Source organism: Salvia splendens, chromosome 6 (genome assembly GCF_004379255.2).
Source record: "Salvia splendens isolate huo1 chromosome 6, SspV2, whole genome shotgun sequence".
NCBI classification, from domain to species: Eukaryota; Viridiplantae; Streptophyta; class Magnoliopsida; order Lamiales; family Lamiaceae; genus Salvia; species Salvia splendens.
This window is the reverse complement of record NC_056037.1, coordinates 19,665,173-19,737,261: the sequence shown is the minus strand read 5'-3', so window position 1 is coordinate 19,737,261 and position 72,089 is coordinate 19,665,173. Positions and strand designations below refer to the sequence as shown.

Below are 72,089 nucleotides of genomic sequence, written 5' to 3'. Positions count from 1 at the left end.
CGTAACTAGTTTGGAATAAGCCTGAACGGAAAAGTGCGATTAACAAGAGACAGAAGGAGTATATAACCTTAGTCGTGGGCGCAAGACCTGCCATGAGCGCAGCAGCAGCATTGCCTGCGTTGTTCTCCTCGATGAAACTAATGGTGGAGTTGATGATCAACAACGACATGATTCCGACAAAATCTTTCCAATCTGGTGATTTGACCTGAAAACAAAACAAGTGACTGAGTTCACAAATCACATGAGAGTTGGACACTTGAGTCGTAGAATGAGATTACATCTCCGTTGGCCAAAACGAGGGCGATGATAGCCGCAATCTCCATAACCCATGAGAGGGGATTCCACATAAACCCCAAGAATAACAAAAGCTTGTTTAGCCCAAAAGCCTCGAGCCTGGCTTCGGCCTCTCTTGATGTTAATCCCTTCTTCGAACTATGTAGATGATCAAACACATCCTCTAAAGGTATGTTTCCCTGAACTCACCACAACAAAAATGAAGAAATAACAATGTACATAAACACTCTCATCATATATTACAAACTAGAAGTTGAGGGAAAAAAGTGACAAAAATAACAGATTTAATGTAAATAGTTAGCCAAAAAGACACACATAGCATGCTCGTGATCTAATCTTGGCACTAACAAAAAGAGACACATAGCATTATGAAATCCAAATTCAATTGAAAATTATAATGTATCTATTTGGAAATGTATGAATATTAGCAAATACTAGTAAAAGTAATCTCCTATACAATAGTCAAACCAATACCAGGTAAACATTATCCGGCTTGATATCTTGCAATTTGGTCATCTTTGGACCTCACAACACTGTATATTCAATCAAATCTCCTCTAAAGAAAATGACAATGGAATTGGGAGTAGAGAGAGAACCAGAATCGCAGTGTTTTTGAATCTTGGAATATGTAAGTAACAGAAATCCTTGCAAGGTGGAGAGGTGTTTGTACAACTCCATAACTAACTATTCTCATGCGCTTATACTTGGTGAATTAAAATACCTTCTTACAAATGGAGACTCACTTTTTATAATCTAATTTATTAATATCATGTCTCATTTTATTTTTACTATTTTGATAAATAAAGCACAAATTCCACTAATTGATTTAACTCAAATTTTATTTTAAAATTAATACTCCATATAAAAATGAGTCTCATGTTCTATTGACATTTTTCCCTATATTTCTTAAAATTCATGTTAATATGAGATAAGACATCTAATGACATATGGAGAATACATGACTACATAAGCAAAACATTAAATATTTGATTAAGCTCATAAATAACTCAATAATAATGGAACATAAAATTAGAAAATCACAATATAGTATGACTTTAGTACTTTTTTTGTTCGGAGAGTGCTCAGTAAATCTATTTTACTGATCACTTTTCCTATTTAACGAGTACTCTGGTGCTTACTAATTAACATTTTTTATAATTATAGAACAGAGTTATTTATCACTGTATCTCGACATATAAAAGAATCATTTTTTCGAATAATGCTTCACACAATTTCCTTGTTTCCCGAAACACAAAGGAACCAAAACAAACATGATTAGTGGCTTCCATATCCACCATCCATTAATGTATGACAAGCGTTTACATAAAATATTTCACTGTTTAGACATATTGAGGCCTTGGGTAAAATTTTAAATGAGTCTCCTCACGAAGATTCACACAAACCTCAACTCTCCTTTCCTTTTTCGTCCAAGTAAAACTAACTTAACTTGGTTGGCTCGGTCATGAACATCGATTCCTAAAATTGGATAATAGCTCCAAAGTATTATGTGCATCGAGTAGCATAAGTATTTCCTTAATCGGGGCACATGATTTAAGAAAATTATGTTACGTGATTTAAGGAGGAAATAAAATAAAGTACAGAAATAAAGAAAGAATAAAGTAAGAGAGGAAGGAGATGATTGTTTTTTTCCAAAAAAAAATGACTCAATATAATACAAGAAATACTCCCTCCGTCCCTTAAAAATCAGAACTTTTGAAGCGACACGAGTTTTAATGCAAAATTAGTAAAATAAAAGAGAAATAGAAAGAAAAGTATGTTAGTGGAAAATGGGTCCACCTCAATAGAGAGAGAATTTCTCAATATGTGAGTTTTACAGTGTAGTGAATTTTAAAAGATAGTGGAGAAATCCTCATTGTATTCCCAAAGAAGTGTGGTTTTGTGGTAACGGGCATAACGATTTTTTGTAATTAAAAACAAGGCACTTCGAAAAATATATCCAATTATTACATGCATTAAATTATATTTCCAATAACATTATATTTGTTAACCCATGCACTTATATAATTAAATCTCCCACTTTGGCATTGACTGTGGTTACATTTCCAAATCAGGCAAATACTGATTGACAAAGTCATTTCGTATAACATGGTATTGTTGTGGTCCAAATTCAATTCCCTAATTATAGAAATAGTAAATTTCAAATATAGTAAATCCATCAGTATAAAAGCTCTCGGCTCAGATTTTGACAATCACACACTCACTGAATAAAGGCAGCTACCAATTATACTCCAATTTATTGTACATAACTGCTTAGTTCAATTTCCATTTCAATGAACAAGTGTGTTGATAGCATATTATTGAGGCCAATTTGACTATTTGGACGTGGCATACGCAGAAAAGATGGCAGGTTTGGAGGAGATCAAGAATGAGAATGTTGATCTGGTAATGTTTTTATTGATTTTCTTATTTACCTAAATTTTGCTGTTGTGTTGAATTTATTTTGAATCTTGATATACAAAAAATCGTTGTTACATGTGCACGTAGAAATTTTGTAGTTTGGTTGGAGAACTCAGAATTAAGCTCAGAATTAAGCCCAAAAGACTAGTCTGTTAGGATAGAGAGCCGATTTAGTGTATATATTCTCACAACCGGTGTGAGACATTGAGTCTGTATTATCTTATGATATGTATTGAATTGAAGTCAGATTTGATAAAAGTGTTTGTCGATTTTCGGGAATTCAGGAACACTTACCTTTGGAGGAAGTGTTTGCTAAGCTGCAATGTTCGAGGGAGGGATTAGCATCCACGGAGGCGGAGAGGAGGCTCGAGCTGTTCGGGCCAAACAAGCTAGAAGAGAAGACAGAGAACAAGCTTTTGATATTCTTGGGGTTTATGTGGAATCCCCTTTCATGGGTTATGGAGATTGCTGCTATCATGGCCATTGTTTTGGCCAATGGAGATGTAATAATATAACCCTTATCCTCAAACTAGCATTAGATTGTGAAGAGAATGTGACTCCATCTTGTTTTGTTTTCAGGGCAAGCCACCGGATTGGCAAGACTTCGTTGGAATCACGTCGTTGTTGATCATCAACTCCACCATTAGTTTCATCGAGGAGAACAACGCAGGCAACGCTGCTGCAGCTCTCATGGCTGGTCTTGCCCCCAAGACTAAGGTTCATTATACTCCCTCTGTCTCATGTTACTCGCACTTTTCTGTTCAGTCTCGTCCCAGAATAATTACATTTGTTTATATTTTGTTGAAGGTATTGAGAGATGGGAAATGGAGTGAGCAGGAAGCTGCTATTCTTATCCCTGGAGACATAATCAGCATCAAGTTGGGAGACATTGTCCCGGCTGATGCACGTCTCCTTGAAGGCGATCCCTTAAAGATTGATCAGTCTGCACTCACCGGTGAGTCATTGCCCGTCACTAAGAACCCCGGGAGTGGAGTGTTTTCAGGTTCCACCTGCAAGCAAGGTGAAATTGAGGCTGTTGTCATTGCGACTGGAATCAACACTTTCTTTGGTAAGGCAGCACATCTCGTTGACAGCACTCAGAACGTCGGCCACTTTCAGAAGGTTGTGCATTTTTATCAGTCTTTGTAGTTCTAGGTTCGGTCTATCTGTCGTGTCTGATCTTTTTTATGAGTGCTTTGTTTAGGTGCTTACCGCCATCGGCAACTTCTGCATCTGCTCCATCGCCGTTGGGATTGCCATTGAGATTGTAGTGATGTACCCGATTCAGCACAGGAAGTACAGGAGTGGAATTGACAATTTGCTGGTCCTTCTCATTGGAGGCATCCCGATCGCCATGCCAACGGTGTTGTCTGTTACCATGGCCATCGGTTCCCACAGATTGTCGCAGCAGGGTGCTATCACTAAGAGGATGACAGCCATTGAGGAAATGGCCGGGATGGATGTTCTCTGCAGTGACAAAACCGGGACTCTCACGCTAAACAAGCTCACTGTCGACAAAAATCTGATTGAGGTATTTTCAAAAGACGCGGACAAGGATCATGTCATCCTTCAAGGAGCTAGAGCATCGAGGGTGGAGAATCAGGACGCCATTGATGCTTGCATTGTCGGAATGTTGGCTGATCCTAAAGAGGTATACGTATGGTTGTATCGATTATATTTTTGGTTGAAGCGAACTACTACCATAATTTGTTTGAAATTTTACTACAGGCAAGAGCCGGGATTACTGAGGTGCATTTTCTTCCGTTCAATCCTGTGGAGAAGCGGACTGCTATTACTTATATCGACAGCAAAGGAGATTGGCACCGCGTGAGCAAAGGTGCTCCCGAGCAGGTAATTGATCCTGGTAAATAGTAGGGGAAGATTTATATCTCTTTGTGATACGCGCTGGAGAGTCTACAAGCGGGGAAGCAGGGAGGTAGTTTGGCCCAACCAAACGGCTGAGTAAAAGAAGGAGTCAAAGCTGGAAAATCTCGGCAGTAGTTAGATGATATTTCCTGATTTATTTCCTGATTTATTGTTGCATCTTTTTAGCATTATCAGTTATTTGTAAGCCTTTAAATATTGAGGAACCGAGAGAGGAAAAAGGCATCTTGGGAAATCAGTATTTTGGGCGTTTAGACGCAGGCCTCCTTGGTGAGGATTGTTCTCTCAATTCATTTCAATTCCAGTTAGTTTATCAATAAAGCCGGGTTCTTATTTCCTTTACACGCTGATTCTATCTGTGTCAACAATTAGTGTGTCCCGTAAAGTGACAGACTTGAGTACTCCCTGTGCTCGCATACTCCGGTGGCCTTAACTCTAACAAATTGGTGCGGTGACGATGGTGGTTGGTACTCGAAACACGGACTCCAGGTTGGACGGATTAGAGAGGGCGACCGGTGAATTGGAGAAAGGTGTGGATTCACTGCGGGAGTCAGTGGGCGTGCTGGACGCCCGGTCCCAAAAAACGGACGACCGGATCGCGGAGGTGGCTTCTCAACTCGAGATGCTCGTCGCTGAGTTGCGGAAATCCAGTGGCAAAACGGGATCAAATGCTGAGGAATCTTCGGACAACGTGGATTCTAATTCCACGGACAAGACCGCTGCGACACTTACTATGCCTCCCTTTGACGGTTCCGAGGCCGTCGGATGGCTGGCCAGGGCCGAGCAATACTTCTTGGTTTCGAATACCCCAGCTGCCAATCGAGTAAAGGTGGCGATGGTCGCGTTGGCAGGCCGAGCCCTACCTTGGTATCAGCTCTTGATCAAACGAACCCCTACTCTCTCTTGGGATCATTTTGTGCAAGAACTAATGAAACGCTTCGGAAACAACGGTGCTCTGGATGAATATGAAGCGTTCGCGGCTGTCCGCCATACCGGAACCCTTGCGGACTATGTAGCGGTTTTTGAATCGCGCCTCGCCTTGGTACCAGATTTGGCCTACCACCAATATCTGGGTTTCTTCTTGGCTGGCCTTCGTCCTGAAGTTCGGTTGCAAATGAGGGCAGCCAAAATCACGAACTATTCAGATGCGGTCCAGTTTGCTCTAGACAGTGATCAGACCCCCGGGTCTCAACCGCCGGCCTCCAGTCCCTCACTAAGCTCCAACCAGGCTGGCAGTTCGGTCTCTGCCCCTGGCCGGCCGGTCTCCAAAGGGTACTCCCAATCTTTTTCTTCTCAATCGGTCGGGGTACCTAACCGGAACCCATCGCGCCGGTTTCGGAACATGACGACGGAGGAATACCAGAAGCATCTCGCAGCAGGCACGTGCTTTCGTTGTGGCCTGAAGTTCGGCCCTACGCATCGTTGCCCCCCTAAGACACTCAACGTGTTGGTGTTTGACGAGGAGGAGGCCGACCCATCCGAAGGTTTGGAAGAGGAAGATGTTCCAGGAGAGTTGCAGCTATCAGAAATGTCCTCACACGGTTTGGATTCATCTCAAACCATGAAGCTTTGTGGATGTATTGGGCATCATAAGGTGCTGATTATGGTGGATAGTGGTGCTAGCCACTGCTTCATTTCGGACCACCTCGCAACCTCGCTGGCTTTGCGGGTGACTCCGACAATTCCTTACTCTGTCACACTAGGAGATGGGTCTAAGGTTCGGGCGACCGGAATATGCTGCGATGTCGCTCTAACCTTGGAATCTGAGGTGTTTACAGTTTCTTGCTACGTGTTTCCCCTGCGAAACATCGATGTCATCCTCGGTGTATCATGGTTGGCTTCTCTGGGGGATGTCACAGCAAACTGGAGTGATCTATCTATGAAGTTCTCGGTGCAAGGTCGATTGGTGTTGCTTCGGGGCGACCCCTCCCTGACTCGGCGGGCGTGCTCGGCCCGCGACATCCAGGCCCTCGACGTGGGCGATTCGTGCTGGGTTCTGCGCTCGATGATCAGTACCGTTTCATCCGACCAGTTTGGGCTCAGTGGAGCCTTATCAGCGAAAGAACAAGAGCAGCTGAGTAGGTTGACGGAACGGTTTCCGGCAGTCGTCAACACTCCCGTGTCACTCCCTCCGGCTCGGAAATCTGATCATCGCATCACCCTACAACCGGGGTCGTCGCCCGTGTCAGTCAGACCCTACAGATACAACCACCTGCAAAAAGATGAAATGGAGAAATTGGTGGCTGAAATGCTAGCATCCGGCGTTATCCAGCCTAGCACAAGCCCGTACTCAAGCCCGGTTCTCCTCGTGCGGAAGAAAGATGGATCGTGGAGGTTCTGTGTGGATTATCGCGAATTAAATAAGCGGACCGTGCCAGATAAGTACCCGATTCCGATTATCCAGGAATTACTCGATGAGTTACACGGCGCGCGGTGGTTTAGTAAGATCGATCTTCGGGCCGGTTATCATCAGATCCGCGTCGCAGCCTCGGATGTCCCAAAAACTGCATTTCGCACGCACTCGGGACACTATGAGTTTTTGGTAATGCCATTCGGCCTCACCAATGCTCCCGCCACGTTCCAAGGCCTCATGAATGACATCTTCCGCCCTTTTTTGCGGCGACACGTCCTGGTCTTCTTCGACGATATATTAATATACAGTAGCTCATGGGAAGCACATCTTCGACATCTGGAACAGGTTTTCCAGCTTCTCCAAACCCATTCGTTGGTGGTTAACCCGAAGAAGTGCGTGTTAGGCCGAACGGAGGTGGAGTACCTCGGCCATATTGTATCCTTCGCAGGGGTTAGAATGGATCCCTCCAAAGTCTCCGCTGTTATGCGCTGGCCGACCCCCTCCACCCTCAAGGGGATTCGCGGATTCCTGGGCCTCACCGGGTATTACCGCCGATTTATAAAAGATTATGGGAAAATTGCAGCCCCTCTCACTGCCTTGTTGAAGAAGGCAGAACCGACCCCACTTCGACGCACTTGGAGTTGGCCAGCCGAGGCGGACAAAGCCTTTCACGACTTGAAACACGCTCTCACGACAGCCCCCCTTCTCCGCACCCCAGATTTCTCTAAGGAATTTGTCGTCGAGTGCGATGCTTCCGGTCGTGGCCTCGGCGCGGTCCTAATGCAAGACCGCCAACCCGTCGCATACTTCAGCAAGATGTTGTCATCTCGTTGGCTCGCTAAATCAGCCTACGAAAAGGAACTTATGGCATTGGTACTCGCCATCCAGCATTGGCGCCCCTATCTCTTGGGCCGACGTTTTGTCGTCTACACAGATCAACGAAGCCTGCGGCAATTATTGGCGCACCCCTTGTCTACTCCGGCACAACAAAACTGGGCAGCCAAATTATTGGGGTATGACTTCTCAATTGTGTATAAGGAAGGACGGCTCAACCGGGCTGCTGATGCTCTCTCACGCCGGGACTCCGAGCAGCTGGAGTTGGCGGTTCTCTCTCGACCGGTTTGGGCAGACTGGTCTGCTGCGCAGTCTTCATTGGCAGCAGACGAACCGCTCCAGAGGATCAAATCGGAGCTGGAGGCCGGGCGACCGGCTGCACCACATTATGAGCTGGTTCACGGCATCCTTTTCTACAAGGGCCGTTTCGTTGTTCCTTCCAACTCTTCTTGGATCCCTAAACTGCTGGCAGAATTTCACATCACCCCAAGTGGGGGTCACGCAGGAGCCTACCGGACATATAGGCGCATTGCTTCAAACGTCTACTGGCCCGGCATGGTCAAGCATGTGACAAATTTCGTTGCGGCTTGCGCAACCTGTCAACGAAGCAAAACCGAGACCAAGGCCCCAGCGGGTCTCTTGACGCCATTACCCATTCCAGAGCGCATATGGGAGGATGTGAGTATGGATTTCTTATCAGGCCTGCCGAAGGCTGGGGGCGTGGACTGTGTGTTCGTGGTGGTCGACCGTTTATCTAAGTATGGCCACTTCATGGCCCTTCGCCACCCATTCTCCGCCAAGCAGGTAGCCGAGGTGTTTACTAAGGAGGTGGTCCGTCTACATGGGATTCCCCGGTCCATCGTCTCTGACCGTGATCCCATTTTTCTCAGCTCGTTTTGGCGCGAACTGTTTCGGGCAACAGGCACTCAACTCAAAATGAGCTCGGCTTACCACCCGGAGACGGATGGCCAAACGGAGGTGCTGAATCGCTCCCTTCAAACTTACTTGCGGTGCTTCTCTTCTGACCAGCCCAAACAATGGAATAAGTGGTTGGCATGGGCTGAATATTGTTACAACACCAGCACCCATTCCGCCTCCGGCATGTCCCCTTTCGAGGTAGTGTATGGTCGCCCTCCTCCCACAATCCATGACTTCCTACCTGGAGAAGTCCGCTCCCAAGCGGTCCTGGACAGCCTTCGCTCCAGGGACGAAATGTTGGTCCTACTAAAGGCTCATTTGGAACGGGCCCAGCAGCGGATGGTCGCCTCCGCCAACAAGCACCGAAGGGAGGTAGAGTTCGCCGTGGGCGACATGGTGTTTCTTAAGTTCCGCCCTCACAGGCAGACCACTCTTTTTTCGGCGCAGAATAGGAAGCTGGCCCCTCGATTTTTCGGGCCTTTTCGGGTGGGAGCGCGGATTGGCAGTACGGCCTATCGCTTGGAGCTACCAGCAGACTCTCGAATCCACCCGGTTTTCCACGTCTCCTTACTTAAACGAGCGATAGGTTCAGAGGTGCCCGTCCACAATTTACCTGCTTCACTGTGGGCCACAGATCCCCCGGTGCTTCCCGAGCAGGTACTGGATCGGCGTTCGGTGACTCGGGATGGGGAGTCGCATGACCAGGTCCTGATTCAGTGGCTCGGTCAGGAGGTTGACGATGCCACTTGGGTCGATGTGGCGGATATGCAAGGTCAATTTCCTCATTTCCGCCTTGAGGACAAGGCTTCTTCGACGGCGGGGGCAATTGATACGCGCTGGAGAGTCTACAAGCGGGGAAGCAGGGAGGTAGTTTGGCCCAACCAAACGGCTGAGTAAAAGAAGGAGTCAAAGCTGGAAAATCTCGGCAGTAGTTAGATGATATTTCCTGATTTATTTCCTGATTTATTGTTGCATCTTTTTAGCATTATCAGTTATTTGTAAGCCTTTAAATATTGAGGAACCGAGAGAGGAAAAAGGCATCTTGGGAAATCAGTATTTTGGGCGTTTAGACGCAGGCCTCCTTGGTGAGGATTGTTCTCTCAATTCATTTCAATTCCAGTTAGTTTATCAATAAAGCCGGGTTCTTATTTCCTTTACACGCTGATTCTATCTGTGTCAACAATTAGTGTGTCCCGTAAAGTGACAGACTTGAGTACTCCCTGTGCTCGCATACTCCGGTGGCCTTAACTCTAACACTTTGCGTAATCATTTGGCCTAACTGTTAGTTTTTTTCCTAGATCATTGAACTTTGTAACCTCAAGGATGATGTAAAGAAAAAATCCCTCTCCATCATCGACAAGTTTGCTGATCGTGGGCTTCGTTCGTTGGCAGTTGCTGAACAGGTAAATCGGTAATGTTTTAAATGGACATGTATAAAAATCGGAACTAATGCTTATGATTGATTTTTTAGACTGTACCTGAGAAGACGAAGGAGGGTGCTGGTAGTCCGTGGGTGTTTACCGGTCTCTTGCCACTTTTTGATCCTCCAAGGCACGACAGTGGGGAGACAATCAAGCGCGCTCTTCATCTTGGTGTCAATGTTAAGATGATTACCGGTGATCAGTTGGCTATTGCGATAGAGACTGGCCGGAGGCTTGGGATGGGAACGAACATGTATCCTTCTTCGTCACTTCTCGGGCATCACAAGGATGGAGCGATTGCCAACCTTCCTGTGGAGGAGTTGATTGAGAGGGCTGATGGCTTTGCCGGAGTCTTTCCTGGTTTGCCTTAACAAACTTTTAGTGCATTCGCTGTCCATGCCATCGAATACTAACCCGTTAATTGAATTATGGCACAGAGCATAAATACGAGATTGTGAAGAAGTTGCAAGAGAGGAAGCATATATGTGGGATGACGGGAGACGGAGTGAACGATGCCCCGGCTCTGAAGAAGGCAGACATCGGGATTGCAGTGGCGGATGCTACTGATGCTGCGAGAGGTGCATCAGACATCGTGTTGACCGAGCCCGGATTGAGTGTCATCGTGAGCGCTGTGCTAACGAGCAGGGCCATCTTCCAGAGGATGAAGAACTACACAATCTACGCAGTTTCCATTACCATCCGTGTCGTGCTTGGTTTCATGCTACTCGCACTCATCTGGAAGTTCGACTTCTCGCCCTTCATGGTTCTGATCATTGCAATCCTCAACGACGGAACCATCATGACCATCTCCAAGGACAAGGTGAAGCCATCCCCCATGCCCGACTCGTGGAAGCTCAGGGAGATTTTCGCAACCGGGATTGTGTTTGGCACTTACCTTGCTGTGATGACTGTTGTTTTCTTCTGGGCTGTTCAAGAATCTACTTTTTTCACAGTAAGCCCCCCTTAATTATCATATTGCCTTTTACAATGTCCTTGTTACAGACAAAACGAGAGAACTCATCCCAAGAGACTAACCTGAACATTGAGTCCGTAACGGTACTAATAAGTATTTATGATTGTTACAGGATAAATTTGGTGTGAGGCCAATCAAGGACAACTACCACGAGCTTAACTCGGCTATATACCTTCAAGTGAGCATTGTGAGCCAAGCTCTCATCTTCGTGACCCGGTCAAGAAGCTGGTCTTACATAGAACGCCCCGGTCTGCTTCTCGTGTTTGCTTTCCTTGTAGCCCAAATGGTAAGTCACTTCCTTGAGAAGCCTTTATTGTGGTTCAACAGCATAGACATTGAACATTGTGTGTGTTATAATGCAAAACACAGATTGCAACTCTAATTGCTGTGTATGCAAACTGGGAGTTTGCAAGAATCAAGGGGATTGGGTGGGGCTGGGCAGGGGTGATCTGGCTATACAGCCTCATTTTCTACATTCCCCTCGACATATTCAAATTCTTCGTTAAATACGCGCTCAGCGGGAAAGCATGGAAGAACATGATTGACAACAGGGTATATTTCCATCTCTTTCCACATCAAATCAAACACACACATATAGTGACATAACAAACTTGGAATTGGTGTGCAGACGGCCTTCTCGTCGAAGAAGGACTACGGGAAGGGAGAGAGGGAAGCGCAATGGGCATCGGCTCAACGCACACTCCACGGCCTCAAAGCTCCGGATAGCTCTGAGGTGTTCAATGACACCAGCAACTATAGAGAACTCTCTGAGATAGCGGAACAGGCCAAGAAACGCGCAGAAGTTGCAAGGTAATGAAGGATCATATATAGCGGTCCCATGTTACTTGAGTCATTTCATTTTTGCACTCGTTTTGGGAAAATGATAATAAATAGGTAAAGTGGAACAGAGGGAGTAGTGAGCACAATTAAATAGTATTTGTTTGGATTGAAATAACAGACTGAGGGAGCTGAACACGCTGAAGGGGCATGTTGAGTCAGTGGTGAAGCTCAAGGGGCTCGACATCGACACGATACAGCAGAACTACACCGTGTGAGAAGAAGAGAAGATAGCGAGAGAATGGAATGCACATGCTGAAATAAAGGGAGAGGAACAGTAGAGTTGATTCATTGTTTTTGGAGCTGCAATCTATTTTCCAGTTTATGTTAGTTTTGCAAAGTCGAATAATAAGCCATGTATTATTTCTTCTTCATCGATAGACTTGTTTATGACACATCTGTACGACTAACAAACTCAACCAACAATCTAACTAACTTCTCAATACGGTGATCGTTTTCCCAACTGCACATGCACACGCACACTACCCGACTAAATATTTCACCCACCAAAAAACTAAGGCCTCAACTTTTTGAATCAACCTGACCTTCAACACCTGCCCATTGATCTACATATTTCTACTACTTATTTATACACACTTCTATATAATATCTAGATCAAAAATCAAGTTTAATTATTTTTATTCCAACATTCACATCCGATGGCTCCATGATCCGCGCAGACTGATCACGAGTAATTTGTGGGTAATTTCTACTTTGAGGGAGTCCGGCGAATTGTGCAAGGTATCAATTTTGGTTCGTAACATTTGAAACTATCTTCTAAGCTCCATTAACTACATTTTGAACTATTTTTTCACTGTTTCAAACTTTTTGGAACGAAAATACCCTCAAGCGGGAGTAACACCCAAAGACAGAAACGAAACAAAAAACGGCGGAAGAGATTTTCCAGAATAGCCCATTTATAGAATTTCGCCAGTATTGTTTATAGTCGAAAAAAATTTGTGGTTTCACAAATGAGAATTAGACCTCATAAAGTTTTAAAAATCATGATCATTGGATGTTACTGGTTGACGTCATGGTTTATTTGATCTCCATGGCCAGATGTCATCAACATTTGTTAAGCTTTTACAGGTGAAATATGAGAAACAGAATCAAGCCTCAGACGGCTGAGTGTTATCACTCGGATCTAGAAATTGATATGAGAAGAGACAAAAATGATATATTATGAGCAGCTATATACTGGTTGAATGAAACAGTCCAAACTCCTCAACCAATCTTCCTCATTCCAATTATTTACACTATAAGCCTATCTTGTTATATTGTAAAACAAGTTTGGATTAAAATTCATAGTTTAGATCAAAATACAGCTGATTATTGTAAAAAGAAGTTTTTATTGAAATTATTCTTTCTATTTGGGTGACATGCAAAATGTTGGGTTACAAAATATATAGAAGTTACCTTGTTTAACTTTTTTTGCTGAGGAAATTAAATATGAGAGTAGATAGATATCAGTAAGAGGTCCCCAAATCGTAGCAACATTCATTGAGCTAATAAGATAGATAAGTCCACATTCATAAAACTGAAAGGGCAGTCGGAACTGAAAGTTGTTGTTTTTTTTCATAATGTAGCTGTTAACTTTTTCATGTGTTGTGATTTCAATTTGTTCCATTGAGATCACCTCCCCAACATAATTATATTCCATAATCTTGTACTTGAATCCAAAGCGTTTGCGGTCGCTGGACCTACGGGCATCTCTCACCGTCGGTTCTTCTATGTCTCCTGTTCATCACAGCATCTCATAGATCTTATCTTATATTATTAGTACTACTATCACTGGTGAAGAATGAAGTAGCATTAAGTTGTGTACAATACTAAGTGATAGGTTTATGTGGTTAGGCCAAAATATATGAAATAAAATGTGCTTGTTGTCCTATTTTTGATATAAGCTGGTGGTGCCCTACCTACCCACCAACCCCACACCATCATAGTAGTATTCAATTACTCAAAAATGGTGTTGAATGGGAAATATTGTGTAGCATGCTTTTAAGCCAAAACTTCATCAATACTTCTCATAATGAAGAATTAGTGTAGCATCTATGAGTCTCTTATGTGCCTACATTTGTTCACATGATTGGCCGATTGAATATTACTCCTATTATTATGCAAAATAATGTAGGATTCGTAGACTATGTTTTGTAACTTAGTGAAACTGTTCATCTTTATAAGATATAAGTGTATCAGGGTAGATTTAAAATACTTAATTTTTCCTTCGTCATCTCAAGAAACATTAAAGCAACATAAAACTTAGTTTTCAAAGAGAACACTTTGTTGTTGCCAATTTTATTTTTTACAGCCATTTTTCCATAGAGAAGGTTCATTGTTTCTGTATAATGGATGACCGTTTCAGAAAAATAATACGCTCTCTGATCCCTATTAAATGTCTCATATTTTCTTATTTGGATGATCCCGAATAAATGTCTCATTTTATTTTTTATCATTTTATTAGAAAATTAATGTATAAAAGTTGGACCTACATTTTACTAATATTTTTTTATCAAATTTTACTAATAAAGTCAAATAATTTTTTAAAATCCGCGTCAGGTCAAATATGATACATTAATGAAGTCCCGAGTGAGTAATAGCCCATAAAAGTTGGGAACAAGAATAACTATTTATCGAATAAGTAGGAAAATATATAATTTTAGTAGTGGAGATCTGATGTATATAGGTATGCATGGGTGTGTTATATTGGTAACTATTTAAATTGTTAACTTATCAACGCAATGTATTAAAATAGCAACACAGAATGTCAACAAAGTATATGTGAACAAAATTATGTGTTAACATTTTAATGCTATCATATTGACATTTTTAATACACTGTGATGATCACACCCCTAGACATGTATTTACATGTATACAACATAATACTATAATTCTATTGAATCAAAATAAATATGCATTTATTTAACTGAGCAATAAAGAAAGATCAAAGATCCCACCTATTCTCAAATTACTGAAGGCAATTGTAAAAGAAATGGAAAAGAAAAGTCTAAATATGAAAGAAACACCTGTTTATGGATTGGTCTATTTTAGGTGTGCAATGATGGTACTTGAGAGAGGAGAGTGGTAGTGAGACAGAGATGGAGATAATGCATGATTAATGACTAGATTTCAGTTAAGTTATTGGATAATGACGTGATTAGTATCAAGTTTAACATGAATCATGAATGTAAGTTGGTCCCACCATTAAACATGAAATCCTGTTTTTGAAGATCTCTTAGGTAAGAAATCAATGCAATCAAAGATTTCATACATTTTTAATGAGAAAGGTGAATAGGATGATGTGATTTCAGAGCTTAAAGGGACCACTTTTAAAGCTGTGGCCTCTATATTTATGTTACAATATATTTTAATATCCCCATTACTATTTTTTTCCTAATACAAGTTACTCATAATTTATCTGTCCCAATTGAGATAGACCCAATTGAGTTAGAGTCAAAATTTTTAAGTTTGAAAATTATGATATTAGGTTGAAAAGTAAAGAAAGGCGAATAAAGTAGAAAATATGAAGAAAGTAACTAGGTGAAGGAATAAAGTAAGACTGACTGCATATTTTAATTTTAATCAAAAAAGAAAATGACGCAACTTATTTATAACATCCCAGAAAAGAATACTACTCAACTTAGTTAGAAGGGAAGGAGTACTATTTTTGTTTCTTCCATTCCATGTATTAGTATGTGTTTTCTTTTTTATCTTAATCTGATTATGTCACAAATTATCGTTTATGAAACAATTTTATGTTATTTCAAATTAAATTAACCGAATATGCTCCTGTTCATCTGCTCTAAAATGGAGTACTATTACAAAACAACAATCTTTGTCGGCATACTTCTGTAATAAAAATCAAAACATAGGACTAAATCTGACAAATTTCCCAAAAATGAAGCTTAATTTAAAAGTTGGAGATCGTACATGAATTCACACCAACCTGTTGATGAAGACAGATTAATAGATAGTCAATATCTCCCAACTGCAGGTGGGGCCTCTGATGAAGCCAAATCACAGTCGTCCATTATTAACTATGTGATCCAAGTCACTTCACATAAACAGATTAATTTAATTTGTATATGTGTGGGTCCATGACTTTATGCCTAATTGTTCACAATATGGAAACATAAATTAAAAGAAGCTGTATACACAGATTAAATATAGACAACAAATTTTATCATAAGATTCTTGAGATCTCTTTGAGAACAATAGCACAATATTTTATGCTTTTATAAGTATGATACATGAAGAATTAGTTAGTATACTATTTGGTCATATAAGAAAAACAAGATGGAAAATAATGTACTTGTATAAAAAAGAGTCAACCGCCACATCACCCCTTTTAGCCCTTGGCTTCGATTTTTATTTAATTTTAAAAAATATAAAATACAAACAATTCTTATTGCAAAATTACAAACAAAAATTATCCTCGCAGTGAACTGATTATATAGTGTGGTCCATATAATATGCTTCGAGCCGCTTCTCATTATTGAAATTAAATTCCAAATGTACACCGGAAATTGCAGAAAAGGAAAAAAAAACTAAAAAGAAACAAAAATCAGTGTGATCCATATAATATGCTTCGAGCCACTTCTCATTATTGAAATTAAATTCCAAATGTACACCGGAAATTGCAGAAAAGGAAAAAAACTAAAAAGAAACAAAAATCATTGTGATCCATATAATATGCTTCGAGCCACTTCTCATTATTGAAATTAAATTCCAAATGTACACCGGAAATTGCAGAAAAGGAAAAAAAAACTAAAAAGAAACAAAAATCAGTGTGATCCATATAATATGCTTCGAGCCACTTCTCATTATTGAAATAAAATTCCAAATGTACACCGGAAATTGCAGAAAGGAAAAAAACTAAAAAGAAACAAAAATCAGTGTGATCCATATAATATGCTTCGAGCCACTTCTCATTATTGAAATTAAATTCCAAATGTACACCGGAAATTGCAGAAAAGGAAAAAAACTGAAAAGAAACAAAAATCAGTGTGATCCATATAATATGCTTCGAGCCACTTCTCATTATTGAAATTAAATTCCAAATGTACACCGGAAATTGCAGAAAAGGAAAAAAAAACTAAAAAGAAACAAAAATCAGTGTGATCCATATAATATGCTTCGAGCCACTTCTCATTATTGAAATAAAATTCCAAATGTACACCGGAAATTGCAGAAAAGGAAAAAAACTAAAAAGAAACAAAAATCAGTGTGATCCATATAATATGCTTTGAGCCGCTTCTCATTATTGAAATCAAATTCCAAATGTACACCGGAAATTGCAGACTATGAAAAGAAAAGAAAAACTAAAAAGCAACAAAAATCTAATCTAATATACATATTTACCCTAAAGAAATTCAGCAAAAAGAATCCAAAATCTAAAAAAAAAAAATTTAAGCAAGAAAATCAAACCGAAATTCAAAAAGAAAAATCATAATTTGAGAGACAAGTCCAACTTTTTCAAGTCATGATCTTGATTCCCACCACCATCCCATCTAAAGCCCTCCGAGAACCTCCTCCCGCTGCCGTCGAACCTAGAGGACGGTCCCACCTCGGCCGCGAGGCGCCCTATGGCCGGGTGCTGCTGGAGCGGCTTCCTCCCCCAGCCCGGCCGTGCATTAAAAGCCGGCTTATGGATCATGGAGTGGGCTTGAATCCCTAAAGACCTATTGAAGTTGGAGCCGTAGAGAGGGAGCGACGCCATGCTCGGGTATCCGAGTGCCTCGTGGTGCGTGTAGGCTGCCCCGGCCCTCTTTGCCATGGTGCGCTCGCGCTTGTGGGCGTTTTGGTGGCCCCCGAGCGCTTGGGAGCTGTAGAACTTCCGGTTGCAGTAGTTGCACGAGAAGACGCGTGGCTCGGATGACTCGACCGCGCCCCCGGGGAGGTTGAGGTCCAAGGGGAGGAGATCGGACGACTCCATTTTTTGGTTTTTTGGTTAGTTTGGGACTAGGGCTTTGGCCATGGATATTTAATGATATTTGATTGGGGATTAAATGCTGTGTGTGCTACTATGTGAGTGAGGGGAATTTAGAGTTACAAAGGCCTAATTATAGGAATTAGGGGTTTTTTTTTGGTGCATGTGTGGCAAAGATGTTTATAGAAAGTTATAGAATAAACGATCTACACTTAATTCTTTTGAAAACATACATACCCCAATTGAATGTGTTACTCTACTTTTCATCATGTCATGTGATTTTTTAACCCCATGTTGGTCTAATGGGTCCTCACCTATCTTATGAATATATATCCATCTGTTCGGTGTATTTTGAGCTAAGACTATTACTGTAAGTCATAAATTCCACAGTAGCTTTGCGACCTATCACCTATGTACTAATTATATGTATATCTTGTATGGGTCCTATTCCCTTAAAAATGATTATTAAGAATTGGAACCATATCACTTGATTCAATAATATTAGTATGTATCATAAAAACATAACAGTTTCTAGCTCAATATCATTTTCTTAATTCATGAAAATCTGTAGGATTTTGTGATATTGAAAGTTAAAATTAATATATTTTGTGATTTCAACTACTCCCTCCGTCCCATGAAAATATGGGCAATGGGTATGTCACAATAATTAAAACAAAATCGGTAAGAGAGACTAGGAGAATGGTATGGTAAAGTAAGAGAGATGAGCAGAGTGTTAGTTAAAGTAGTGTTAGTTGATAGTGAGACTTAAATTGATATAACTTTTCAAAAATGGACAAAAATGAAAAGTGCACATTTTTTATGGAATGAAGAATGAAGGGAGTAAATTTATATCAGCGAATTGGTATGGTTCCCAATTCTCATTTAATCACAACTTTATCTTGCATATCATTATTTCTCATTTTATGTTACAACTCACATTATTTTATCAACTATATATATACACATACATAACAATCATATAAAGATGAAACGAAGTGCAACATTATTATTTTTGGAGTGGCGTAATCAATTTAAACTAGAATACAATAGACAGCTAACATAAACAGTAATTAAAATCTAAGATAAGGGTCAAATAGCAAGCCTTTTGGCTACATAAAAAGGAAACCAATCAAGGATATACACTTAATTATATAAAGATTTTGGGATTTTGATTGGAAAAATAAGATGGAGGACCAAATTTTACTCCAAAGTGAGCTTTATTTCATAATCATGTGGATACTCACTCCATTAGTCACTATAGTGGAAGGTGCGATATCACATTTAAATATTATCATAACTTTATTCTCTAGGAATAATCAATTGCTAACTCACTCTCTAATTGCTAACTACAACTAATTTAAGACCATAGGATTTTAGAAATCTAATAGTCTAAAATTTGCCGCGTGTAATTTTCGTTTTTATTAATTAAATTGAAAAAGATAAAAAAAAACCACCAAATTAGGTTATGGATGAAAATGTCAATATAGTGTTTTGAAAATATTAACACAATGCTTTGAGAATGTCAACACATTGCTTATGTCAACACATTGATTTAAGAATGACATTCTACATGTATTATATTGACATATTTTATATACAATATTGACATTTGTTGCTATACGAAAAAATTAAAAATTTTTGTTTTTTTTAAATTTTGACATCGGAACATATGCAAGTGAGATCTCGTTAGAATCTTTACGAAATTATCTTTAATTTGATATATGTTGTGCGAAAAAATAATTTAAATCGAGAAAGTTATATTATGTGTTTTAAAGTTATGTGATATTTTTCAAAAGTTAGTTACAACTAATTTGTAAATTGAACTTAATACTTTTATTAACGTTTTTTGTTGATCGTATTGACATTTCGAGGCTGATGATTTAAGCCCTTGATTTGAATATCTAAGAGCTATAATTTAATTATAATTAGCAATTAAGTGTTGAGTTAGCAATATAACACTCTCCTTATTCTCTATATATAATTGTACAAAATAACATACATATGATCTTGCACTATTCATGAATAGTTAGCAAAAGGTAGGCAATTATTCTTATATTAAGACAACCTAAATAATAATAATATAGATAAACACGAACACGAGCACATGATATGTATGTCCAATGCAATTTTCATTATAGGAATTAATGGCATCTGATCGATGTTTAAAGTATGCATCTTTTGATTTTTGTTTAATAATAGGAGTATTATAATAGGTTTCTTTCTAAAATTATATTTTGCATAAGAGAGAAAATGAAAGACTACACCGTGTGCGTATATGCATGCATAATACTTCTATGTTTGCCTCTTTCGATTTTAAAGAGAACTGATATATTTTGTGTTGTTATGTTTCATATTATAAACCGAACACCCCACAGTGTACAAAAACATGTTGATTCTTTTAACTAATATTGATGTAAAAGAGAATCAATGTGTTTGCTTTATAAACTGATATATCGAATTATATTGTTAATGTAAAAATACGATAACACTCTTACTAAAATGTTAAAGAGAACTTATATGTTAGGTATTATAAACTGATATACTCAGCTGCATTAAATAATGTTAGTTTAATTTTTCAATATAAAAATGTTATGTATATAAACTGATATACTCAACTCTATTAAATAATGGTCGTTTAATTTTTCAATATAAAAATGTATTGACATTTTGACAATAATATTATTTTTGAATAAAATTAAAGACAAATTTAAAATGTTCCATTGACACGTGAAATAAATGAGAGATACCTTGGACCTTGATATTCAAGGAATAAGATTGGTTCTTAATTTTCATTTTAGATGTGGTGGTTTCATTCGATCACAATCCTATTTGTATAAAATTCAACTTAAATCTTCCAAATCATATTTTGAACTTGTTTGATTACACTGAGAGCCATCTAATTTAAGACTGATATAAACACTTTTTAGTAGAACTTTTAAATTTAAGACCATTTTTTTATTATTGGCAACTTTTTCTTTCTATATTTCAATCACTTTTTCATTTTATATCTCTCCTACTTACTGATTTCACATTGAAACCTATGTTTGCATCCAAAAATACAGATGGATTAATGATTTATAGCATAAATAAAAAAAATGCATAATTTGGCGCATGTCGGTTTCGATCCCCATTGCTGGTCGACTTATTCTCTTTCTAAGTATGTATTATTTCAACCACCATTGATTGGACTACTGCGTTGTCATATGACGCATCGACAATGCCACCACATTGCGGGCTGATAGAAAAAAAAAGTAGCTTAAATTGGAGTACGAAAGATCGTCGCCAACAGTAGCGTCGTCGCCGCTGAAGGAATCTATATGAACAACGAGAAATTTTGATAGAGTAAATTTAAAATGAGAAATTGGAGTTCAGGAGTTAGGGCATCCGCAATGGGATACCTTCTGCCAAGCCACAACTCTCCGCCACCACATAATTCCCATTTTTTTGCACTAGGCCATAACTCTCGGTGTCCCACGATGGACACTCTCGTGTTAACATTAACTATCCATTAAATACATAATTAATTATTATATCAAAATTACATACTCCCTCCGTACCGGACTACTTGCACTTATTTCCTTTATGGGTGTCCCAAGTTATTTGCACTCTTTCCATTTTTAGTAAAAATTATCACCTACAGCCGCAATTGTTGACTTTGCTATACACTCATTCCTTAATCTCCGTGCCGAAAAGGAAATGTGTGAGTAGTCCGGGACGGAGGGAGTACAAAAATGCCCAAACACTTACGCGCGACTTGACGTGACTACTAAGCACGCTAATGCGACTGCCCTTACGTGTCATCAATTTTCGATCGGTTCCTTATTTTTCAGTCTCATTCCTATATTTCAACATTTCTTTACGAAGGGAAAATGAAAATTGTGCAAGAAGATGACAAAAGATTATATAGATTTTTATAATACACTAGGAGAAAAAATTGCATCATTTTTCCATTTTCTATAAGTTACATTTATATGCATTTATGCGTAAGCACTTTTTCTAAAACAGTACGCGCATGCATTATGATACTTTTATTACATCGTTAAATAGAGTTGAACTTGTTGATTTGAAATTGTTAGCCAACATTCCACCCAATGATACAACAAAAGGGGAGGCAAACATTGAATTTCCAATTAGTCTAAATATCCAATCATATGGTACACTGAAATTGAAAAGATAAAATAAAATAAAATAAAATAAAAATAAAAATTAATGTGTAGTCTTTCGTTTTAATCACCACGCAAAAATAGTAGTGAGGGTTACTGTACTTCTTGTAGCACCATAGAAGATATATTGATTGTCCGTCTAGTCCTAGATTACAACCAATTCAGTTTTTATCTCTTTATCTCTTCTCTTACCTACCCACGTGATGGAAGTCCGATGTGTCATTCCGGCCCACACGTGACAGGGCGTGTTAAAATTCTTAATTATTTGTCTCACATCGACTTGGTAACGATCCTAGATCACCTATAAAAGTATGGATAACTCTCCCCCTTATAAGGCCTTTTAAGGCCTTTTAAGGGTGAGTGACTCATTTCTAATAAGTCTTTCCGTCGTTAAATTTGATGGTTTTTTTAGTGAGTACACATTCATATATTTTTTATTTTATTTTTTTGAATATATTATTTATGTCAAATTCAAACATATCAATATCCTATTCATTGGTTGATTAGAAATGATTTGGCATAATTACTTGTAAATGTCGTCAATGTGGAAAACGACGCTGCAGTTACGCCTTCGTTGCTTTTAGAAATCAAATTAGAATCATACGAGATTTGTTTGTCTGTGTTCTCATTCGGCAATGAAGTGAAAGGTGTGGGCATCACTATTTTTTGAAATAATTAATGACCCCCAAACAGGACCTTACTAGCATCCTTTCCTAATTCAAATAGAAAATCAAACTCAATTAATAAAAAGGCAGAAAAAGAAAAGAGAGACACAATTTTAACAAATCTTTCCTTTCTGCTTTTTCCAATGTTTTCTTGCTAGACTTTTTAGAACTAACACATGCATTTATTCATCTCAACCTTCGAGTGCCACATAATGATGATAATGTTACTGTATATATATCTTTAGTTAGTCAAAGATAAAACGAGACAAAAATTAATGTAGCACTGAATTTAGTTGTGAAATAGCAACAGGGCTAAGTGCATCCATATCCGTGCTCTTGCCAATGAGCACGGATGTGGGCCCGGACCCACTTTTTCTGTCTGCTCTTAGGCAAGAGTACAACATCCACATTCGTACTCTTCCGCAAGGACGAGCACAAGGGTCCCATCATTCCATTATTCAATTTAAATAAAAACATTTCTACAAAATTAAAATACATTAAAAATACCCAGAATAATATTACAAAATACATTAAAAATTACATAATTAAAATCATAAAAAATAAAAATTACATAATTATAAACTCCTAATCAATAAAAAATACACAATTCAACTCCTAAAATAAAAAAAACCACTACTCGTGGCCGAATTTCGCTCAAATGTGTTTGATTAGGTCTTCTTGTAGCTCAACGTGGGTTCGGGTATCGCGCGCATTGTGTGCCTTGTTTCGATCCTCTCACCCACCGTCGTATGCACACCTCGGCGTGGGGGAGACCTCGAGCTTGAGCTTCCGGCTTCATCCTCGTCGTAAAAGCTATCCGCCCTCGGTCCTTCGTCGGCTATAATCATGTTGTGTAAGATAATACACGTGTACATGATGTCGGTGATATTTTTCACGTACCACAGCCAAGACGGGACCTTCACAATGTTGAATCGGGCTTGAAGGACCCCAAAGGCTCTTTCGACGTCTTTCCGCGCGGACTCTTGACGCTGCGGGTTGCTGAGTGTCTTCACAAAAGTCGACCACCTTGGGTAGATGTCATCGGCGAGATAGTAACCCATGTGGTATACATTTCCGTTGACGGTGAAGTCGATCGCCGGTGCTACACCATTCAACACATTATTGAAGAGGGGTGAAGAATAGAGCACGTTCAAGTCGTTGTTGGATCCGGCAACACCGAAATATGCATGTCAAATCCATAAGCGGTAGTCGGCGACCGCTTCAAGGATAAGTGTTGGGCCGCCGCCTTTGTGGTCGCTTAAGTGTTGCCCCCTCCAAGTAGTAGGGCAATTCTTCCACCTCCAATGCATGCAGTCAATGCTGCCAGGCATACCGGAAAAGCCATGGACTGATTTGTGAAGACGAAGCAATCGTTGGCAATCATCGGTGGTGGGTGCTCGAAGGAATTCATCACCGAAAGCTGAACGAGCGCGCTCGCAAAAATTTTTAAGACAAAGGATTCCAGTGGACTCACCGACATGCAAATACTCGTCGAAGAGGTCGGCCGTTTGGCCAGTAGCGAGTTGTCGGATGGCACACGTACACTTCTGCAACGCCGAGAGACTTTGCCGACTGACTGCATCTGGACCTGTTTGGAAGTATTCAACACGTGCGGACAATGTGTTGACAATACGCATAAACAAGCGCTTTGACATGAGAAAACGGCGCGCCTAAAGTAATCTTCCGAAAATCGCGGCTGGTCGGAAAAATAGTCGGCAACGAGCCTTTCGTGGGCTCCCCTCCCGGTCACGATGAATGTAGCGGCGAGTTGATCTAGTTGGTTGAGGAGGAGGGGCGGGGGTATTCGCTGTGACATATGCTTCATAAGCGGCACGTTGTTGTTCGTAGTATTCTTGTTCTTCGCGCTCCGCTTCCGCAATGAGATGGGTGAAATCCATTTGAGGTTTTGAGTGAGAGATGAGGTGTAGATAAGTTGTATGAAAAATATGAATGAGAGATGATTTGATGTGAAAAATGGATGATGAATGTGTATATTTATAGATGATTTTGGGGAAAAAAATAAAAAAAATACAGAAAAACGGGCAAAAAAACGGCCATTTTTTGGGATTGTGAAAATATTTTTTTTGGTATTATTTTCGATTTTTTAAAAAAAATAATTTTCTAACGAATATTCCGTTGGCCAATCAGAACGCACCACGTCGCCTGCTCGCTGGCACGGCGCTGCTAGACGGCGCGAACGCAGCGGCGGACAACGTCTCCGTGCTGCTGGCACGGACGGACGGACGCGTCCCTGCTCGCCGATGTGGATGCTCTAAATTCATTGGTTTCATTAATCAAATTGATAAAAGTCTTTTAAATGTGACAAATAAATTTTCGCCATATCCATTGCTTTCATAAATCCACTATTATTAAGTATTGGATAGGGGTGACAAATTGTGCGTGTCGGGGCACGAACACGACCCGTTACCCTCAGACACGAACACGACACGAACCCATTAACGACACGAACCATTTCGGGTCAACACAACACGATAACAACACGTACATGAGGTGGCACGATAACGACTCGATAACAACACGACCTGATAACGATTAAACCTATTAAAACACCCAATTGCTAATTACAAAATCTGATCTAAACATAAAAACATCAATAATTTCTTAGTAGCAAAATCCAACAAAAATTCAACAAAATTCAACAAAAATGAAAATAATAAGAATTAATAATATCACAATATTATTTCTTAACGGATAACACGAACACGACACGAAATTTTTGTGTCCATAACGGGTGGACCCGATAAGGACACGAACCCAATAAGCTTTAACCCAAACCCATTAATTTCGTGCCGGTTCGTGTCGTGTTATCGTGTCGTGTCAAAAATTGTCAACCCTAGTATTGGACGAATCCAATTGGTGTGGTCGAGTGGCATGAGATTCGTCCATTTTTAACCAAATGGTCAGATGATCGATCCATGTTCCACCTATTAAGGTGCCTACAAATCAGTTCGGAGAATAGTCAATCGACCCGTGCACTTAGTAATTATAAAAAATTAAACCGTATTGGATCTATCATTTTAATTGCGAATTGGTGCTGGGTATGGTACGTTTGAGATGTTAAAAGGGTTGGACTATTTAGTCTGTGTGAATGATGAAACTAACTGGTTCGGCCACGAATCACGAATCAGTCGAACCGATTTTAACATCTTTATTTTTTAAAAGATTATGCTTTATGAGATTTGATCCTTTAACTATAGATAAAATATTTGATCCTTTAACTATAAATAAAATGTAAAACACGTTAACTAATATACCACAAACACATTTATAACAAATTATGAACTTAGAAATATATATTTACATAAAGGGGAAAGATGAGTGTTATATTGCTAACTCAATATTTAATTGTTAAATATAATTAAATAATAGCTCTTAGATATTCAAATCAAGAGCCTAGATCATCAGCCTCGAAATGTCAATACGATCAACAAAAAATGTCAATAAAAGTATTAAGTTCAATTTACAACAAATTAGTTGTAACTAACTTTTGAAAAATATCACATAACTTTAAAACACATACTATAACTTTCTCGATTTAAATTATTTTTTCGCACAACATATATCAAATTAAAGATAATTTCATAAGGATTGTAACGAGATCTCACTTGCATATATTCCGATGTCAAAATTTGAAAAACAAATCGAAAATTTTCAATTTTTTCGTACAACAACAAATGTCAACATAGTATATAAAATATGTCAATATAATACATGTAGAATGTCATTCTTACAACAATGTATTGATATTTTCAAAACAATATATTGACATTTTCATCTAAAACCCTAATTTGATAGTTTTTTTATCAATTTCGATTTAATTAATAAAAACAAAAATTACACGTGGCAAATTTTAGACCACTAGATTTCTAAAATCCTATGGTCTTAAATTAGTTGTAGTTAGCAACTAGAGAGTGAGTTAGCAGTTGATCACTCCCCTACATACACATTTATAACAAATTATGAAATATACTTACGTACTCTACTTGTCTCATAACATACATTTTCCTTTTCTGTCTGTCCCATAATATATGAAAAGTTATCCCAACTAGTTTTCTATGTACATTAATTTATTTACAACTTATATCACTATGACTCATAATTAAATACTTATAATAATTTGGGTTCCATTATCCATTAATACTACTTTCACTTCCATTGTCATCTTCTCTTTTAATTTATTAATTATGCATTAATTATCATGGCATCCTAAATGTATCTATATTTATTGGAATGAGTGAATATATTTTATTGTTATCTACACTAGCTGTACTTTCGTGATTCATTACGTATTTTTATAATATAATTAGTTAATTTTATTATTTTTATACCATCAACAGAATTTTAAATAAATTTGCCATACACTTAGATTTGATTATATTTTAACAAAATAAATATCTACACTAGTAATTCATATTTAATTATGAGCATATACTTGATAAAATAATTAAATAATTTAAATAACTTATTTATAATATATGATCAATTAAACTAAATTTAGTTATATACACCGTCTTCTAAAATTTTTAATTTACAGAAACAAAACTTATTACACTAGCTAATACCCCTGTGTAGTTGAGTCATTTCATTTTCTGTACTCATTTTTTAAAAAATGATACTTCATCCAAACCAACTAAATTGAGTCAAAACTTTTGAACACGGTATTAAGAAATTGTGTTGAAATGTAGGAGATAGTAATAAAGTATGAAAAACAAAGAGAGATTAAAGAAGGTGACATAATAAAGTAATAGTGATTAGATTATTTGTTTTTTTTCCAAGAAAAGGAAATAACTCAACTTAGTTGGGACATTCCAAAAGCGAATACTACTCAACTTAGTTGGGACGAAGGTAGTTGGAGTAAAGAAAGAGTAAAATAAAAGAGAATAATGTATATAAGACTCTTATTGAAACCACTTTAACCATTTATTATTATTTTTTCAAACGAGTGCAGAAAATGAAACGACTCAACTACCATGGAACGGAGGGAGTACTTTGTGTTTCATTATATAATCTTATAAAATTATTATATAATTTTAATATTTTATTTATAAATATAAATTAAATTATACCTATCAGTATCCATATTCAGTTATATATTTAGTATCCACCAAATTGTAACCTGTAAAATACTAAACTATTGTAGTTAATAATTCATATTTTATAAATAATAATTTTTATTTTATTAAAATTTATTAAAATTTATTATATTTTATGAAAATAATTATATTAGCTAATAATTCGTGTATGATTATATATTCATATGAAATGTCAAAAAAACGTTTAATAATGTATATATAATACAAATGAATTATTTTACCATTTTATCATGCACAAAATTTACTAGTAATACTTATTATAAAATATTTATTAAGTTATATATATAAATAAACATAAATATTAATGTTTTATATTATATTCAATTATATTACATTATTCATTATTTTTAAATTGCTTTGTAACTATACATATAGGAGAGATGATAAAAGTATAACTAATATTAAGTGCATAACTTGAGAAAAAATCTCAACCATTAAATCAAAATGGTCTAGTTCGTTATATGGATGTTTTAGTTTACAATATGAATTTTAAAACAAAGAGTGAACCAAAATACCTTTATAGTGAAGTATTTACTCCGTCAAGGACTCATTCGTGTAGTGAACTAAATTGCTCTTATAGTCAACTAAATTCGTGTTCTCTAGTTATGCATTTAAGTAGTGATTTCCCTAGATCACTATTCTATAGGTATATGACCAATGGTCAAATCGGTCCAATTGATTAAATCATAATCTTATTTGTGAATGACACAAGTTAATTGGGAAATTGTTAAAGTAAATGAGTGGAGAGAAAAAATAGATAAGGTGTAAGTAAAAGTGTCCATTGTTGAAATATGACTATTTTTTATGGACATCCAAAAATGACAAAATAAAACTATTTTTTATACATAAATGGAGTATTTTTGTATACGCCGTTGTAAGGATAATTATCTTCAAGTAATGGAATTTAGTAGTACTATGGTCTATTGGAGTGCTAGTGGTGGAGTGGGTGCATGTCAAGTGATTTTCCAAGACATCGGAGCAGTCGTATATAGTGAAAGCTAAAGAACCTACAAAATTAGTTCAAATTGCATATCAATCTCTCATTTTCAAATAATTGGAAAAAAATTTGCTTGGTTTAGAAGCTCGAAATTGGTATTCTTCTTTGTATAATGTTACTTACTCCCTTCGTTCCATTCCAAGTGAAGCATTTCTATTCCAGCACAAGATTTTATGTAGTATTGTTTTTTGAGTTAAGTGAAGAGAATAAAGTAAGAGAAGAGAAAAGTAGTAAGAATGATATTTCTATTTTTAGATATATGTCATTAGAGTGTGGCATTCAAAAAGGAAAATGGTTAAAGTAGCTAGTAAGCTAGAGATTGAATTTGAAACACATCTATTTTATTTTGGATGTCCTTAGAGGAAGGAAGTATTGTCATTATAATTAATGTTTATATTCCATCTTATATTTCAAATCTAACTCTGATAAATGAAGACTGATAAAATTATATCTAAGAATCAACCCCTTTTTAAAATCTAATCAGATCACCCGTTGGCATAGGCTAAGTCGCCGCTCCAACGAGGGCTTGGCCAGCACCGGAGCATTAGTACCGGGCCGGAGTGATCCCTCGAGGTTGATTGTTGGGCTGTGAAATTAAAATAAAGTTAAGCCCATTAATGTATAGCTGCTTATTTAATGGAGGTATTGATTTCGTCGGCTCTCGCCGTTTAATATTTTTCCCGCTCTAATTCCTAAAGTATCCAGCCATTCATTTTCTAATTTTAAGCCATGTATTAACTTTTTTTCCCTTAGCCTACAAATTGATATCAATTCCTAATTTTTAGTCATGTATCTAATTTGTGTATATAGATGAGGAACTTGCATGTTTTATCTTGTTTAGGGAGAAATTCATTAGTGGACTTAGTGAAGAGTAAAAGTCAATTTTAGTCCTAAATATATGATCGATACACGAATTTGGTCCAAAACATTCACTTTTTGAGAAATGGGTCCATAACAAATGAAATTCAGGTCGATCCGGTCCATTTTTAACGTTTCTGTTAATTTTTTACGGTCAACCGTCAATTAGCAAAATTTTGACCTGATTAGGCTTAAACTCGGATTATTAGTCATCTAATTATTGCAAATATTCAGGACGTATTTGATATTGATAATGAATATGTTAGACTAGTTTGACGGTATTTTGTTCTATTTTTCTGCTTCATCTTCGACGACATTGTAGTCCACTAGTCATTAATGTTATGTGGACGTTTCAAATCTAGTTTCAAAACCTTAATATGTATTTCAACATTGTTGGAATTCAGAAACATAGATTCATGGGCTTACATTCAAGATTCAAAATTCAAAATTCAAAATCGAAATTTAATTGCTTCGTCGGAAACGGCAACTAAGGTTGACGGTGACGGCTTCATCTCATCGATGGGCCGCTAATGTCGTCGGAACTCCTGCAATAGTGCGACCTCTCCATATCCGACAAGTCCGATGGGTTTTGGACCAAGTTGTTGAGAAAAAAAATTAGGTTCTTGGTAGTGTGGGGAAGAAGAAATGAAAGAAAGGAAGAATAAAAAAAAATGATTTTGATTCATGTTTTTCATGTTGTTATTTAAGGGCTTTCTATTGTACTAATATTTTAGAATTTATTTTTAAAAAATAAAAAAAATTAGCTACAGTAATTAAAAAAATGGCTAATCCGGTCAACAAAACACTAATTAACGGTTGACTGTCAGAAATTGACGGAAACGTCAAAAAAGGACCGGATTGACACGAATTTCATGTTATGGACATGTTTTCAAAAAGTGACTGTTTTGGACCAAATTCGTATATCAGCAATATGTTTAGGACCAAAATCGACTTTTACTCAATATTCTTTTAAAGTAAATTTACTTATTACTTAGTTGTCGATTTTGAGAAATTAATCTAGCTTTTAGTGTGCGTCACAAGGATGTAAGTGTACTGAGTAGGGATTATTCACTATCAGAATTTAGCATATCTTTTATATTGACACAAGACCTCTTGATTGTCATATAAATGATTATATGAAAATCACAGAAATCTCTAATGATTCAAAATTTATGTGATGAATGAGAGTAGAATAGCACAAATCCAGATTATACATGAAAGTTTCCCTCATAACAACGTATTTATTCCGTTCCATGTTAATAGAGTCATTTTAAAATTTTAGAAAGTTTCAAGTTAATTGAATCATTTCTATTTTTGGTAAAATGTAACCTTCTTTCTTACTTTATTCACCATCCACTTAGGGCATCTCCAGTGGCTTTCGCCCAGCAATAGCCCAACCACAAACTCCTCCTGCCACATCATCAGCACTAAAAATCATCATGCCACATCATCAGGACAAGCAAATAGCCCAGCAATAGCCTAGCCACATCACCCCTAATTATATAAAACAAATAATTGACAATCACACAAAATATGGAATTAAATTTACGACACAGATACGAGAAAATCCAATTATTTTATTTAAATTTTAAAAAAGTACATTTGAAAAAATTACATAATTAAAAAAAACTAACGCCGTGCAATCCTCCGCGCCCAGAACTCTTCAATTAAATCATTTTGGAGTCGAATATGAGCATCCGTTTGGCGCATGTCAGCATGTGCTTGGAGGAGGCCGACTTCATCATGCGGGACCCCATTTCGTACGTTGGGGGCGGCTATGCCATGGCTTGGACCGGCTTCATTATCGTCGTTAGCCAAACTAGTCAGTCGTACACCTTTATCTTCGACAATCATGTTGTGCATGATAATACAGGCGTACATTATATCAGCAATGCAGTCGATATGCCACAAACGCGTTGGACCCCTAATTGCCGCCCATCGAGACTGGAGCACACCAAATGCGCGCTCCACGTCCTTGCGCGCCGACTCCTGGCGTTCCACAAAGTAGGCCTTCCTCTCATCCGATGCGCATCTGATCGTCTTCACCAAGACGGGCCACCTAGGGCATATCCCATCCGCCAAGTAGTAGCCCATATCATGTTGGGTCCCGTTGGCGACAAAACTGATGGCCGGACCGACACCCTGGCACTGCTCGTTGAATAGGGGCGACGAGTTGAGGACGTTGAGGTCGTTGTTCAACCCGGCTATCCCAAAATACGCATGCCAAATCCATAGCCGGTAGTCAGCAACGGCCTCCAGGATCATCGTGGGATTCTTTCCCTTATAGCCGGTCGTGTAGAACCCCTTCCAGGCAGCGGGACAGTTCTTCCACTCCCAATGCATACAATCTATGTTGCCTAACATACCCGGGAACCCATGCTTCTCCTCCGTGCATCTGCATCAGATACTGGCAGTCTTCGCGAGTAGGGCTTCGAAGGTACTGATCACGGAAAATTTCAATCACGCCCTGACTGAAATACTTCATACATTCAAGGGCAGTCGACTCACCAATGTGGAGGTACTCGTCCCACATGTCTCCCGCGCCTCCCTAGGCCAACTGCCTGATTGTCGCAGTGCACTTTTGAATAGGTGTGTGGCCGGGTATGCCAGCCGCATCGTGCCTGAAGCGAAAATACAGATATCACTGCTCCAAGGCGTTAACAATACGCATAAACAGGGCTCTGCTCATCCTAAAACGGCGCCTGAAATGGTTGTCGTTGAACCGCGGCTCCTGTGCGAAGTAGTCTGCGTATAGGCGCTGATGTGCAACTACGTGATCACGTTCAACCACTGTTCGGCGGTGGACAACTGGTCGTGGTCGTGGTCGAGGTCGAGGTACCGCCGGCTGCAAGGCCCTCTACAGTAGCCGATCAATCTCACGGTTCGTATTGGCCTCTAACGCTTCGTTCATTCGACGATCGTACTCCTCATCATCCCCACCACTACCACCACTACTACCACCAACGTTGCTCATTTTCCGTTGTTGATCTTGTACATAAATTAAGATAGAGAGAGTACTCGTTAAAACAAGTGGTGCGAATGAAAATGACGTGCAAATCGCGTATATATAGTGTTTCAAAAATTAAAAAAAAAAAAACATTAAATTCGCTCGCCGATTGCTCGCCGGTCCTGAGTAGGGATGTCAATCGGGCCAACCCGTTCGGGTTCGGGCCAACCCGTTCGGGTTGTCGGGCCATTCGGGTACGGGCTATTCGGGTTATGATTTTTTCGGGTTATAAAAGTTCGACCCTAACCCTAACCCTTCGGGTTTCGGGCTAACCCACCGGGTTATTCGGGCCAATGCGTATTTTTAATTCTTTTAATATTTTCAAAAAATAATACGTATTTTAAATTTTCTTTAATTATATACATATTTTTAATTAATCATTCAACAATGAAATACATATTTTTAATTTTCTTTAATATTTTTAAAAAAGATTAAGTTATTTAAATTTAAATAACTTATTCATTACATAATTATTTACAAAATATCTATCAACAGTATGTTTATGTTTATGTATTTAAAACATAAATCAACACTTTGTTTCAAAATTCAAACATAAATCAATTCGTAGAAAATTAAATAAAATTTTCATAACGTGAGAGGTGCATCGTAGACGTAACAAAAATATTTTGAATTGTTAAAGAGTGAATTATCATGATGCTAGCTAATTAGAGTAACTCTAAGTTTTCTTGAATTATGATTGGTCAAATTTAATTTATTCCAGCTGTAAATAAGTCAAATAATAATTTATCTTTGTTTTAAGAATCATCAAAGTACGCATAATTCAATGACGAAGCGGCGTCAAAACACTTTGCACTATTATATTGGAAATATACTAAAAGAAAGCTTTTATATACGAGTATTTATAATCCATGAACCACATGGTGATTTTTTCCGTGATCTTATATAGTCGGTTAACGTATTTGGATTTTGCATAGTTTTAGAGGGTTGTCTTGGATGATTTTGATTATATTTCTATATTTTGGTATGTTTACATGTGTTGTTGAGAAATGATAGAAAATTGATTAGAAAATGTAAACAAAATATGTGGATGTGCAACAGCCTTGTTTGAGTCAATGTTTCTCGCGATTTTGAAGTCTGATAAACCTCTAATACATATCATTCTCTTCGTCTTCGAAAGAGCTTCGCGTGGATATATTGCACGCCTCAATCGGAGCTTTGTAGAGAAAGTTATGACCGTTACAAAAACTGCTCGCTGTGCAGAAGCCTTCAACCCGACGGGCCGACCCGTAACCCGAACGGGTCAGCCCGCCTAACCCGACAACCCGAACGGGTCAGCCCGAATGGCCCGATTTTAAATTCGGGCTGTGAAATTACAACCCTAACCCTGTATTTTTATCGGGTTATTCGGGCCGGCCCGCGGGTTCGGGTTACATTGACATCCCTAGTCCTGAGCCTGCAATGGCGGCGAGCAGACCGGCGAGGGCTCGCGAATCGGCCAGAGCTCACCGATTTTTTCGCCGAAATGGCGCTCGCCGGTTCCAATGGTTCGGCGAGCGGACCGGCGAGCGCCGGAAATCGGCAAGCCGGCCCGCTCGCCGCCATTGGAGATGCTCTTAACACACTATTCTTAAACTCCGTATTGAAAAGAAACGCATCAACTAACAAGGAACGGAGGGAGTACATATTATGTCATAAACCTAATTGTATTGTACTCCTAATCAACTATATAATGAGAAATTTAAGGTCAATATATAGTTTTAAATACCCACTAGGCCACTAGCTTTGGATTTTTCAATACTTAAAGCTCTGCCCGTGTAATCTTGTTCTATTATGTTCATAGATATCTGCCTCAAAATTAAAATTCTGAATATTTGTTATATCTACGTATCGATTTTGAGTGGCGCAACCATTCCCTTCGTACCATCTACGATTGAATCTTGCAGCAAGTAAGTATATCATTTTCATTGTAACATGGATTTTCTTATCTTATGTGTTGTGGATTCTGCAAAGTTTCATATATCAACTCGGATTCAACGAGTTTTATTTGTCAAATACATTAGAGAAGTAGAGATTCAATTCTATATATTGTACAAATTTCAAACTATGACCTGGACCGTTAGCACTGTGTTGACATTTTTTGTTATTGTTATTTTGTCATCTGTTGACATTTTCTAACAGACCAGATCATAATTTGGAGTTTGTACAACATATAGAGTTTGCATTTTATTACTATCCGGCCCGAGACTAGATCTTTATATATGTCTTATATTTCTGCTGCATATTTGTTAGATGGTGACTCGAATTCCTGACAATATATGGGTTTCTGCTATATGTTTGAAGAATTTTGAGAAGAAATCTGTGCATGCGATTGTTTCTAATTGTGAAAACGTACATAACTTTTTAGAAGAAATCTATACATACGATTGTTTAGATAGAAAAAGAGATTGAAAAAGAAGAACATGTATACTAGTTGAAGTTGATCATTTTGCTGTTGTTTTGTTGATGTATTTTTGCTCTCTTTGATTTGAGCATTTACTAATACATAAAAAATAAAAGTAGGCAGCAACATCGTGTAATATCGACCTACTAATTAATTTAGTTAAGTTTGATTAATTCAGAAGTTTCAACTAACCTTCCCACCTAGAATAGCTATATCATTTAAAACAAATACACTTTGTTCTTTTTAGCATCGTGTTAGGTAGCAATAATTGTAATTTAAAACGGCCTTCATAATTGACAATTAAGCCACTTATTATACTGTTATGTATGGCAATGGCATCTGGAAATCATGACACTTTCAACCATTATATTCCTATAAACTAAAGTACTATTTTGGTTCTATGGTCGAATTATGAAGTTGATCCAAAACATTTAATTTTTGAAAATTGAGTCCTAAGCAAATGAAATAGTCGCCGGATAGGTTCTTTTTTTACGGTTTCGTCAAAAATTAACGGTCAACGGATGATTAGTGAAATTTTGACTAAATTAGAGTATTAATCCATGATTAATAAAAAAATAGAAAAAAAAAGAAATTAGAAGAGAGACAAAAGTGATTTTTTTTCTATTTTTTTTAATTAATCATGAATCAATATTTTGAAGAATAGTCAAAATTTCACTAGTCATCCGCTGACCGTAGTTTTTTAACGGAACCGTCAGAAAAGGACCAATCCGACGACGATTTCATTTGTTTAGGACTCGATTTTTAAAAAGTAAATGTTCTTGGCCAACTTCATATTGCGGTCATATGTTTATGACCAAAATAGTACTTTACTCAATTCATTTATCATATGTTTGTTTTCATGATCTTATTTATAGAACCCTATTTCTTTTTATTCTTAGTGCTTTTTATATAAAGTAAGTACGATGGATGATTACTATAATAAGCATTCATCTTCATAAACAAAAAATAAAAAAACATTTTCTCTATTACTTTAGATCTTTGCCTTTGTGAAACCATGGATGGAGGTGCTGCTGCCATCGAAGTTCTTGTCCAAAACCTGATCAGCGTTTTCAAGGAAGAGTACTCTCTATGTCACGACCGCCCTTCTAGGGTAATTAAATGCGACTATCGTGACCTAACAGGACTTAAATGCAATCAAATAAAAGGGGCTAGGGTTTTATAAAAAGGGGTTTGACCAAGGAAATAAATGAACAATAAATCAAGAGAAAAGGGTCAGGGTGACGCTTTGACAGATGGACCAAATGAGAAAAACAATTATAATAATTGGTATTCAAGATAACAAAGGGTTCAACGTACTCCAAAACGTATCATGTCTTTAGATTCTAAACGGAACTCAAAATAGTGTCAAGATCAAACAATAAGTAAAACAGGTTTCAGCAGAAGCATCCAAGAGAAGAGTGAAGTTATGTATGAAGATACAACGACACTCACAGATCAAAGATAAACAATTCATTCTTCAATTAACTTGCTCAACACCACCATACTCTCGTCGCCGCTCAACCTGCACATAGGGAAAACATATGCAGGGCTGAGTACTATAAAATACTCAGTGGACTCATGCCGAAAATAGTTTATCAAAATATTATTTATCATGCCTTTTTCAAGTATCCATCGGGGTTTTTATTTTTAGAAAGGCCCGAGGTACCAAAATATTTCATCGTTCAAAAGTCGACTAATCAGTCATTTTCCCATAGACGTTTACCATATATGCCAATACATGACTTGGAATGTGGCCACAAACCAAGTCACTAGACCGGCCAGCCCGTACGCTAGCACACGATCTACCATAGGTGTACACTAGTCCAAGTAAGGTTTGCGGCCCTACGAGGACCCGAATTCGATTTAAATAATAATGGCATAAAGTCATATCAGATAGGCACGTTAAAATCAAACAAGGCATGATAAACACAAATTCATTCTCATCGATAAAACATTTAGGACATCGTCCTTATTTAAAAGAAAGCCCACATCGCTTGTTTAGATAACACAATACACAACTCAAAGCAACCCTCGTTCCTTGTGCTCACGTACGCACGACAACCCTTGTCAACACCACAATACAATCAGCCTTTCATCACAAAAATTATTATGCATGCCCTAACGTTCCTTCCATCGTCTCTTTAATTTACCCATCCCAAACGTTCATCAACACAAGGAAACACACCATAGCTTACATCAACGAACAACACATCACTTCATCATATAATGGGTTCCTTAACACATATGCATCATGTATATCATTCAAAACTTAACAACATAGATTATTTTTGTATGATAGAAATCTGGCAGAATAGCGAAGTCATTTTGTAAAATTTATTAAATATTCATCCAACCTCCGTTGGGACTGAAATTTTACCACAATACAGTATACACATCAAAGATCATCCAGTTAAAATTTCACATCAAAATCACATCTTTAGGTCGGTCAAATCAAAAATGAAACTCACTGGACGAGAATACAAATTCTGGCAGAACTGCGCAGTAGACTTCAAAAATTCATAAAAAATTCATATTTCGTCCAAAAAGGCTGAAAGTTACACGCAACGTAGAAGACACCTTGAAGTTTACTCAATTAAAATTTCGCACCAAAATAAGATCGTTTGGTCAGTCAAACACACGTCGGAATCTACTGTCCGAACACCACAGTTGTCATGCTTCCAAATTTCGACTTAGGGTTTATCAAATATTCATCCAAACACATATATTCGTGCTTCCAACACATAATCATGCTTCAAAATATCTCACCATCATGTTCTCATATATTCACATAGCATTCACCACAAATCATCCATAAGATCATTCATAAACAACCATAAACGCATATACATATCTTTTTCTCATGCAACCATCAATCCCACCCGATTAAATCTTAGATCTACGATCTCTACACTCATTATATGCATGAAGGAATCAAAATCAAGGTTTCAATGGAGAGGGTGAGGAAAAGAAATTCAATTATACCTTTCTTGATCGAAACGATCGGTAGAAACAAAGTAAAATCTTGATTCTTCAACAATTCTTGAGGCTTCAACTTAAATTCTTCTCAAAAGATGAAGAATTCTTCGAGAAAAATAGAAGAAAAATTGAGAGAGAGTTAGAGAGTGGAGAGTGCCATGTAGTTAGTGGCTAGGGTTATGGTTTTCCTCCCTTATTTATAGAGATAATTTCCGATTTGATTCTCCATAATTAATTAAATGAATAATGTGGAGTTAGAGAAAGAGAGGGAGAATGACGTGAATTATGGGAGAAGAATAAGGAGGAATTCAAAATCAAGGCTATTTAATTAGCCTATGATTTAATTTGGTATTTCACGGAGTAGAATAAAATAATATGGAGCATAATAAAATAATAATTTTCACCATTAAAATAGGGAAGTAGGCGATTTTTATTCCTCTCCCACAAGGAATTAAATTCAAATCCTAATTTAAATAGGATGTGACAAGATCTCCTTAAATATGGTAAGATTGCTAGGATATTTGTATTTATTCATGGAAGGGAATAAATAAGGGATCAAATAATATAATAAAATAATTTCCTTCTCCCATAAATAGGAGATTTTTGAAATCTCCCTTGGAACAAGCATAGGGGTCGAATTCTCATGGAGAAAAATAAGGAATAATCGGGTTTTGGATTTAATTTGGATAAATATCCCAAGCAATTAATTAAATCCAAGGGAAAAATAGGATTTCTTCTCCAATAATAACAGGGGTCGAAAATGGCAAATGAATGTTGATGCTCATATTTAATCTCACTCATCCCTTAAGAAATATTTCGCCACAATATATTTCACATCGCATAGATCATTCACACAGCCACGTCACAATTTCAACCATTTTCACTTCCATCACATATTCTCAACACTTTGACCTTTCAATGGCCACGTCATATACTCAACGGATTTGACTAATCAAATCAAATCAAATCTAAATTCCAAAACGCAATTAGGTCACACAGAAAACATGCAATTAATTCACTCATCATTTAATTCACATACTTCACGGCATTAAAAGCATTAAATGCAAAAATTTTATGCTTCGCAAATTAGGGTTCCGAAAGTGGGGCGTTACACTCTACTTCGAGGTCTCAATGGAGATGCCCAACGGCTACAAACGACTTTGGGCACGATACAAGCCTTGTTGAACGACGCTGAGAAGAAATCCATCACCCAAGATGCTGTCAAGTTCTAGTTGAGAGAGCTCCAAGCCGTGGCTTTTGATGCTGATAATGTCTTGGACGAACTCAGCTATCGAATTCTCGAAAAACAAGTGAAGAAATTGAAGACCGTAAATCCCAGTCCCTGGGCCAAGGATAGGGTACTATCATGCTTCTTCTCACCGTGCAAAAATGATATTGCATCGGCGTAATATGGCTCACACGATCAAAAAAATGAACGCGGAGTTTGAGTCTATGAACAAAAGGGCAACTGATGTTGGCCTACAAAGCATACTTCTGAATGCGCCTGCTGCTTTTGAAACTTCCATTGAGACCGATTCGTTCAGTCTTGACCCCATCTTTATTGGAGGAGATGATGATGTGCCAAAGCTAGTTGGCATGCTGACACATGATCGGACCTTCTCCATCGTTGCTCTTGTCGGAATGGGGAAGACTAAGTTGAGTAGTGATGGGGTGCGTACTAAACAAGCCCAACAGCAATGACGGCCCATCAGCCTAAAGCCCAAGAAAGAGTATCAGTTCGGCATGACTAAAGAGTACCAGTCCGGCATGACTAAAGAGTTCAGTTCGGCACAACCAAAGAGTTCGGCCTCAGCCTACAGCTCGGTAAAAGCCAACCAATCAAGCTCTGCTCTCAGGTCGGCATCAAGCTCTACTCTCAGATCGGCAACCAGAGCAGTTCGGTCTCAGTATTCGACCGAACAAGGAGTTAGTGGACCCATACAGGATTTCCACAACTTCCAACACACCCACTACCACGTGGTGTCAGCTCAGGCCACGATCGTAGGCCATGACCTACGCTACATGCAGGACCTCCATGACCTCCACGACATCCACAACCATCATTAGTGGTGATGCAAGCCACGATCTTAGTTCAATGTATAAATAGAACTTGGATCAGATAGAAAAAGGTTAAGCTCTCTAGAGATAAAACACCATAGAGCAAGTTTGTATTTGTAAGCTGTAGAAAACAGATCAAGCAATACAACTCTGCCATCATTTCTTCCCGTGGACGTAGATTTACTTCAGTAAATCGAACCACGTAAATTCTTCGTGTCGTGATCTGTATTTTCCTGCATTCACTAACATCAGAAATTCGCGGATTCATCACTGGCGCCGTCTGTGGGAAACAGAGAACCAAATTTGTGATAAAGCGAATTTTTGACCCTTTTTCCACCCCAAAAAAAAAAATGCATACCAGATCACACACTACCCGTAATACCGTTCGTGAAAACCATGAGGAAGCTAGTCCAGCCCGCAGGTCCGGAAAACAGCCTCGGGAGACATCTACTTCCAGTTTTCACGATGAAGGAACAAGCCGCTCAAAAGGTCCACACACCGAGTCTTCCCAGCAGCCTGATTTGAATGAGGCTGTCAAGCTGTTCTTGGCTGAGAAGCAGGATGAGTTCTTAGCCTTCCTGCAAAAGAGCCAACAGCCGAAGACGAAAACGGTAGATTCTCCTTCCTCGTCCAGACATGAAAGTCACTACCGCAGTAGTACCGTGTCTTCTAGGAAGAAGAATCCTCAACCCCGACATGTTCCTGTTCCTCCTCGGTACCGGAATCACAGGAGACCTCGATCTCCTCCATACCGAAGAGATGTCGGGTTCGCCATGTACGGAGCATTGAAGACTCCGTTCTCGGACGATATCACCCGAACTCCCCTTCCACAGAACTACCGAACTCCGTCGATGACTTATGACGGGTTGGTGGATCCTCATGACTTCCTGGGACGCTATCAGTATAATATGGCGAACCAGGGTCTCAATGAGGTCCATATGTGCAAGCTGTTCCCCGAGCTGCTCATCGGGAACGCCAGAAGGTGGTTCGACAGCCTTCCTCAAGGCAGCATTAGATCCTACCGAGATCTGATGGATGCTTTCCACAGGAGGTTCTTTCAGAAAGCGGAAGCCCGGAATACTTCGGCTCAGCTGCTTTCTATACGTCAAGGTCGCGACGAAAAGATCAGCGACTTCCTGACGAGATTCCATAAGGAATGCCTACAAGTAGATAATCTCAATGATCTACTTGTCATTTCGGCATTCCAAAATGGAATCCTGCCCGGAGCTCTCTACAGAAAGCTCGTGGAATGCAGTCCGCAAACAGCTCAAGAGATGTGGGACATTGCGGACCAGTTCTCCCGAGCCGATGAGGCAGACCGTCGAAAACGGTCTTTAGACAGCTCATCTAGAGGAGACGAAAAGAAGCCCGATCATAGCGATCAGAGGTTTCCTCGCCGAACACCTTCCCCACCAAAGGAGGGATAGCGGTCATCCGAGGTGATCGAAAAAGAGCAAGTGTGTTCGCAGATTGCGCTTAAAAGTGCCGAGCAATCAGTTCGGCACCATCAAGCATAGCAATCACAGCAGCCGGAGTCAGAGGCAGGCGAAATGACCGAAGTCACACCGGAGCCGAACTCAATGGTGTACGGCACTGAAGCCGTGATTCCGGTTTAGATCGGCATACCCAGTCCCCGAACTCAATTTCTCCTCAGAAATGAATGGTGACGGACTGAGAGCCGAACTAGATCTTGCCGAAGAAAGAAGAGGATTGGCCTGCATAAAAGCAGCCAAGTACAAGGAGCAAGTAGCCCGGTATTACAACCAAAGGGTGAAGAAGCTGCAATTTCAAGTGGGAGATCTCGTCTTGAGAAACCACGAAGTGAGCCGAGCAGAAAAGCTGGGCGAACTCGAACCCACATGGGAAGGTCCATATCGGGTGTCAGAAGTCCTCGGCAAAGGGTCTTACAAATTGACTCACGTGTCAGGAGCACAAGTACCCCGAACATGGTACGTTTCCAACCTCAAAAAGTTTCATTTGTAAGAGACAGTCCGGTCAGTCAGTCTTGAGTTCTGTTCGGTCAATGTGCTTTCTTTGGTTTGCTTGGTCTTTGTTTGTCTCTGTGCGTTTTATCTGTGCGTTTTGTCTGTCTATGTGCGTGTCGTCTCTTACAAATGTTACTGAGGTGTCTTGTTCTTCGAAGGCTGATCCCCTTCTTAGAACATATACGAGCCAACGATTGTGAGTCCAAGCTTCCAAGGAGGATACAAGACCACAATTCAGCTTAACAAGCACTTCGTCTGAAACGAACTGCAATAAGCCAACGATTGTGAGTCCAAGCTTCTCAGGAAGATACAAGACCACAATTCGGCTTAAGAAATAAGCACTTCGTCTGAAACGAACTGCAATAAGGGAAAGTCCGATCCACGCGATAAACCTCGCCGAATTAGGACGACCAAGTTCGGTCAAAGAAGTTTACCTCATAAGACCAATGACGACCATGTCTAGTCAAAGAGGTTTACTGCATAAGACCACTTCGGTTAACAAGGGAAAGTTCGATCCCGGCGACAAAAATCGCCAAATTAGAACACAAAGACGAGTCCGGTCAAAGATGTTTATTTCATCAGACCAAAGACGAGTCCGGTCAAAGATGTTTATTTCATCAGACCAAAGACGAGTCCGGTCAAAGATGTTTATTTCATCAGACCAAAGACGAGTCCGGTCAAAGATGTTTATTTCATCAGACCAAAGACGAGTCCGGTCAAAGATGTTTATTTCATCAGACCAAAGACGAGTCCGGTCAAAGATGTTTATTTCATCAGACCAAAGACGAGTCCGGTCAAAGATGTTTATTTCATCAGACCAAAGACGAGTCCGGTCAAAGATGTTTATTTCATCAGACCAAAGACGAGTCCGGTCAAAGATGTTTATTTCATCAGACCAAAGACGAGTCCGGTCAAAGATGTTTATTTCATCAGACCAAAGACGAGTCCGGTCAAAGATGTTTATTTCATCAGACCAAAGACGAGTCCGGTCAAAGATGTTTATTTCATCAGACCAAAGACGAGTCCGGTCAAAGATGTTTATTTCATCAGACCCAAGACGAGTCCGGTCAAAGATGTTTATTTCATCAGACCAAAGACGAGTCCGGTCAAAGATGTTTATTTCATCAGACCAAAGACGAGTCCGGTCAAAGATGTTTATTTCATCAGACCAAAGACGAGTCCGGTCAAAGATGTTTATTTCATCAGACCAAGGACCAAGTCCGGTCAAAGAAGTTTACTTCATAAGACCAAGGACCAAGTCCGGTCAAAGAAGTTTACTTCATAAGACCGAGGACAAGTACGATGAAATTTTTCGCTAAGCTGTAAATACAGTGTTAGAAGCGAAAACAAAATTTCATTTTTCAAATCTTGTTCGGCACACAACTCCGCTACCCTACGAGATGGCGTTACGCTATTACAAAGGACTATTCTACTGTCCAGGGTTGCTAAAGTTGAGCCATCTATTCACAAAATCCTTGTGAAGCTGAGTTCGGGCGTTCCAGGCAGCCGCAGAATAAGCAGGTCGACGAGATACTCTAATCGACCTGCCACCTCTTCTCTGAGCCCGGGAAGCCCTAGCACCTCGGCGGCGAAGAGTCTCTTCACGAAGCATTTGCCGATCTTGCTCACTCATAACCACAGCTCCTCTGCGAACTTCAGTCCGTCCTCGACTTGACGTCTCCGGTTGTCCCTGAGTTCGTTGCTGACTTGGAGTAGGGTTTTGAGCAAGTGAATCAGAGGTTTGAGCTGGAGTACTAGCATCTGTTGGCGGGAAATGCCTGAGGAATCTCTCAATTGAGGGACGCCGGGCAAGAACTATGTCGTACCGAGAAGCCCAGCGCCGCAATGATTTCACGACTTGTTGGCAAGCCGAGCTCTCCAGCGCATTGTTCCTCCGGAGTACATTATATTCCTCCCACAGTTCGTCAACTCGTTCCTGAACTTCAGAGATGGTCATTCCCCCACGCCTGCAGATAAAATCCTCATACGCAGTCCTCTCAGCGACGGCAGTGTTCAGCTCGGCCTCCAGATCCTTCTTATCGGACTCCAAGTCCTTATTATCGGCCTCCAGCTTCACTAAACGAGCCAGAAGCTCGTCATTCTTCGTCTGATCGGCTATAGCTCTTTTCTCAGCTTCGTCTAAAGCCGAAGAGTACAGCCGTTTCCAGTGAAGTATCTCCATCTCCTTGAGTACAAAGCAGCTATATTAGTTCGGCAGCTGTACCGAGCAGATAGTAAAATACAACAGGAATAAAGGCGAGTACGAAAAGCTATACGAAGACAAGTGTAGAGAATTTTTCATTCACAAGGAAAATTTTTTACACTAGGAGGGCTTCAAGGCCACTGTACAAGGAAGAAACTAGACTAAGAGAAGGGAGACGAAATCATACTCCGCCAGCTTCGTCTCCGGCTCCTTGGTCTGGTTCAGCTTCTTTCTCCTGAGCTACCTCAGCCTCGGCCTCGCATCCTGCCGGCCTCGCCTCCGCCTCCTGATCGGCTTCCTTCTCCGGATGCCCGGCCCGCTCGACTTCGGTCTCCTGCTCCAGCGGCTCGGCCTCACCCTCTCCATTGTAAGTCGAAGCGGGTGAAACGGGTCCCACGGAGGCAAAGATAGCCTCCAGGTTCTCGTCCCGATCAGCTCGACAACTCCGGACTCGGTCTGCAGAAAGCAGGACCGAAGATGAAGCGAGCTCCTCAAGGAGCGGCAGATTCTGAAGCCGAGCTGCTATCTCTCGGCTGTACAGAGGCAGCACGACGTCGGCCCCCTGCTCGCCCTTATCGGTAATTAGCCTTACCAGACTACCGACAAAGGCCGAGAACTGGCTGCTCAAAAAGAGTTTCTCCGTGTAAACACGGAGAGCCTCCCCCTGGGCAGCCACGGCGGCAGCATCCCTCCGTTTCGTCTGCTCTCGCTGGATGACGAGCTGGTTTTTGGCAAACTGAGCTTCATCCTGGGCCGAAATCCTAGCAGCTCTGGCCTTCTCAAAGTTAGCCTCAGCCTGTTCGGCCCGATGACAAGCAGCCGCCAACTTCCTCTGCATCTCAGCATAGTCATTGGACGCTTTGGAGAGTTCGACGGCGACGAGCTTGGAGAGCATATCGTTCCTCTGAAAATGGATAAAGAAAAAAGTCAACAAAGGGGCCACAAAAAATACAGGAAAAAAGCAAGGCCAGAAAATCAAGAAGAGAATTCACCTCGGCGAAGTCCGTGGGCCATAAAAACGGCTCACAGATATGTTCCGAAGGAGGCGCCAAGACCACGTCTTTCTCTGGCGCTCTCGGGGGCTTCTGGGCCTTCCCCTTCCCCTTTGCCGAAGTCGACTCCGGCTTCTTCGGATCCGAAGAGGTTTTTTGCCTTTTCGGAGTCCTCTCGGCATCAGACGCCGAGATGGTGGTTTTCGGCCTCTCCGGCTCCTTGGACTCCGAAGATTTGCGGCTAGCCTTATTCAGCATGTACACTGCCAAAAAGCAAGGAAACAAGGTTAGTTTTCGCTGCTAAAGCAGTAAAGCATAAAAAAGAAATCCTCACCCTCAGTTTCTTCGTCCGAAGACGAGATATTGAACACGAGGTCGCCCTTGACGAGCTCAGTTTCCGAGTATTGTTTCCTAATCATAGGAATCTTATTGAGCTCGCCCTCGAGCTCGGCCAACGGTTCTAACCGAGGATGAGGAATCACGGACTTCGGCCCTCTCCAGGGGAAGCCCGGAGCCGCTGTCCTATTATAAAAAAAGAAGCGGTTTTGCCATTTCGGCCACTTGGTTTTGCAGAATGCCCTAAAAGGCTGTAAGGGGATCAAGTAAAACCAAGATCCCTTCCTTTTAAATTGGAAAAAATTAAGGATTGCCCGCAGAGACAGATCCTTATCTAGCCTACGGAGTTCGGCAGCAAAAGCCGACAAGTGCCTCCAAGAATTCGGAGTCACTTGACCTAAAGGGAGTTGAAAAAAATCAAGAAGCTCTACAAAAGGTGGGGGAAGAGGGAAACGAAGCCCGCATTCTAAGCAGGCTTCGTAAACGGTGGCATAACCCTCCGGCGGGTCGTTAGCCCTATGATCATCGTCGGGAACCACCGCCTTCCCCCCGGGAAGAAGATATTTTTCGTGTAGAGATATCACGGTGTCCTTACTCAAGACGCTGCGAAAGTATTCTACAGTCTTCTCTCCGGACTCTTTCCGGCTAGAAGACCCCTTGCCCCCTTTCCTACCGCTACCTAACTCGGAAGAAGAAGAAGAAGACATGGTTCTTACTCTTTGCAAAATCTGAAGAAATTCTGAAGAAATTCTTGAAAGCGGAAGGAAACTTTTACGCAAAGGAGATAGAGTGCAGAAGAAGCAGTCGCAAAAGTGCTTCAATGATGAAGAAAGGAGGTATTTATCAGGTTCGGCGAAGATTTCAAAATCGTCGCACCGTTTCGAATCCCACCTTTTCAGGATTCAACGGCCGGATTTTACTGTCGCATTTAATGCAGTCACGTGCAAGGCACGTCCCCTGACATCAGCCTCCCCCTTGCCTTTATCCAGAATGCCGAAGTAACTCACTTCGCCGAAGTGATTCACTTCGCCCTTCGGGGGGGGGTAGTGATGGGGTGCGTACTAAACAAGCCCAACAGCAATGACGGCCCATCAGCCTAAAGCCCAAGAAAGAGTATCAGTTCGGCATGACTAAAGAGTACCAGTCCGGCATGACTAAAGAGTTCAGTTCGGCACAACCAAAGAGTTCGGCCTCAGCCTACAGCTCGGTAAAAGCCAACCAATCAAGCTCTGCTCTCAGGTCGGCATCAAGCTCTACTCTCAGATCGGCAACCAGAGCAGTTCGGTCTCAGTATTCGACCGAACAAGGAGTTAGTGGACCCATACAGGATTTCCACAACTTCCAACACACCCACTACCACGTGGTGTCAGCTCAGGCCACGATCGTAGGCCATGACCTACGCTACATGCAGGACCTCCATGACCTCCACGACATCCACAACCATCATTAGTGGTGATGCAAGCCACGATCTTAGTTCAATGTATAAATAGAACTTGGATCAGATAGAAAAAGGTTAAGCTCTCTAGAGATAAAACACCATAGAGCAAGTTTGTATTTGTAAGCTGTAGAAAACAGATCAAGCAATACAACTCTGCCATCATTTCTTCCCGTGGACGTAGATTTACTTCAGTAAATCGAACCACGTAAATTCTTCGTGTCGTGATCTGTATTTTCCTGCATTCACTAACATCAGAAATTCGCGGATTCATCAAGTAGGAATGTCTTCAATCATAAAAGCATAAAGGCTCAATTCAACAAAATACTTTACACGTTGACTAAAAGGAGTAGTGATGGAGTTGAGAGCATAGATGATATCCTTGAGAAGCTCTCAAGGATAAAACTTATCTTCTGGAACGAAAATGGTGGGAATTGGGAAGGCTTTATAAACTCCATGTCAGGAGTTACTTCTACTAAAGGAAATGGCATTATCGTCACTACTAGGATTGACAATGTTGCTTCAGTTGTTAACTCATTTCATGTTCATCTTTTAAAAGGCTTATCAGTGCTGGTCCATAATGGAAATGCAGAAGTTCCATCGGGATTTGAGACGATTGGGAAAGAGATGGATGTCAGGGTTTGGCCTTGGCTGCCAATCTGGTACGGGGTGTGCTTCGTCGCTATAAATCCGTACAAGATTGGCGCTCCATCAAAGAAAATTGGTTTTCCGATGGTGAAAATATCTTAACAATATTAAAATTGAGCTTTGATCACTTGTCTTATTGTTCGATTTTCCCCAAAGGTCGGGAAATCATGAAGGAGGAGCTGATTGCACAAAACTCACTTGATGAGAAATATAATTATTGTGAAGATAAATATTGTGTGATGCACGACTTCTGTTTAATATAATAATAAAGCAGATGGAAATACCCTAGTTCGATCGATACATGTTTCATGAAAAAGAATCAAGTGATATTCCAGAAGAAGTGTCGAGAAATTTGCGTACATTGGTCCTGGGAGGTGGAACTTCTGGTACCATATTCTCTAACTTCAAAAGTCTGCATAATCTAACTCTTTATGCTTATAGTAACGAAGAGTTGCCCAGTTCAATTAGGGAGTTGATACATTTGAGAAATCTCAATATTTCCAATACAGATATTATAAATGCGAAGGAATTTCCACTTCAAATTTTGGAGTCGTCGATACCCACAATCGAGACGCTCATATTGAAAGGATTATGGAGGCTGAAGAATCTACCAATGCTAATTGACTGCCTAGCAAAATCATCTCGAAGAATTGGGGTTTCACGACCGCCCTTTAGGGTTAATAAATACGGGCGATCGTGATTAAAAGAATTTAATAAACAGACAAAGAGAACTAGGGTTTTAATAACGAGTTGGACTAAAAATTAATATTCAAAGAAAATGACCAAGAGTTTGACATTATCCAACAAAATCCCAAGTATCCAATATCCAAACGATTCAAGTTGCAGGCCCAATAAATGATAAGTAAAAGCAATGTCACAGCGGAAACGGCCAAGAGAAAGAGTGGCGTCATGTGTGAAGACACAACGACACTCATAATTCAAAGATAAACAATTCATTCTCCAATTTACTTGCTCAACACCACCATATTCTCGTCGCCGCTCAACCTGCACATAGGGAAAACACATGCAGGGTTGAGTACTTGATATACTCAGTGGACACATGCTGAAAATAGTTGATAAAAGTTATGTCATCCATACCACAGTGAACTCGAGTTTTAACTTGAGAAAATAATCGAGAACATAAAAACATTATCATAGACTGGCCAGTCAAAACAATCTCCCCACTTTCTCAACAATCCATCAATCACAACATTTCCATAGTGCGACGAAAGTGTGGCCACACTATTCGCCCACGAGACCGGCCGACTAGCAAGGACGGCTCACGATCCCACCTGTGTACACTAGCCTGATAGGGTTTGCGGCACTACTCAGACCCGAATTCGTTTAACATAGCCCTATAGCCTAATGGAGCGAACTCACAAACTAGGCATCAGGCAACAATCTCAACACATCCCTATAGCCTAATGGAGCGAACTCACAAACTAGGCATCAGACGACAATCTCATCATCAAAACAAACATGACATGACATAACAATTTAAACCACCCTTATTCCACCATAATCATACTTTTGAAAGCGTAAAAGAGTTTAGTAAAAGAAATCCCACCTTGACTGCTTAATTCTCAAGTACTCTCTTCCATTTGGTATCACGATTCACTTGCGATGATTCACCTTTAACATTTAGATTATATATATATATATATATATATATATATATATATATATATAGGATTGTGATCAAGATAGAACCATTCTTAAACGTAGAACCATTCTTAAACGTAGAACAAATGCCAAACGGAGGTCGTTAGATCTTTTAATCCAATTGTGTTGATTTGCACAGCAACTTCCCATTACAACCAAAACTATTATTAATGGGTGAATGCAGAGAAGTGAAAAAATAAAGCATGCATGGACTCTTCTTCGTTTCATTCATTCTTCCATCAACATGTGAGTTTTTTCACATGTTGAGTCCGGAATGTTGTGAAAACATAGTCTAATATGTATGATTTTTAATCTTGACCGTCATTTTTTTCTCATCCAATGAATAAAATATGTAGAGTTCTAGGTTCTACACTTAAGAATGGTTCTATCTTTAACGCAACCCTATATATATATATATATATATATATATATATATAGGGTTTTAATCTACCAAAATAAGCCCTTATGTAAAGAAATACAGACCAAATATGGACCGTGAGATTTGGAAATGAATGGCCACGATCTGGTGTTGTGAATGATTTTGTTGGGTCATAATAGGAGGGTGCTGTGTCATGAAAGGGTAATTTAGGTATAGAAAATATTAACAACTGCCTTCCGTTATTTACGAACGGATTAATTGGAATCATTACTCCACACGTTATTAACATATTAAAACTAATTATTAGTACAAACAAAGAATATTCTCATGTTTTGAACATATTTAAAAACAAAAACGAGATTATATGTAAGTTTTTAACATATTAAAAAAGTTAGAACGATTGAATCATGCAAAAACAATTGTTATGAACATTAATTATGCTTTTGGGTCATACTAAACAATTTTATATGTCATATCATTGTGTGGGTATATTGGGTCATATTTAGGCAACATTAGAGTCATCATATAAAACTAGTGTTTTATATGCCAAGATATTAATTTATTCACTTGGGTCATACTAGATGAATATATGGGTCATGCAAAGTTAATGTTAAACTGAGTCATACTAATTAATGTTATGTGTCATAATAAATATGGTAAAATAGGGTCAAAATATAATTACATTCAAGTCATAACACATGGATTATATGACATAACCATACTAAAAACGCCTTTACAATTCAAGCACGACAAAAAAAATTAACCAAAAATATAGACATATCTTTGGGTCATACTAATTAATGTTATGTGTCATAATAAAAAACATGGTAAAATAGGGTCAAAAATATAATTACATTCAAGTCATAACGCAGAGATTATGTTTTATACCACAAAAATTTAATTTATTCTAATATGTCATAATAGATGAAAATATAGGTCATGATCATATAAAAGGAACATTAGATGACGGAGCAAAATTATAGGAAATACTATAACTAACGACATAATGCAATTTACATAATTAACCTTTTAAGTTTATAATTAATTAAAATATTAATATCTACCCAATAAATCTAGCCGTTAATTAATGTAATCTTAAGATTAGATTGGCTAATCCAATGGACAGAAAACCGTCTGCATTTCTTGGTTTAAGCCAATACTTGTTTTGATCAAATACCTATATATATATATATATATATATATATATATAGGGTAGTGTTAAACTCCTTTTCTCCCCTAGATTTAAGTTCATTTTTTATTTGGATCGTTGGATCTTGAGGATGAACGATCCGGATTTAAATCTTAGATTAGCATTCCGTAGTGCATTATTTGGTTTATTTCGTGCATTATGAGGGTGAATTAGTAATTATATGTTCTCAAATCTAAAGAAATCGAGGAGCCGAGATTTAAGCGGGATACACCCACTACTTCCATCTACTCAACGCCTCATTCATCTCAGACGTAATTACTCTTGCTTCTCTCTCCCGCTTCTCTCTCCATATACGTCTTCTCAAATTCCAGCAAATTTGAACAACCCTAGCCGCCACCACCAACGTGTTCGCCGCTAAACCTGAAATTCAACCGGTGTTACACTCGATTTTCAGTCGCACGTTCTGTTCCGAACAATACTCCACCGCGTTATAAGAAGAGGTAGGGTTTTTCGAATGTTATTGTTCTAGTTCAATTTTCGATTTTCAACAACCCTTTCTCCAAGTTTCGCCAGTAACACACCACACACACCACAATTCACCCCGATTACCGCCAACCTGCAGTATTTGTTAATACAGTCTAACTCTCTTTTGTTTGGTTGGATTCCTTCGCAATTCTTACAATGACAAAAAGAGGACGACCAACAAATTCACAACAATCCCAGCAGGAGGGTGAGCTTTTGTTTTAATTTGCAATTCGAATTGCTTCTTATATTTGGATTTTAATCACACATGGTTTAACATAATTTGTACATTATTTTCATAATTGTGTGAATTAATTTAACTAATGTATCCATTATACGTATGCTGATTTATTGTATGTGTATAAAATATTTCAATGTTGGAGTGTTCACCACTGTGATGGATCTGCACATTATATGTGTATTTTGATATGCATCAAAATATCATGTATAATGCATCATAAAAATGGAGTTTGTAATTGTCGAAGAGTAGATGTAATATGTGTATGTGAATTACCTATTATAATATATGAATCATAAAATTGTTTGTTCATTACTTGTTAAAAGCTCTGCATTATTTGCAAATGTGACTACATTATTTCAATTTGTGAATGCATTATGATCATTTCTGTTTTAAATTGTCAGATAACAAACGTAATATTTGTATATTCATTAATTCATATAATCTCTGCACTATGTTAATATGTCAATGCATTATTTGTCTATATCCTTGAATTATGTGTATTTCTGTTTTATATAGTACTAGCGGAAAGGTATTTATTGTTACATTCTTTGTATTAAAACTGTATATCACTGCATTATTTACCTATATGAGTACATTATGAATGTTGTTGGTGTGGTTATAGATTGTGAAAGAGTAAATTAAAAATCTGTTTGTTCATTACTTGTTAAAATCTCTTCATTATTTGCCAATGTGACAACATTATTTTAATATGCGAATGCATTATGGTAATTTTTGTTTTACATTGTCAGAGAACAAATGTAATATTTGTATATTCATTAATTCATATAATCTCTGCATTATGTTCATATGTCAATGCATTATTTTCCTATATCCTTAAATTATGGGTAAATCTGTTTTATACAGTAAAAGCTGAAAGGTATTTATTGTTACATTCTTTGTATTAAAATTGTATATCACTGCATTATTTACCTATATGATGCATCGGTTTTATACAACGTCAGTGGTTGAGATAATGTAATATTCATTGGTGCATTATTTGTTTCCTTTTGAACATTATACAGTTAATATTGTGCATTATATAATATACATGCAATACATTATTGATTTTTGGACAGCAGTGAAGCAGCCGAGGGTGGACATTGACGAAGCGGTGTATGGAGCAAGTTTAATTTAGTCCCCAAGGGTTTAGCAATCTCGTGGGCTAGGGTGTACTATGGAGTAAGTAACACAACCGTCGGCAAAGTCCACGAGTTCCAGTCATACCTCTAGGGTTTAGATATCATAAACGTTAGGGAGTAGTTTTAACTAATAGACATTATGTAAAAATATTTCGGTGGAATGTATTTTATTGACCCAGTAATGGACGATACGTGTCCTGTAATGGATATGTTGCAAGGACGTTTTTGTTCTGATTTTATGAGTAGTTTTATCTTATTAACATAATGTGAAAATATTTCAGTGTAATGGATTTAATTTACTCAGTAATGGACGATTTGTGTCCTATAATGTATATGTGTATGAGACGTTTTTGTTCTGATTTGTATGAGTAGATTAAAAAATGAAATTTAATTCATGTTGTGGTGCTATAACCTAGCCCATGGGTTGCTAAACCCAAGGGGAATAATTCAAACTCTCTGCCCTTTGTGATGGTTCCATTTGTGAGTGGGTACCACAACCTAGCCCCATGGATTGCTAAACCCAAAGGGGAATAATTCAATTTCCTTTCAACATTATTCTCTCCAATCTGTACATTATTCAATGTTTCGTGCGCATTATTAGATACTATTGGTACATTATTTATTGTACCAAATCTTAAACGCATTAAAAAATAAAATTGAATTCTTGTGGTGGTGCTATAACCTAGCCACATGGGTTGCTAAACACAAAGTGGAATGATTCAAACTCTCTTCCCTTTGTGATGGTTCCGTTTGTGAGTGGGTACTACAACCTAGCCCCATAGATTCTTAAACCCAAAGGGCATGAATTCAATTTCATTTCAACATTATTCTCTTCAATCTGTACATTATTCACTGATTCGTGCACATTATTAGATACTATTGGTACATTATTTGTTGTACCAAATCTTAAACGCATTAAAAAATAAAATTGAATTCTTGTGGTAGTGCTATAACCTAGTCCCATGGGTTGGTAAACCCAAGGGGATTGATTCAAACTATCTTCCCTTTGTGATGGTTCCGTTTGTGAGTGAGTACTACAACCTAGCCCCATAGATTGCTAAACCCAAAGGGCATGAATTCAATTTCCTTTCAACATTATTCTCTTCAATCTGTGCATTATTCAACGATCCGTGCACATTATTAGATACCGTTGGTACATTATTTGCTGTAACAAATCTTAATGTGAAAATATTTCAGTGTAATGGATTTTATTTACTCAGTAATGGACGATTTGTGTCCTATAATATATATGTGTATGAGATGCTTTTGTTCTGATTGTATGAGTAGTTTTAAAAAATGAAATTTAATTCATGTTGTGGTGCTATAACGTAGCCCATGAGTTGCTAAACCCAAGGGGAATAATTCAAACTCTCTGCCCTTTGTGATGGTTCTGTTTGTGAGTGGGTACCACAACCTAGCCCCATGGATTGCTAAACCCAAAGGGCAAGAATTCAATTTCCTTTCAACATTATTCTCTCCAATCTGTACATTATTCAATGTTTCGTGCGCATTATTAGATACTATTGGTACATTATTTATTGTACCAAATCTTAAAAGCATTAAAAAATAAAATTGAATTCTTGTGGTGGTGCTATAACCGAGCCCAATGGGTTGCTAAACCCAAGGGGAATTATTCAAACTCTCTTCCCTTTGTGATGGTTCCGTTTGTGAGTGAGTATTACAACCTAGCCCCATAGATTGCTAAACCCAAAGGGCATGATGAATTCAATTTCATTTCAACATTATTCTCTTCAATCTGTACATTATTCACTGATTCGTGCACATTATTAGATACTATTGGTACATTATTTGTTGTACCAAATCTTAAACGCATTAAAAAATAAAATTGAATTCTTGTGGTGGTGCTATAACCTAGTCCCATGGGTTGGTAAACCCAAGGGGATTGATTCAAACTATCTTCCCTTTGTGATGGTTCCGTTTGTGAGTGAGTACTACAACCTAGCCCCATAGATTGCTAAACCCAAAGGGAATGAATTCAATTTCCTTTCAACATTATTCTCTTCAATCTGTGCATTATTCAACGATCCGTGCACATTATTAGATACCGTTGGTACATTATTTGATGTAACAAATCTTAATGTGAAAATATTTCAGTGTAATGGATTTTATTTACTCAGTAATGGACGATTTGTGTCCTATAATGTATATGTGTATGAGATGCTTTTGTTCTGATTGTATGAGTAGTTTTAAAAAATGAAATTTAATTCATGTTGTGGTGCTATAACGTAGCCCATGGGTTGCTAAACCCAAGGGGAATAATTCAAACTCTCTGCCCTTTGTGATGGTTCTGTTTGTGAGTGGGTACCACAACCTAGCCCCATGGATTGCTAAACCCAAAGGGCAAGAATTCAATTTCCTTTCAACATTATTCTCTCCAATCTGTACATTATTCAATGTTTCGTGCGCATTATTAGATACTATTGGTACATTATTTATTGTACCAAATCTTAAACGCATTAAAAAATAAAATTGAATTCTTGTGGTGGTGCTATAACCGAGCCCAATGGGTTGCTAAACCCAAGGGGAATTATTCAAACTCTCTTCCCTTTGTGATGGTTCCGTTTGTGAGTGAGTATTACAACCTAGCCCCATAGATTGCTAAACCCAAAGGGCATGATGAATTCAATTTCATTTCAACATTATTCTCTTCAATCTGTACATTATTCACTGATTCGTGCACATTATTAGATACTATTGGTACATTATTTGTTGTACCAAATCTTAAACGCATTAAAAAATAAAATTGAATTCTTGTGGTGGTGCTATAACCTAGTCCCATGGGTTGGTAAACCCAAGGGGATTGATTCAAACTATCTTCCCTTTGTGATGGTTCCGTTTGTGAGTGAGTACTACAACCTAGCCCCATAGATTGCTAAACCCAAAGGGCATGAATTCAATTTCCTTTCAAAATTATTCTCTTCAATCTGTACATTATTCAATGATTCCTGCACATTATTATATACTTTTGGTTCATTATTTGCAGTAATACAATGAAGAAATTACCTAAATTACTTTCTTATTGTTAAAAAAAATGAAACCAATCGAGGAATACTTCCAGAATTCGGGTTTAGGCGAGAAACTACACCACCATACGTGTTCAACGTAGAAAATCGAGTCAAGTATGTGAGAGAAGAAAGAGAAATTACGAAGGAATACGAAATAAAAACAAACTATAAATTCCTTCTTCCATAATTTAAAACGCCAAAACTTATGAAGGAAATCAATAGTAACTTCTCAAAATTATGCCAGACGAATGGAATTTGAGTTTTGTGATTTGCAGCACTGTACACCGTGAAAATGGAGGAGAGAAGAATTAAATATGTAAAATAAATTAGAAAATATACTTACCAAACTTAATGGAGATAATTATGGAATTGAAATAACCGCTGCAAAAAAACTCTCCCAAAAATGCCCTTTTCGAATTAATTTAATAATATAAATAATGAAAACAAGCTTAAATTTCGGCCATCAGATCTTGAAAATAGAGGGTCGAGATTGAGAAGGAAATAGAACAAACGATGGGAAAAGGATATGATCACATCCCTATATATATATATATATATATATATATATATATATATATATCAACACACTTTTCAAATAAATAAATAAAAATGCATGCATCCTAAGTAAAGTCTTTTATCTCGTTTCTCGATTTTCGTATATTTTCGATTATTCGGCGGCCGCTTGTGCCCATAATCCCTCCGTTGGCTCTTCGTACTTCCCTCCAAAATGTAGAAATTAATCCCAATATTTATTTAAGCACGTAATTAAATCCCCGCAATTATTTCTCTTCGAATTAATTATTTCCGACATAAGATAAAATTATTCACTCTTTGAATTATTCCGAAGATTAATTAAATATTCGTCACGATTAATCATCGACCCAAAACTTAATTTTTTTCCCCACCTTATATCTCCAATTTAAAATTTGTGAGTCTTAATTCCTTTAAAGAAAAACCAAGGCCCAATCTCTCTTTTTTTAAAAAAAACAAAAAGGCCCAAAATTCACTCCCCATACCCCACGCCTATCTCTCTCTCTTCTCCTCCCTCTCTCTTCTTCTTCTCTCTCTCTTCGGCCAAGCTGGGAATTTCCCAGAATCCGTCGCCGTCTCCCATCTCACCAGCCACCGCTGCCGTTGTATAGTCGCCTTGTCGGAGCTGTCTACTGCTCCTTTGATTTCGCCGGAGATGGCCAATGATTTCAGCGATTTCACCGCCGATTCGTCATCATCGTCCAGCCACTGCTGCCGCTGCTCCGTTGCCGCCGGAAGACGCTGCTGTCGCCACCGGAAGCCGCAACGTCGCTGCTGTCGCCATCCGTCGTTGCTGCGCAGTCGCCTCGCCGGGAAGACGCTGCTCGCCGGTGGTCGTGCAGCCCCGAACATCACCGCAACTAACCCGAACAGCCCCGCACCACCCCGAAATTCTTGATTTCAAACTTGCCGATAAGTTCTTGTTTTGGTGAAGTTAAAGTTCGTTTCTTTTAATTGAGTTGCCCGAGTTACTAGTTTGATTTAGTTACCGTTGTCGTATGTTGCGTTGGATACATGATATGCAAAGAATGTAACTGAAATTGAGGAAACAAGGGATCATATACCTTGAACGGATTTTGAGCAAATTCTGAGCGAATGAACGGTAGTTTCCCCCGTCGAGTTGGGTTCTCGGTCTCTGCCGGAAAAGATCGAATGAGTTGATTTAAAATAACGTGTAACAGAGATGAAGTTTGCAAGATTACCTCGAATTAAGGTTGAGAGGAAAAGCCTTCTCTTCTTGATTGCAGAGATAGAGAGAACGGTTTTTGGAAAAGATATAGAGGGAAGGGGTTTTTGGAAAAGAAATAATATAGAGGGAAGGGGTTTTTGGAAAAGAAATAATATAGAGGGAAGGGTGGGAGATATTTAGGCCATCCACAACACTGTTGCTATATCGTTCCTTAACTGTTCCTTAAACTATTATTTGCGGACCCCACTGTACTTTTTTACTCCATTCCTTAACTAAGGAACGGAACCTGCAACCGTCCGTTCCTTAACCGTTCCTTAAATTACTATTCATTCAATTTCATTTTTTATTTTTATTTCCAACCCAATTCAATTAAAACAAACACACTTCATTAAAAAACACACAGTATAAAAATAATTACAACTTAAAATTTAAAAAAATAAAAAACACACAATTAAAATCCTAAAAAATTAAACATTGCATAATTTAAAATACAAATTTAAAGAAAATAAAAAAACTACTCCACCGGCGAATCATCCCCCGAAGGCGGTGGAGGTGCAATAGGAGGCGGAAGGCCAAGTTGTACTGCCATATGCACAATTCCGTTCCACCAGGCTTGGTATTGGGAGGGCTGAAGGGGTTGGCAGCGGAAGCGTGCATGATTTTTACCGATCATATAAACTTTATCTATTTAGCAGATTATTTAGACAAATTCTATTCGCGTAATTATCACATGTATCATGCTCATAACTTGAATTAAAAAACATGCTTTAGCACATAAAATCCCTAAAGCATTCTTACTATGGAATTAGCCAATTTACCTCGTAGATTCAATCAAGAATCGATGATGGCTTGCTCCGTCTCCACGTGAAGATCTTCAATACAAGACCTCAGATCTTCTGACTGGTGTCCCGGACTATATGCTGATATTTGTGTGGGCAAATCTCACCAACGTAATAGGACTCGAATAATGGAAGACAGAAACTGCTCACGGAGGGAGCATAAATTTCGAGCTCTCTCTTTCTAGAGGGGGACGAAAATTTTGTATATTAAAAGTTGTATCTTCTGTCTCCTTTATTCTCCTATTTATATAAGTCACATATTGGGCCCAGTCAGGGATCTAAGGAAGAATTTGGAACAGGTCTCACCCAATTAGCTTTTTACTAATTAAATTGAACCCACAATTTAATATAAGCTTATATTGGAATATTATGAGCAGCCACTACAGAAGTAATATTGCACTGTCTTCCAAATCCGAAATTACAAGTATTTCGGGTTTCCTTTAATTGCATTTGATTTATTTCCCGCGCTTAAGATAGAAACATCCATTAATTAATTAATGTCTGCTACAGACTTAATTAATTAACATATTTCGAATTCCAATAGTGGACTTAGCAACAAACTCTTATTTATTATTCATAGAGTAATCAAACTCCAACTAGCTAGGTTCCGAATAATAAAACCTCGTTTCGAGCTCCTCTTGTGGATGTTATCAAACGAGACTCTCCTCGCGCACGTTTCAACATAATAACAATCCTAGCACCGCTAGATAATGATCACCACTACCCAATATACCTGGATCGTTGGGTTACGAAAAACCCGCACCTTTGGTAAGTCAAAGTAGTGGATACTCAATGTCGTGTGCTCAATGCTAACGTACATTGATTAAGAAATTAATTATCAAGACCTCATCTTTCAGTAGATAGCATAAAGACTCGTCTTGCTGTTAGATCCATTCAGTGCTATACCACACCAACGTTATCTTATTTCAATAAGGCTTAGAAATAATCGGACTGACATTGCAACCTTTCGCGATAGCTAGTCTAGCCCTATCTAGGTTGTGAAATTCTTATTTTTCTTTGTTTAGAACTGACCGTGTTACCTTAAATTGGACGACGCCCACAACCGGTCTACTAAAACAAAGACTTAGACTTTGTTACGTTTGCTTATACATTTAAATATGCAATAAACAATCATTAAATGTAAAACATAACAACATTATGACAAAAATAATCTGTTGCATTTATTGGAAAATAACCATTAGAGTTTTACAGTATGCAATCACTCGAAAGGTGATTTCTAGCATACAAAACCCTAACAAGGGCGAGAAGCGGGAAGTGTCCGCCATTGTGGCGTTCATGTACACCGCCATAAGGGTGTTCGAGCCTCCCCCGAGCCCGATCCCGAGGCAGCCTGGCTTGATTCGCCTCGGCCCTTCCTCGCTCTAGCCGCCTTGGTCCCTTGCGGCCGACGACGCCCATGGCTGGATACCGCGGCATCGCTGGCCTTTCCCACAAACTCCTGCGGTGGACCCTCTTGTGCGCCTCTTCCCTCACCCCAGTCACCAGACGAGTATTGGCCACTAGCCGTGTGCTTCGTGCGCTTTGAGGTTGAGCCCGAGCTGGAGCGGACACCGCCGGCCTACCTTTCCTCGTCCTTGACGACCTGCCAAATATCAACATATTTGAATTGTTTACCGGTGTCTTGGTTGTAGACGTGCAAAGCCGCCCTCAGAATGTCGGCTCCCGAAGCTCCACTTTGGTAGTGCGCCGATTCGGTCGAGTAGATGCCACAGAATTTTTTGACCTGTTTGTCGACTCGGCCAAACTGAGAGCGGAGCATCTTATATGTACGCTTCCGGGACCCTTTCGGCTTAATCTGGTGGTAGATCTCGATGACCTTTTCCCAGAAGCACTTGTTGGGTTGTTGATTTTCGACGACGGGATCGTACGAGACGGTGATCCAGGCGTTGTACACCGCCATCGTTTCGTTGTTTCTGTACGGATGTCGACCTACATCCTCCTCTTCCTCCTCCTCGCCCGCCTCGACTCTGCCCTGGAGCTTCGCCCGCCTCGGCCTCCTCCCAGAGTGGGTTCAACGGGGAAATCCTCCCGAATCTGGGATAATCCCTGCGAATACCGCGGGGCTGAGGGACGTACGTATGCATCCACGTCAAAAGTGGGTGGTTGGTACCCACCCGGCGTCGCCGAACCCTGGGTGCCCGGCGTCGATGAACCGGAACGTGTTGTACATAATCTCCCAATCGTTAAACGTGTTGAGATCCCACCCGCCGGAGCCGCCACCGCCGGAGTTGCCGTCGCTGGATATTTATTGATGAGATATTAGATGAAAATTAGAGAGGAAATTAAGTTGATTTAGGAAGAATATATGTGTAGTTGTGTGTGAAATGTGGATGAATTAGTAAAAAAATAAAAAAAAAATAAAAAAGAAAAAACGGATATAAACGGTAATATTACCGTTTAAAAAAATTATTTTTTTAAATTCGAATTTAAAAAAAAAAGATTTATTGCGTCATCGTTACGATGCCCACTCGCGGGCGCAGGGGCGCGCCACGTCGCCATGGCGCGTGGCGTGACAGCCCGTCCCGCGTCTCGCAGGGACGGGTTACGGGACGAGATGGGAACGGTTCCGGGGCGGGGCGGTGTGCCGCAACGCGTCTCGCCGGCGTTCCGTCCCTCCGGTGCGGAACTCGGGACCGTTCCGCGCCGCGTTGTGGATGCTCTTAGGGAGTGGGGAGAGATTCATGGGAGAAAGGGAAGAAACGGTTTTAGTTGTGGAAATAGGGAGATTTATATTTTTCCTTTTTTATTATATTTTGGATAACTTTGAATTTATTTGATATTTATTTGAAGATCATAGAGGATGAATATCTCATCACGGAGGAGGATAATCTTTACATAAACTTTAATTAAATTTGACTTGGTGACTAAGTCAACAGGAAAAATATTTAATTAAATTAGTTTAATTCACAGTCCATTGTATTTTATTTTAAATTGTGCAGGCCAAAATTTATTTTCACGGACTAGACTTTTATATTATTTATCCAATTTATTTGATCCAGCTCGCGAATTGAGTCCAATAAATATATTCCTCGCGGAAAGGAATCATTTAAATCCGCGTAATAATTTATTTCACAATTTCTAGTCCAGCGACAAATTACACTCAACAATTAATTCACGGACCCTCGCAATATTAATTGCATTAAAAACAAGTACTTATGATTCAAAAATTTAGGTTTAGAAATCGGGGCGTTACATGGGGAGTCCCGAATTTGATGGCTAGTGGTAGAGTTGATAGTTGGGATTTAGGCAAAAGTTGAAGAAAGTAGAGATAGATGTGAGTGTGGAGTGGTCAATGGAGACTAGTGTTGCTATTATTAGAGAGACTGTGGATGGTATGTTGCAATTCACTAACTGAGTTAGTTATACTTGAAAATTGGGAGTGGGTGCCTCAATCAATTCTACATATATCTTAATGCTCTTTCTTGCCACAATGGCTAGGCTACGGAACCTCTCATCTCTAAGGGAATTATATGCCTACATGGTTGGAACCGTCATCCTTCCCTCTGTCTCTGTCGCCTCACTAAATTAAGAAGGTTAGAAATTGAAGATTGCCCGGAACTACACATTGACTCGGAGTGGCTCAACCTATCCCAATCTGAAAATCAATGTTTATGGCACAAGTGCGTGCTCCATAATTTATTAATTATGGAATAATTGTTGTCTCCTATCAGTTATCCAGTGCATCCTTCCTCAAACAGTGAAAGAATTGATGTCTCCTATCAGTTAGAGCATCAGCAGTGGTGCGGAATTCCTGGCGGAATTCCCTGCGTAATTCCCAAAAACACCTCCTGCCACGTCATACGGACTTCTCACTGCACTGCCACGTCATACGGAATTCCCACTGCACAGTGGCGGAATTCCCACAATAAAAAAAATTCACAAATTCAAAATTAAACAATTTTCGGAAGTAAGAAATTTACGGAATTAAATAGTCAACACAAAAAAGGAAAAATATTCCATTAATAAAAAAAAAGTACATTTCACCAAATTAAAAAATACATTTCAACTACCACTACCGGTCATTACGGATATATGAAATAAATTTAGATAGAGAGAAACTTGTTAATATAAGTGGTGCGAATGAAATGAAGTTCAACGGGATTTATATAAGAACCGAAAAAAAAACATTTAATGCATTAAACGGGAATTCCGCGGGCGTCAACGCAATGGTGGACGTCCGCACGGAATTCCCCGAGGAATTCCGCGGAACGCCGCGGAACTGCCAATTCCTTCGCGGAATTCCGTATTCGTGGAAGGGACGCACAATGGCGGACGTCCGCCACAAAATTCCCGCACGCCGGTGGGAATTCTGCGTGGACGTCCGCCATTGCTGATGCTCTTAGTTCAATAATAAAAGATCCCGTCAATAGCACATTAAGTTAAAATCATAATTTGAGGTTGATACTTACACCCAATCTGCCCTGCCTCAACCATGCGTAGGTCGGGTGGAATTTCTTGAAATTGTGAAGCAAGTTGTTGGTCTACAACAGACAAAAGCCTTAATTGAAGCATTTCACCTTCTAAATTCAGTCAAATCAATAGGATAGTTAAGTTCTTGAGTGGCACGGAATTATAGGAAGAGTTATTAGGTGGAGTAAATAGAGAGGGGAAGGAGTTTGAATATTTTAATAATAGAGGAGAGATAGATTTATTTCAAAATATATAAAGTGGACATCTTGAGTGTGACAAATTAAAAATGAAAGGTTGACATCTTGAATGAGACGCTCTATCTGTTCCTAGTTAGTTGAGTCGTTCTTTTAAGTACGGAGATTAAAAATAGTGTGTTAAGTGAGCGGTGAATAAAGTAAGAGTAATAAACTAAGAGAGATGAAAAAGAATAAAGTAAGAGAAATTATTATTTTTGGTCAAAAATAGAAATGACTTAATTAACTCTAAATTTTCCAAAATAGTAAAATGACTCTATTAACCTCGAACAGAAGGAGTAAGAGCATCCACAATGGGCGGAAGACAGCCCGCTCGATGCATCCTCCGCCCTATCGTCCGCCATTATAGGTGGTCGGACGATGCAAAATGCATCAGGCGCGAAGGATGAATCGGGTGCGGACGATAGGTTCGAACAATGCGACGTTGTTTTCTTTTAATTTTTTTTGTATTTTTTATCTATAAATATACCTCTTTCCTATTCATTTTTCATGCCACTCTTTCTTCCCCAACTCAATTCTCTTTCACTCTATCAAAATGAATCTCGGCAACAACCTCACTACCTCGGAGAGCGTTACTCAAGCGTTGACTCAGGCCCTATTCGATTGCGTGAATAGGGCCGTGGCCAATTGCTTGGCGGAAATGGAGTGTGAACAGGTGTAGCAGGTCCCAAGGCTAACCGTCGTCGGACCTTTGTCCACTGCGAGCATGACGTAGCTCACCAACGTCTATTAGCAGACTATTGTGTCAATGAATAATGAATGTCTGTATCAATGTTCTCAAAATTGAATCGGTGAACGAAACTAGTTCATTATTCAATCGATTGGTGAACATCCAGAATACAAGCACAGCAACTATATTCTTCTAACATGCATTTCTTCATTGCCTAAATACAACTACTTCTGTCACCGCTTGAAATCAATGGTTAAGAAACTTTGCATCACTCCATCAGCACAAACAATGAAAGAATGAACAAGGTGCCCACAAGGATAGCTCAGTTAGTTCCGAAGGGGCAGAATTGAAAGAATGAACAAGAAATATTAAATTTTTAAATTTTCATTCTCATAAACTACAGTACATTAAAAGTGTACAAAAGTGGGCATCATTAACAAGCTGTGCACAACTCCTGCATTTTTAGAAATTTTTTTAGCTTTTCTTATTTTTTGCCTTCCCACCTATCAGCTATATGTATTCAGTCCATTCTCAGCACCTAACCCATACAACACACCAGAGTACCTCTCCAGCGAGCCGCTAAAGAACGTCTCCTTGAGCTTCCTGAACGTGCACGATGTGAGCAGGCTATCCGAACCCGCCTGATGGCACACCCCGACTCTCTCCACCTCCAACAGCTCCGCCAGCTTGTTCAGCCCGCCGTGGAGGCTGTTGGAGAACTTCATCAAATGCTTGATGTCGTACAGAACCGGAAAATAAATATTGATCAGACTGAAGAATCCAGACTGTGTCTCGGGTAAGTTCTGGCAAGTCAGGAGCTTCAGCAAGTACCCGAAATCATATCCGCTGTGGAAAGTCACCCAGTACACGTTATCATTCAGGACAATCCCAGACGACATCAGGAGCTCCCCAAAGCGTCTCGCATCAATGCCCTTCTCGCTATTCCGCCCAAAGTTGATCCCACACTGGCGCAGCAACTCAATTGAATCGTTCGCAAAGACGTCCTCGTCCGGATTGAACTCGCAGAAATTGAACTGCCAAATACAGTACTTGTCTGTCCCACAGGTCGGCATATTCCCCTTCTCGTCCGAGAAGGTTAGCCCTAACTGGATCAGCTTCAACAGATCAACATTGTCCTTCAATGTCTGGTAATGGTAGTCACTCGAGTTCTTGAAATTGCCAACCGGCCGGAGCACAACCCCAGGAAACTCTGTGTCCATAGCAACGTACGGATACTCATCGACGATCCCTCGTATCAACTTAAATTCTTCTTCCAAATTGTCAGTCCAAACCTCCCTAATGTGGATTGAATCGCTCTTTGGTAGAAGGGACATCGCAGATAATAAGTATAATCGGATCAAAATCCACAAAAACCAACAAATTCTCCTGTTTCTGCGCTGCGGAATACAGAAAGTTTGCACCTTTTGATACCCTCAAAACACATCCGTCGATATACAATAATGAAATCTGCAGGAAAAGCTCAATCAATCCCAAATCGAAGTTAATTGAATCAGATAAATCAAATTCTCGTCTTAATCATTCAAATCCAGAAATTTCAGGATATGCAACACAACAGATCTATTGAAAAATCACAATTTTCAACCTAAATCTGGTGAATCAAACCCCAAAATAGGAAAAATCACATCGGAAAGTTCAACTTTTACACAGATCTGTTAAAAAAACACATTACAAATTCCAGATCTGCGTCAATTAAACAAGCAATTCACAGTGGGGAACAGAAATAAAGCTTACCTCAGAATAAAAATTGGTCATACAATATCTGAATTTGAAGATCCAGTACCAAATTGCACACACAATCACGCATATGTGCGTATTGTGTATGTATATTGGTGTATTGGAATTGTATATAAAGAGGGGATTAGGGTTTGGAAGGGGGAGGAATATGATAATGAGCGTAAGGCGGCGATGGGATGAGCCAAGAGAAGAAGGGCTACAGATTATTTATCTGATATTTATATTTTATTCCTGATTTCAACTTTATAGAAAGAGAAAGGGGAAAGAGATAAGAAAAGAAGGATTTTTTTTTTCAGAGAGAGAAGATGAACAAGGATGGGATGGGGTTGGTGGGGCCCTTATCCTCTGTTCACCTTGAAAACAAATGATAAAATAATGCTGTGGAGAGAGGTTTCTTTATTGTGGTTTTGGACAGAGGCAAATTAGGTGGACAGATATAAATGGATTATATTGGAATTGTATTTTAAAATACTGTATTGATTTTTTAAGGATGTCAGAAAATGTGGGGGAAGTTAGGCATTTTGCATTTTGCATTTTGCGTATACATGAGTAGGTTTGTTTATTGTGGTTTTGGACTTTGGAGAGGTAAATTAGGAAGATATAAATGGATTATATTGGAATAGTAATTCAAAATATTGATATTTTACTTTTTGCATATACATGAGTTTAGCAATAGAATACCTAAAGCTAACGTGATTTTTTTCCAATAACTGAGAATGTGCCCAAAAATCTCTAAAAGGCAGAATTCATTCAGTCAATCGAATTTTATGCTAAATAATACTCCTTCTGTCTTAATAAATATAAAATATTTAGTTTTCCATACGAGATCTTATGTGAAGTTGTTTTGTGAGTTAATAAAGAGGGAGTAAAATAAGATAGATGAAAAAGTAGAGATGGTAATACTTCCATTTTAGGAAACGTTTCATTTTTAATGGGATAACTCAAAAAAGGAAAAAGTGTCATTTTTAATGGGACAGAGAGAGTACTTTATCATACAATGAATTATGCCACATGAAAGTATTCCTCCGTCTCCTATTAATTGGGACAAATTTCCTTATTCGGTCGTCCTTGATTAATTAGCACTCTTACATTTTATAATTTTCATAATGAACTCGCACTCCACTAAATCATTTTATTCACATTTTTATTATAAAATTAATATGCAAAATGTATGACTCATATTCCACTAACTTTTTCCATTCATATGAAGTATCTTTCTTTTTTCAAGAATACACTTATATTCAAAAAATTAATAGCACGTCATTAAATTTTATGTGCATTTTTGTATAGTTTATTACTTCCTATGTCTGTGAAATTTTGTCCAGTTTTTTATTTCAGTCTGTCCGTGAAATGTTGTCCACTCTGTTTTTTTTTCATGTTTAGTAAATGGACTCCACTTTCCACTAACGCATTACACTCACATTCGTTTATAAAACTAATATATAAATGTGAGACTTATATTCCACTAACTTTTTCCGCTCATTTTTCTTCACATTCTTTAAAGACCGTGCTGAGTCAAACATGGACAATATTTTGCGGACGGAGGGAGTATATCCATCCCAAAGAAATAGACAAAGTTATAAATCATGCAGGTTGTAATGTGCAATTGGTAAAATAAGAGATAGAGAAAAAATGTTGAAAGTAGCTTTAGTGGATTGTAGGGTCCACATTTAGAATGATACGTAGGGTTTGTTTCAAACTTTCCATATTTAGAATTTGTCTAATTTTGGCACATGATCCAGAAGAGTAAAATTAGTCTATTTTTTGTGAACGGATATAGTATTATTTATTTCCTCATAATATTTGATGTGGTATATATAGGAGGGTAGGATATGGTGACCAAAGTTCAACGCAATGGGATACCACGATGAAGAGTTTCTCAAATTCACGAATCTCTATAAGGAATGTATACTCCGTCCGATCTTTAAAATAAAAACTATTTCTATTTTTGATTTGTTCTATAAATATAGGAAGCCTTCTATTATAGGAAAAATATTCTCTCTCAAGTTATATGAGACTCATTTTCTACTATTATTTTTTTTCTTTCAATCTCTGTTACTTTATCACTTATGTGTTAAAACACTTTTAACATTTGATTTTAAAAGTTTTATATTAAAAGACAAAGGGAGCACAAATCAAAATAATTATTAATCGTACACGCATAAGAGCATCCGCAGCGGTGACACCACGCCGTCCGTCTGTCAGTGCCAGCGGCGCGGCGCACCGCTGCTCGCCGCTGGAGCGGCGTTGCTGGATGCATCGAGCACGTCCGTGCCAACGAGCAGCACACTTGTCAACGCCTGGTTGGGCAACGGCAATGTCGTTGGAATTTTCTTTTTTTAAAAAAAATCGGATTTTAATTAAAAATCCGATTAAAAATAAAAAAAAAAATTTCCATTTCCCAAAAAATTATATCCGTTTTCTCCTCACTTTTAATTTATTTTTCAATTTTTTCCCCAAAAATTCACATTTTCATCTATAAATACTCTCACTTCCACACAAAAAATTTCACACCACACTACACAATTCCCATCTAAATTCTCTCATTTCCTTTCTTACATTTCTCAATCTTTCTTTCACTCTTACAACAAAAAAATGTCCTTCTCCGGCGATCACTCCTCCGACTCCCGCGGTTGGAAACCACGAATGGTTCGGCTCGCAACCATTTCCTAGTCCGGAAACGGAATTTTCGGCCCCTCCTCAAACCCAAAGTTCGCAAACTCCGGGTGGCTATCGGCCTTACCCGGTGGACGACCAAGATGCCCCCGATGGGCAATACAGGTGGGCACCCGAACCACCCGTACCTAGAGCGGGAAGGAGCGGCAGCTCTCAAACTCCTCATCTTCCTACGCGTGGTGTCCGCACCCCGTACACTCTGGGGGAGATGGATCAATTATTCAAAGCGTTTTTGTCTATCTCTGAAGATCCGGAGATTGGCACGAACCAATCCGGGGACCATTTTTGGTGGTGCGTCTGTCGTCGGTACAATCAAAATCGGCCAGCTGGAACAATCGAGCGCAACGAGAGTATGGTGCGCAATGCTATATACAGAGCCAACGAAGAAATCCAAAAGTTCCAAGGTATTACCTCCAGGAAGAGCGGCCGACGGGGAGCGGCAGAAGTGAGGTTGACATCATTAGTGCCGTGTTGGCGACCTACCAATCCCAACACTACAAACCGTTCAAGTACCTCAATGTTTGGCAGGAGGAGCGTGTGCATCCGAAGTATAGGGGAGGCGTATCATCCTCCTCTAGCTCCTCCAGCAAACGGTCGAGGTCGGTATCCCTATCCGACGCCGGCTCAGATGAGGTGTCCACCCAGCTCGCCGGAGCTAACTTGGGTAGCCCCGACCCGAGTAGTTCCCAACGCCAGCCGCAAGGAAGGAAGAAGTCGACGGCCAACCAACGTCGCGCTGCGACTCCATCCACCCCCGATCCCGCTCCCGCTCCCTTTGTGCCACCTCAACCCCCCCACCAACTCGTTGTGGGGGGTTATGGCCCAACTCAATTTGGCTGATAGGTCAACTATGGCCCATGAGCAACTTCGATCGCATGTGGCAATGATACGCGGTCTCCAAAGAACATTGGGAGTAGAGTCGGATGAATAGTCTTCCACAGGGGTATTTTGTAGCCTTTAATTATGTAATTTTTATATTTTAGGAGTTTAATTATGTAATTTTTAATTTGTAGGATTTTAATTATGTAATTTTTTATTTTTAGAATTTAAATTATGTAATTTTTATTTTTTTTATAATTTGTAATAGTATTCCGGGTAATTTTAATGCAGATTAATATTGTGGAAATGTTTTTATTTAAATTGAATAATAGAATGGTGGGACCCTTGAGTTTGTCCTTATAAAAGAACACGGATGTGAGTGTTGTGGTCTTGCATAAGGACAGAGAGTAAAAGTAGGTTCGGACCCACATCCATGCTCGTTGGCAAGAGCACGGATGAGGATGCTCTAAAATGCATTTAACTACATGCAAATGATATAAATTCAGAAGATGATGCTAGAAATGTCGCATTTAACTGATATGCATTTAACTACATGCAAATGATATAAATTCAGAAGATGATGCTAGAAATGTCGCATTTAACTGATGAAAATGATATAAATTCAGAAGAAGATGCTAGAAATGTTTAGGTCCTGGTGCATTTACAAAAATAGCGTAGCAACTATATTTACAAGTTATACAAGCAAGATTCAAGAATAATAGATCAGCAAAGATATCAGATGAGTTTAGAATGCCGAAAAGACTTCAACTTGGTGACGATTTCCAACGCTGAATCTGTTCGATTTCCGTTTATTCATTCAGCCCAAAGATATCAGATGAGTTTACAATACTGCTCTTTGTTGCGCTTTTAGGGTGTAATTAGATTCACAAAGTAATAAATCCTTAAAAGTACTAATTCTGCAAGTATACAGATATGCTACGTAGTAGTACAAAAGATATCAAACCCATAAGGAGTCGTTTGGTTACTAAGGCGGTAATGCTTATAAACCGGGTATCTTTGGGTGTATAATCTGTGGAAGTCTTGACTACTCACAATGCAGCCGTTTGGTTGAATATAGGTCCAATTACAAACAAGGCCAATTCCCTCATTTGGTTGACCGTATTCAAAGAGATTGTATACTTGTGATCCCTTTTTTGCCCCTAGGGTTGCAGAGGAATTTCAGGATTGCAGTCTAATAAAACCGCGAACCCCTTTGTGAATTTTTTCATTCGCGCGGTGTTTCTCGGAGCAGCCTCCCACTGTAAAGCGGCGACTACTGCAAAACCCCTTTGTGAATTATTGATGAAATTTTGAATAAGTTTACAATATTTGAAAATTAATTTAACATTCGGCAGTATTATGAAGATCATATATGTAATTCATTTTTATAAGCTAACTGTCATTTTATCCGCTTAAATTATCATTTTATAAGGTAAAAGTATCATTTTATTAAACAAAAATGTCATTTTATACACCCAAAATACCTATCATTCTATCGGCTGAAAGTATCATTCTATCGGGCAAAAGTATCATTTTATCAGTTTTATGTCATTTTGTCACGTTAAAGTATCATTTTTCAGCTTATATGCAATTTCTCCAGCTAAACTATCATTTTTATAAGCTAACTGTCATTTTATCCGCTTAGATTATCATTTTATAAGGTAAAAGTATCATTTTATTAAACAAAAATGTCATTTTATACACCAAAAATACTTATCATTCTTTGGTTGGATAAAATGATACTTTTGCATCATAAAATGATAGTTTTATGCATTGGCTCCCGTCTCCGGGTGGTGAGGAGTAGCACTTTCTTCCCGTTTTCAAAAAGGGGTTTTTCAATTTGAGCTGCGAAGATTTCAAATTCGATTTGAAATGGGGATGGACAATTGGGGGAAAAAGGGTGTTAAACAGGCACGCCGTTCGATGTCAGCTAATAAACTGCCGAAAAAATCCCGATTCCAACCAGTCGAATATTACATGAATAGTGCGGGCCTCAGAAGTTAAAAACGGGCCATGAACAATATTGCTCAAGTAACCAAACAATGAGTATATTGCAGATAAATATTATAATCTAGCTGAAACCTTACGACCAACGACTCCAAGGATGAGATTAAATGCTAAAAATAGTAAAACTTTTTTAAAAGCAGTAAATTCGTTGTATAAAAAGTTTTGAACTTGAACCGATGCATAGCAGATTGAGAAGTCAAGGGGAACAACTATTCCTAATTTGTATCGGTAGATATTATCATGTTTCCAATTTCCTGACTGAGTTTTTGAGTTATTGGAGATCTCACATTATTTTACGCTCACAAGTAGCTGATCACTTTAGGGTGTTCGGTTGACAAGATTAAATCTCATGATTAAATATGTATCATGTTTGGTTTATAAGATTGAACCCTTCAACTTAATCCTAAATGGATAGTCTCATGATAATTAGTCATAGCCTCCCACTCCAACTAAAATAATCCCACAACTTAATTCTAGATAGTCTCATGATATTAGTCATGGCAACCGAACGTCACCTTAGGGTAATGGTACACCTAAGATAATCTATGATCAGTTGCTCACGTGTCCTAGACTCTATTCACTAATCCATTACCTCCACTAGGTAGCGCAGTAGTCATACAATTAGCTTCTCATACTTCTAGTTCTCAGAGTTACCAAATTACGCTATACTCCTAAATTTGAGTTAAAGAGACGTCGGATTGTAGGTAAGTTCTAGCTAGAGCTTGAAAAACAAGCCCCGACACGTTTTGCCCGGCCATACATTGTTTTGGCTCAGAAAATGCACGGCCCGCACGTTTCGCTGACTCGTGACATGCTTAATGTGTGTACGTAGTCTTCATAAAATGGACATAACTTTCTCTATCGTATTCCATTTAAGATGTGCAAAGTATCCACATGAAATTCTTTTGAAGATCAAAACAATGGTGATCTTGTTAAAGCGTTTGAAAATAATTTTCATAGGCTCTATAACATATGGGCTCAATGTAATTAAGTATACTTATCAGCAGTACTGATAAGGGTATTTCCCTTATCACGATGCCGGAGACGATAAACAAGATAAAAGAGAAGTCTCGGGAGGCGGAATCCCGTCGACAACTC

At 39.0% G+C, this 72,089-nt stretch overlaps 3 protein-coding genes and 1 long non-coding RNA gene across 4 annotated transcripts; 2 read left to right on the top strand and 2 right to left on the bottom strand.

The window, feature by feature from the left end:
* Window positions 1-2,531: 2,531 nt before the first annotated feature.
* LOC121809474 (plasma membrane ATPase-like) lies at window positions 2,532-12,306 on the top strand. The gene is made up of 13 exons (XM_042210119.1): window positions 2,532-2,697; window positions 2,997-3,215; window positions 3,292-3,429; window positions 3,520-3,834; window positions 3,917-4,363; window positions 4,441-4,563; window positions 10,000-10,104; window positions 10,173-10,482; window positions 10,560-11,074; window positions 11,208-11,381; window positions 11,465-11,647; window positions 11,724-11,905; window positions 12,054-12,306. The coding sequence occupies exons 1-13, from the start codon at window positions 2,656-2,658 to the stop codon at window positions 12,148-12,150; spliced, it is 2,850 nt and encodes a 949-aa protein (XP_042066053.1). The 5' UTR covers window positions 2,532-2,655; the 3' UTR covers window positions 12,151-12,306.
* Window positions 12,307-17,161: 4,855 nt separating this feature from the next.
* LOC121807025 (zinc finger protein 1-like) lies at window positions 17,162-18,075 on the bottom strand. Its single transcript, XM_042207209.1, has one exon. The coding sequence runs from the start codon at window positions 17,867-17,869 to the stop codon at window positions 17,381-17,383; it is 489 nt and encodes a 162-aa protein (XP_042063143.1). The 5' UTR covers window positions 17,870-18,075; the 3' UTR covers window positions 17,162-17,380.
* A 16,375-nt stretch (window positions 18,076-34,450) lies between these two features.
* Window positions 34,451-53,080, top strand: LOC121808075. Its single transcript, XR_006052101.1, has 3 exons — window positions 34,451-34,574; window positions 51,131-51,622; window positions 52,735-53,080. It is a non-coding gene; the product is annotated as an uncharacterized LOC121808075 (long non-coding RNA).
* An 11,020-nt stretch (window positions 53,081-64,100) lies between these two features.
* Window positions 64,101-65,813, bottom strand: LOC121808662 (probable CCR4-associated factor 1 homolog 6). Its single transcript, XM_042209262.1, has 2 exons — window positions 65,487-65,813; window positions 64,101-65,201 (listed from the first exon to the last, which is right to left on the bottom strand). The coding sequence occupies exon 2, from the start codon at window positions 65,066-65,068 to the stop codon at window positions 64,241-64,243; it is 828 nt and encodes a 275-aa protein (XP_042065196.1). The 5' UTR covers window positions 65,069-65,201; window positions 65,487-65,813; the 3' UTR covers window positions 64,101-64,240.
* Between the last annotated feature and the right edge of the window lie 6,276 nt (window positions 65,814-72,089).

What these genes read in the sequence shown, in the direction of transcription:
- LOC121808662 (XM_042209262.1), bottom strand. Translation starts at nt 65,068, where the DNA reads ATGTCCCTTCTACCAAAGAGCGATTCAATCCACATTAGGGAGGTTTGG.
- LOC121809474 (XM_042210119.1), top strand. Translation starts at nt 2,656, where the DNA reads ATGGCAGGTTTGGAGGAGATCAAGAATGAGAATGTTGATCTG. An exon ending in AGAACATGATTGACAACAGG is followed by an intron (nt 11,648 to 11,723) that starts GTATATTTCCAT and finishes ATTGGTGTGCAG; the next exon opens with ACGGCCTTCTCGTCGAAGAA. An exon ending in AAACGCGCAGAAGTTGCAAG is followed by an intron (nt 11,906 to 12,053) that starts GTAATGAAGGAT and finishes TTGAAATAACAG; the next exon opens with ACTGAGGGAGCTGAACACGC.
- LOC121807025 (XM_042207209.1), bottom strand. Translation starts at nt 17,869, where the DNA reads ATGGAGTCGTCCGATCTCCTCCCCTTGGACCTCAACCTCCCCGGGGGC.